At 56.3% G+C, this 69428-nt stretch overlaps 3 protein-coding genes across 4 annotated transcripts; 1 reads left to right on the plus strand and 2 right to left on the minus strand.

Moving 5' to 3' along the window:
- Nucleotides 1-1614: 1614 nt before the first annotated feature.
- On the minus strand, nt 1615-35669 carry RAB44 (RAB44, member RAS oncogene family). The gene is given in 16 exon segments (XM_079781648.1): nt 1615-2003; nt 4747-4823; nt 6659-6760; nt 7793-7907; nt 8905-8986; nt 11508-11936; nt 15393-16141; nt 16722-16730; nt 16732-16934; nt 19171-19266; nt 19628-19718; nt 20822-20965; nt 22461-22635; nt 24336-24447; nt 31470-31681; nt 35547-35669. Coding segments are annotated over 15 exon segments (2676 nt in total). The 5' UTR covers nt 31671-31681; nt 35547-35669; the 3' UTR covers nt 1615-1912.
- A 13199-nt stretch (nt 35670-48868) lies between these two features.
- CDKN1A (cyclin dependent kinase inhibitor 1A) lies at nt 48869-56483 on the minus strand. 2 transcript variants are annotated; one of them, XM_079780381.1, is made up of 3 exons: nt 56414-56483; nt 51583-52038; nt 48869-50322 (listed from the first exon to the last, which is right to left on the minus strand). In XM_079780381.1, the coding sequence occupies exons 2-3, from the start codon at nt 52025-52027 to the stop codon at nt 50273-50275; spliced, it is 495 nt and encodes a 164-aa protein (XP_079636507.1). In that variant the 5' UTR covers nt 52028-52038; nt 56414-56483; the 3' UTR covers nt 48869-50272. The 2 variants fall into 2 exon arrangements, with proteins under 2 accessions (XP_079636507.1, XP_079636508.1); XM_079780382.1 differs by having other exon boundaries at nt 56315-56441.
- Nucleotides 56484-60669: 4186 nt separating this feature from the next.
- On the plus strand, nt 60670-64313 carry LOC307105810 (phosphatidylinositol-3,5-bisphosphate 3-phosphatase MTMR4-like; the record flags this gene model as incomplete). Its single annotated transcript, XM_079781697.1, is given in 8 exon segments — nt 60670-60765; nt 60768-60822; nt 60825-61409; nt 61412-61618; nt 61621-61712; nt 61714-62031; nt 62034-64232; nt 64236-64313. Coding segments are annotated over 8 exon segments (3630 nt in total).
- Between the last annotated feature and the right edge of the window lie 5115 nt (nt 64314-69428).

Genomic DNA, 69428 nt, shown 5'->3' on the forward strand with positions numbered 1-69428 from the left:
GCCCCGCCTGCCTCGTGCTGCTCCGGGGCTGGGGGCTCTGCCGCTGACTTGGACCCTGTGACACCGGGGGCCGGGCCCTCCACAGTGTGCTCTGCACAGAAGCTGGGTCCCGCAGAGGAAGCCAATGGGGTTCTGGGCAGGAGTGCAGGCCCTTCCAGCACCATCTCCAGGGAGCTTCAGGCAACTGCCTGAGCCGGGGCAGAGCTGAGAGAGGAGGGGCAGGCCCGGGCCACTTGTGCACTGGGCCCCCCCAAAGGACAGGGCTCTGCCTGCGCTCCTGGCCCCCCAGGAGTCACACCCTGCCTGCCTCCCTAACTCACTGACCCTCAGGACAGTTGTCGCTGCCTGCCAGCACCCTGGACCCCAGAGAAGGAGCCATTAGCAAGAGCAGGACTTGCCCCACCCCTGTGCAGGGCCAGACATCCCTCACTACAGCCCGGCTTTCTGTGTGTCTTGCTCTGAGCACCACAGCCTAGAGACTGCTCAGAGCGCCAGGCCGGCGGGCTGACTCCGAGGACGCGGCAGGAGGACACGCTGCGGTGGGACAGGATCAGCGAGGGCCGGTGACAGGACAGGCTGGGCCGGGAATCAGCCTGCATATAGGCTAGAGGTCGAAAGAGGTCCATTAAGGGCATCAGGTCCCAGCTTGGCGGCTTCTGATGCCTGAATCTCTCCACCTCGCCTCTTGCCACGTGTCACCGGGATCCGGCTTCTGTGCCTCTAGTGACTGACCTGAGGCCTCCCTGTTAGAATGGAGCCGCAGGATGGGGCAGGCGGAGACGGTGATTAAACAGCAGGAAGGCGCCGGCCGCTGTCTCCCGCCCTCCCGCTTTCTCCTCTCTGTGCCGCTGTCTCTCGAAGTGTCTGTGCTTGTCTCGCTGTGAAACTGGGGTTTCCTCTGATTCAGCCGAGGAATTCACCCGACTGATCGCAAAGTACCAAGCTCGGTGCCTGCACGCCGCCCACAGCGCGGTGAGCATGGCTGTGGTCACCAGGCGGAGACAGAACTTCAGCGGCAAACAGATGGCAGGAGATCGTCCAACCCGGGCGGAGACCCGCCGGCGGCCAGTGGTGAGACTCTGGGAACTCCCACAGAAGCTCTACCCAATCAAGCCCAGCCTCCCCAGCTGCTCCCTGCCCCCTCTCACACCCCAGCGGTGCCTCCGGGGCATCCAGAGATTGACGCCTTGGGGCAGAGGGCTGCACCAGGGGCACCTGGCCTTGGGGCACGGGCAAGATCCCGAACGTGACCCCTTAGAGGCAGATCTTGTGGAAAGGGCAGGGGCTCAGGAAATGTCAGGGGCCTATCAGGGACCATGAGGACATTGCTCTCCCCAGGAATCCATGCTTCTCGGAGGAAACGCCAAGCTCGCAAACAGCTACCTGAGTGCGACAGGGTCACGGCCTTTCCCAGCACGGAACAGTGGGGCGGCCTTAACGAGCAGAGGACTTTGTCGTTAACAGGCGATGCCGGTTAGGAATCAGCACCAAAGCAAGACCCTTGAACAGTTTCTTCCCCCTGAACATGCATTTTATTTCTGGCTCTATAGGAACACCAGTCATCGCAGAAGATCCAAAAAGACAAATGCGTATAAGAGGAAAATACCGCCCCCACGTTCACCCTGTAATTCTACTGCCCAGAGATGGGTGGCTAATATTGTGGTGTGTTTCCCTTAAGTTGTTTCTCTAGACTTTTCCTTTCTTTAAGGAGTCCCCCACCCCAAGGGTTATTTGCTCAGCAAAGTCCTTCTTCGGGGAGCGAAGGGCAGCGTTAGCGCAGCCCCGGCCCTGGGATCCGAGCCCTGACCCGGGAGGATTCTCCGGATCTTCCGAGCGGGGCCTCCGGCGTTGCTGTCCAGGCAGGCGAGACAGGGAACCCAAGGGAGGCCGTCCCCCGAGCCAGGCCAGCTGGTCAGGAGCAGCAGCCAGCTTTCTTCCGTGGCCTCTCAGGGGCCACCTCCACCAGGGAGCCCTTCAGGAGGTCTTCCTGCCTCTTGAGTGACCTGCACGACCACCCCCAGGCATCAGTCCTCACTCTCAGCTCCCGGGGCAGCAGGGAGGGGCTGGGGGGTGCAGCTGGGGGACAGGAGAGCTGGGCCCTGAGCTGCCTCTCTCCTCCCTGCTCTGCCCCGCCCTACACTCCACAGGCACCAGGAAAACGGGGCCTCGGAGACGGTGGGTTCCGTCTCTTTTCTGGCTTTCTGTCCAGCCTGCTACGTGCCAGGCACGGTGCCAGGGACTCCGATGTGACAGTGAAGCCAGCGTGTCCTGGCCTTGGGCAGTGAGGGAAGCAGAGGAGACGGGTGGATCAGGACCCAGGATAGCGAAGCGCCCAGAGGGACTTCACACCAGGTCCTGGGGGTGAGGGAGGAGGGAGGCAGTCTCCAGGCTGGGGGTGAGGGAGGAGGGAGGCAGTGTCCGGGCTGGGGGTGAGGGAGGGGGGAGGCAGTGTCCGGGCTGGGGGTGAGGGAGGAGGGAGGCAGTGTCCGGGCTGGGGGTGAGGGAGGAGGGAGGCAGTCTCCAGGCTGGGGATTAGGGAGGAGGGAGGCAGTGTCCGGGCTGGGGGTGAGGGAGTAGGGAGGCAGTGTCCGGGCTGGGGGTGAGGGAGGAGGGAGGCAGTCTCCAGGCTGGGGATTAGGGAGGAGGGAGGCAGTGTCCGGGCTGGGGGTGAGGGAGAGGGGAGGCAGTGTCCGGGCTGGGGGTGAGGGAGGAGGGAGGCAGTGTCCGGGCTGGGGGTGAGGGAGGAGGGAGGCAGTCTCCAGGCTGGGGATTAGGGAGGAGGGAGGCAGTGTCCGGGCTGGGGGTGAGGGAGGAGGGAGGCAGTGTCCGGGCTGGGGGTGAGGGAGGAGGGAGGCAGTCTCCAGGCTGGGGATTAGGGAGGAGGGAGGCAGTGTCCGGGCTGGGGGTGAGGGAGGAGGGAGGCAGTGTCCGGGCTGGGGGTTAGTGAGGAGGGAGGCAGTGTCCGGGCTGGGGGTTAGGGAGGGGGGAGGCAGTCTCCAGGCTGGGGGTGAGGGAGGGGGGAGGTAGTGTCCGGGCTGGGGGTGAGGGAGGGGGGAGGCAGTGTCCGGGCTGGGGGTGAGGGAGGAGGGAGGCAGTGTCCGGGCTGGGGATTAGGGAGGAGGGAGGCAGTGTCCGGGCTGGGGGTGAGGGAGGAGGGAGGCAGTGTCCGGGCTGGGGGTGAGGGAGGAGGGAGGCAGTCTCCAGGCTGGGGGTTAGGGAGGAGGGAGGCAGTCTCCAGGCTGGGGGTGAGGGAGGAGGGAGGCAGTGTCCGGGCTGGGGGTGAGGGAGGAGGGAGGCAGTCTCCAGGCTGGGGGTGAGGGAGGAGGGAGGCAGTGTCCGGGCTGGGGATTAGGGAGGAGGGAGGCAGTCTCCAGGCTGGGGGTTAGGGAGGAGGGAGGCAGTGTCCGGGCTGGGGATTAGGGAGGAGGGAGGCAGTGTCCGGGCTGGGGGTGAGGGAGGAGGGAGGCAGTGTCCGGGCTGGGGGTTAGGGAAGGGGGGAGGCAGTGTCCGGGCTGGGGGTGAGGGAGGGGGGAGGCAGTCTCCAGGCTGGGGGTGAGGGAGGAGGGAGGCAGTGTCCGGGCTGGGGGTGAGGGAGGAGGGAGGCAGTCTCCAGGCTGGGGGTGAGGGAGGGGGGAGGCAGTCTCCAGGCTGGGGGTGAGGGAGGAGGGAGGCAGTGTCCAGGCGGAGACGCAGCAGTGGACAAAGGTTTGCCAGCAGAAAAGGGGGTAGGATCCGGGGAGAGGGCAAAGGCTCCGTGTGAAGAGAGAGCTTGGGGGTTGGGAAGGTAAAAGATGCCCGTTCGTGTTCATTCACTCATTCATTCATTCACAATATGTTTGCAGCCGATCAATGATTCTCTCTTATCATTGATGTTTCTATCTCTCTCCCCCTCTCCCTTCCTCTCTGAAATCAATAAAAATATATTTCAAAAACAACACACAATGTATTTACTATGTGCTGGGCCCTTTGCTAAATCACAGAGCGAAGGGCTGAATGGCCAGAGGAAGCCTGGGGGGCAGAGGGGGCTCAGGTTCTGGGGCCTGGAAGCAACAGGCTTACATCCTAAAGCCAAGGGGAGCCATGGAGCGGTTTCTGGCCAGAGGGCAGCATGGCTGACCAGCTCACAGACTAGCCAGTCACTGCAGTCCCTTCACGGAGAAGGAGCCTGAGGTCATCTGGTCCGATACTCCTGCCTCTGACTCTTCATTCAGTTATTGAGCACCTAGTGTTTGCCCGGTCCCAGGTGGAGGGGGAGGGGCTAAACAAAATAGACAAAGCCTGCCCTCCAGGATCTATAGCCTGGGGCCGGGAGGAGGCAGCAGGCAACCAGAAAACAGACAAATGCACGTGTCATTATAATTTGTACCCCAGGGCTTTGAAGGACAGAGACCTGAGATCCCGCATGGTGGGGGGAGGGGGGAGGGGAGGCCCTCTGAGGGGCTGAAGCTGTGTGTGTGTGTGTGTGTGTGTGTGTGTGTGTGTGTGTGTGCAGGGAGATGGCCCTGGGTGTTGGGAGGCATTGGCAGTGTGTTCTAAATCCAGTGGGAGTCACTAGACGGTTGGGAACACTTTGCCATGAGTAAACTGAGGCTCAGAGACCAGATGGGGCTTTGGGAGGTGAAGCAGCGAATGGGCTGGTAGAACTGGAGGCGCTCCACACCGGGGAGCCCTGTGGTTTCCTAGGTGCTTCCCACCCAGGCTGGCTGCCGGCTGCCCAGGGCTCAGGGTGGGGAGCGGGGCACTCACCTGGCCAGGCTCACCATGGGCTCCAGGATGTTGTGACCCAGGGCCGCGCTGCATTCTCCGAAGGAGAGCCCCAGCTCCTGCAGGCCAGACAGACGGGGTGGGCGCCTTGGGGGAGACCACTGGAGTCCGGCAGGCAGCCCACTGAACCTCACTGCTGAATCTGCTAATTCAGCAGTGAGGTTCCATGCCGTGCCACCATTACTCATGTTTGGGTCTGAGGCTGGGCTGGGAGGGAGGCAGAGGTGGCCAGGCTGCTGTCCACCAACGGCCTGGCCCCAGAGTCCCGCCAGCAGGTCCCTAGGCCGACCACGGAGGGTGAGGCAGCCCATCTCCGCGTAGCCCAAGGTCCCCAGCCTCGCCCCCCTGCCCGCCGCCCCTCCCCCCTGGCTGGGCGGGTGTCAGTGACACCCTGAAAACAGCTACAGCCTTCGGAGCGACGGTGGGAAGCCCGTGTCCTGGCTTGGAGAAATGTCCGTGATGTTTTGGAACCATTCGTTATGTTGTTCATTTCAATAGTATTTAATTGGGGGAAATATTAGAAAAGACAGCATAAAAGAAGTACAAAATATAAACCACTCCTGTTGGCATATATATATATTTCCATTGTTTTATATAACAATGGGGGGCGGGGCTAGATGCCATTATACCATTAGATTAAGCCAATGAAACTGCTGTCTTACAGGCTCCAAACAGTCAGATACCAGCAGCTGCATAGGGTCGACCCAACCTGTGCCCAGCTTTGCAGCTGCTCTTCCTTCCGACTTCACATTAGGGTGGAAGCACTTCTTCCACACCCTCCCTGTTTCCCCCGGGCAGGTTCGCAGGCCAATGCTGGCCTCTCACAGGAACTCCACGACTCAGCTACCGGCGGCTGGCTGTCCGGTGCTTTCCTTATAAACACCACTGTGAAGACCGTCCTCGCGTAAACATGTCTGATTACACATTGTACACGGGGTCCATCATGTTCTTCCCTAGGGGTTGTTATTTCTGCTGCTTTTAGGGTAAATGGCTAGAGGAGGAATTACTGTGTCAAAGAGATGAGCTACTGCTTTTAGAGAAAAATATTCCCGCCCCGAAGGCGCCACCGTGATGAGCTCACGGGCAGGAGGCGGAGAGGAGAGCCGGGCGGGAGATGCAGCGGGAGAGTGTGGGCAGGGCTGGGGCAGAGGTGGGGCAAGGAGTGGCTTTTTTATTTTTCTATTTTTTCGTTATTATTCTCCAGATTTTTCATCAACTTCTATTCATAAATAAATAGTAACCACTGTCTGGTGGTGGGGCTTTTGATGTTAATCTTCCTGGGGAAGAATTTGAGTCTTAAAATAGATTAAATTAGAAGGAATGTTATGTTAATTAGAGACCAGAGATAAAATTAGGATTCGATCGGGAATTTTAAGTGAAGCTTTTAAAACCTTTTTACTCTGAAGCTATTTTTTACGTAGGTCAGGACACTGGGTGTGGATCTGCTAATTCAGCAGTGAGGTTCCATGCCGTGCCACCATTACTCATGTTTGGGTCTGAGGCTGGGCTGGGAGGGAGGCAGAGGTGGCCAGGCTGCTGTCCACTCTGACCTGGCCTTTGGCCGGGCAGGGGCAGAAAGGACCAATGGGTCCTTCTCTTTAAAAAAAAAATTTTTTTTTAACTGATTTCAGAGAGGAAGGGAGAGGGAGGGAGAGAGAGAGAGAGAGAAACATCAATGATGAGAGAGAATCATTGACTGGCTGCCTCCTGCACGCCCCACACCGGGGATCAAGCCTGCGACCCGGGCATGTGCCTTGACTGGGAATCAAGATGATCAACCGCTGAGCCACGCCGGCCGAGCAATGGGCCCCCAGGCCAGGGTGACCTATTCACTGTCCTCCAGGGAGGGGTCTGCCTGGTCCAGCCTGGGGGAGACGGACACTCAGGTGCTCACCTGGGCCAGTTGCTGCCCAGCCTCGGTGGACACCTGCCGCTCCTCGTCACAGTCCATCTTGTTTCCCAAGAGAAGAACGACCACTCCAACAGACCCCGAGTCCTGCACACAGAGCACATTCCCTCAGCCACACCTGCTGAGTGCCTGCTGTGTGCCAGGCCCTGGGTGGACTTGGCCCTGACCTCCAGGAAGCTGGCAGCGTGCCTCCTCCCCCCACATACACCGCCTTTCCTGTCGCCCTCCCTCCACAACCTCCCCACCTGGACAAGTCCCCTCCATCTGCAGTGAGGCTGCCCCCTCCTACCTGCCTGCAAACATGCCACCCATTTTCCAGGGCCAACCCCAAAGCTCCCTCCCCCAGGAAGCCTTCATGGATTGATCCTACCCAGGCCCCTCTCTTCCTGCCTGTGCTCCACAGCCCAGTGCTTGCTGACACAGGGTGTCTTGGTTCTTTTCCTAATTCTTTCATGAAGAAGAATAATAACAGCTTTTATTTGTTGAGTGCTTGCTATCTACCGGGTGCTGTGCTGAAAGCGATGATGTCCGTTAACCCCCACGAGTCTATGAGAGAAGCCGGGAAAGGGAAGTTCGGAGCGGCTGTCACTGACTTGGGGTGGGATAGTTGGGTCCGGTCTGACCCCAGAGCCCAGCTGCCTTTGTATATGACCGTATCTTACTTCTTTTGCATCTCTTCCACTAGAAACTTCTAGAAAGAAGACTCCATGTCTTACTCCATAGCCCTCTGCTGTGCTGGCACATACTGCAGAATTTCAGCAGCTATGTACCCATTAAGCACACGGGGAAAGAACTAGAGACATGTGGGCAGAGGAAGTACCACCTAAAGTGGCACTAGAATTGCATCACCCCCGGGGGTTAAGGAGACATCGCAGAGCTGCTGGATGTAAGGAAGAAATGCTCGCAGGCCAGCGGGAGACGTTTGTTTTGGAGGCTGTACTGTGTGGTTGTGGCTCCCGGGTACCACTCCCAGGCTGTCAGTCACAGGCCCGCAGGGAGCTGTGGCCCCTGCATGTCTGTTGTAACGTCTGCCATCCTGGGGGAAGGGCGGCGTGGGCAGGATTCAGGTTCCCTCCTGACTCCGGAAACCGGGGCCAGCCTCCGCCGCCACCTGCTCACCTGGAGACAGTCCAGCCAGTAGCGCACGTGGGCAAAGCTCTCCGGGGACGTGACGTCATACATGAGCACCACACCATCAGCCTTCCGGAGCAGCTGCCGCGTCATGCTGTGGTACCTGCCGGGGAGTCTGCGTGAGGCCGGGCCTGCTGGGCTGACCCAGGCCCCGCCTCTCTAGGCCTCGGCCACTCCATCGGCAACGAGGGAGGATGGATGTTTCCTGCTTCTCATTGCTTCCCACGAGAGTGTGCACGTGCTTGCCTTCTCCCACTGTAGTTATCGGTGAATAGGTAACAGTTCTCATGGCTCAGATTTCAAAAGGTACCAAAGGGCACCCCGTGAAAAGTCTCCCACCGCCACTCTGCAGCCGCCCGGTCCCCCTCCCCAGCGGCAGCCAGGGCCACCCGCTTCTTAAATATTTTCCCAGAGGTGCTTCATGCATATTCATAAATGTGCATGCACACACATATCTGTACACACGTACACGCACCTGCCCTTTGCCCTTGTTCACACAGGCACAGTGTAAAGCACTCACATGCAGGTTCAGTAACCCCTGCCATGTTTTTCTAGCCAAGAGAAGGCCTTGGAGGAGTTTCCCTGTTGGCCACAGTGAGGGCCTCGGTCTTTCTGTGGCTTCATAACATGCTATTGTGTGGGCAGACCCTGGCCTGTCTCACTGGCCACCACCGATGCGATGCTCTGGGCTGTTGCCAGTCTTTGCGATGTAAACGCTGCCGTGAACACCTCGGGCCCTTTGATGTCATCATCTGAGTTACCAGAAGCGTGAGTTTCTAGACATGAAACCGCTGAATACAGAAGTGCTTTCATGTCTGATCACTGCTGCCCAACCGGCAAGCGGACGGCCAGCGTTTGCAGGACAGCGATGGAGCGCCGGCCCCGAGGGCCCAGCTGGGGGGATCCTCACAGAAGCCCTGCCCAGCAGGGGCCTCGGGGCCGCCCCGTCTTCTCCACAGGGCCTTGACTCTCCTCCCCGGCCCCTGACACCCCCCCTGCCCCGGGGTGATGTCTCTTTTGCCCACATTGGGCTCCTCAGGGCGGGGCGCCTCCACCCGGCACCCAGGCTCCGCGCAGGCCGCCATGGCGACAGGGCCTACCTCTCCTGGCCAGCCGTGTCCCAGAGCTGCAGCGCATAGTACTTGTTGTCCACCAGCAGGTTTTTGACCCGAAAGTCCACTCCTAGGGCACACAGAGAGGGTGAGGCTACTCTTAAGTCACCACCCAGGATGGCTAGCCAAGGCCGGCCAAGTGCCCCAACCCCGGCCCCAGGGGACGGGAACTTGCGGCTGCTGGGCTTCCCTCTGCTCCCCAAATCCCACCCACACTCAAGGGCCCAGGTCTCCCAAGAAGCCTTCACTGACACCCCAGCCATGGGGCTCACTGCCCCGCTGCTCTCCGTGCCAACGTAGGGAACCTCAAAATATTTTGACCTCTATGAGTACAGCAATGTGTACTCCTTAGTCCACTCAGGAAAACCTGTTTCATTGTTTTATTTTATAACTAGAGGCCCAGTGCATGCACTGGAGGGGGCGTCCCTCAGCCCGGCCTGCCCCGTCTCACAGTCCAGGAGCCCTCAAGGGTTGGAGGTGACCCAGCAATCAGGGGAAGGCGACGCCCCCATCACACCTCCTCTGCTGCTGCCACTGCCGGCAGTGCAAGCCACGACTGGCCCTGGTTACCTGAGCCTCGGGCGGCCCTGGGCAGCTGGGGGGCTGAGTGCCGCCATCTTTGAGGGTGTGGCAGTCAATTAGCATATTCCCTCCTTATTGGCTGTGGGCGCCACCATCTTTGTGAGGGTGTGAGGGTCAATGAGCATATTCCCTCTTTATTAGATAGGATACTCATTTCATATCCCAGTTATGGCATCATCCTTTCTTCTACCAGACAGCCAGGGGTGTGCGTGGAAGGAGCGCTGTCCTCAGAGGTGACTGATGGGCTGTGAGTTGTCTGCCCTCTGCCGCTGTACCTGCTGTGTGACCTCAGCAAATCACTTCACCTCTCTGAGCCTCCCTTCCTCATCACACCATACAGGGCGACTGGGAAGAGTAAATGACTTATGTCCAAGGTTTAGCCCAGTTTCTGGGAGGGGGAGGTGCTTGAGAGGTGGTAATTGTTACCATTATTCATTCTCATCTCTCTGAACCCCAGCCCGTTGAATTTCACAGCCGCACCCCTGCCTGAGGTCATGGCTCCAGACCCTTTCTGGAAATATGGAGGTAAGTGAAACCTCAGGGAAGTTTGGGATCTTTGGGCTGCAACTTCCTGCCAACCCCTACTTCCCAAAGGAAAGCAGGTGGGGTGGGGGATGATGGAGAGGGCTTCTTTTTTTAATTTTTATTTTTTGGTTAATCCTCACCTGAGGATATTTTCTCCATTGATTTTTAGAGAGAGTGGAAGGGAAGGGGAGAGACAGAGAGAGAGAGAGAAACATCAATGTGAGAGACACACATCGATTAGCTGCCTCCCGCATGCACCCCGACCAGGGTTGGGGATCAAACCTGCTCCCAAGGTACATGCCTTGACCAGAATGGAATTTTCTAGAAGCCTCTTAGTGCATGATAATGGAGGGGGGGGGGGAGAATCAGTTGGGGGGAGGGGGGGCTGTTGTAAGGTGCCTGGTGCATTGGAGGTGCCGTTGGCTTAGGAGGTTACTAAGGGTGGCCCTGCAGGCCTGCGACCCTGCTCAGCCCCAGGCCGGGCCTGCCACGGGTCCCCATTCCCCAGGACACTGCATCGTTCACTGGCTCCCAGGTGAGGATTCTTAAGCAGAGAGAAGCCTGAGGCCTTGTCCTGGGCCTCTCTTGCATGTGGGCTGTCATCATCCTCCCGGTCCCAGTCACGTGACCCTGACTGACACAAAGATGGGCTCACTCCCTCTTCGTCCCGAGGGTCATCACGCTGGCCTTTCGTGGGCCTACAACCCTCAGTGGCCACACATCCCGGTCCTTCCAGAGAGAAGAAGCTTTGTGCTTCGGCACATTTCATTGGCAGGAGCCACTGAAGGAGACATTATCAAATATTCATAATAATAACAATAAAAATAACTAATATGGATTAGCACGAGGTGCCAGGTATTATTCTCAGAGCTTGATGCTCACTAACGAGCTAATCCTTACAACCACTCTAGCAAGCCGGCACCCCTGGTGTCCCCATTATGCAGATGAGGGTTTGGGGGCTCAGGGGGCTTAAATCATTTGTGCAAGTTCATATGGCTAGTAAGTGGCAGGAGGAGATATGAACTCAGGCACCCAGCTTCCTAGCGTACCACACGCCACAAGCACCTTCTGTGTAAAACATTCAACTCGCCCAAGGCAACTCCCCCCAGAGCCTGGCTGGCTGGCAGGGGCTCGTCCTGACCACATGCAACCAGTGCCACCCTGCAGAGCCCTGCCTTCCCCCCAGCCATGTGGGTGGGACTCGCTTGTTTTCACCATCAATCAGCACTGGCACCTAAATTGCAGGGTGCTTTGTTGATGTGGCACATTATAAGCTAATCAGATCAATGCAGGAAAAGCAAATTACCTGTAATTAGAGAGGATTAGTAAAATGGTACGAGTATCCCACATAAAGTCTGTCTAGAGCAGGGCCTGGGCCAGGACAGACTGCAGCTTCCCCAGGGGTGCTGGCTCCGGCCTGCTCGGGCTCGCTGGCCAGGGCCCTGGGCCTCCCCACTCCCCCACCCCCCAGGATGGGCGCTTACCCACAGTGGCTGTCAGCCCAGAGGCGAAGGTGTTCTGGTGCAGCAGGTGCAAGAAGGATGTTTTGCCCACGTTCGAGTCTCCCAGGAAGATGATGTGGAAGATGTGATCGGGGTCGGCTGGAGACTCGCTGCCCGTGGGGTCCCCTGGGGTGGGGGTGAGCCCAGCCTCCCCAGAGCCTGTTCCTGGGTCTTCGGGCCTGTTCTCTGCCCGAGGCGCACGGGGTTGTGGGGGGCCTTGTTCTCCCTCCGCCTGAGCGGCTGTGGGTGGCGGCCCGGGTTGGGCTTCGAGCACAGCCTCCAGGATGGGCAGGGTGTTCGTGGGCGGCTGGGGCCCTGCCTCACCCCCGGGCTGAGCCGCCCGAGGGGGAGAGTCCCTTGGAGGGGATGGTCTTCCAGGAGCAGGGCCGTCCACCTCAGCCTGAGCCTGCGCTGTGTCAGGTGGGAGAGGGGCGGGCAGGGAACGTCGCTGGGGGAGTTCTGAGGGCCCCGACCTCAGGCCCCGAGCCTCAGCGGGCTGCTCTGAACTGAGGCCTTGCCTGCCTTGGCCCCCCTGTTTCCTCTCCTCCTCCCGGGGCCACTCCTCCAGACTCTGCTGTGGGAGGGCAGGCAGCCCGCCGGGCTGGGCCTGGCCGGGAGCTTCCCTTAGCCCCCCAGGACGGCCCTCCAGCCCATCCAGGCCCAGCTCACCCTGCTGCACCCCTCCCTTCGTGGGAGCCTCACCCCCACCCCCCAGACCCTCTGAGGGCTCAGCCAGGGGACCCTCAGCCACACCCCCCAGACCCTCTGAGGGCTCAGCCAGGGGAGCCTCAGCCACACCCTCCAGACCCTCTGAGGGCTCAGACAGCAGAGCCTCAGCCACACCCTCCAGACCCTCTGAGGGCTCAGCCAGGGGAGCCTCAGCCACACCCCCCAGACCCTCTGAGGGCTCAGCCAGCAGAGCCTCAGCCACACCCCCCAGGCCCTCTGAGGGCTCAGCCAGGGGACCCTCAGCCACACCCCCCAGACCCTCTGAGGGCTCAGCCAGGGGACCCTCAGCCACACCCCCCAGACCCTCTGAGGGCTCAGCCAGCAGAGCCTCAGCCACACCCCCCAGACCCTCTGAGGGCTCAGCCAGGGGACCCTCAGCCACACCCCCCAGACCCTCTGAGGGCTCAGCCAGCAGAGCCTCAGCCACACCCCCCAGACCCTCTGAGAGCTCAGCCAGCAGAGCCTCAGCCACACCCCCCAGACCCTCTGAGGGCTCAGCCAGCAGAGCCTCAGCCACACCCCCCAGACCCTCTGAGGGCTCAGCCAGGGGAGCCTCAGCCACATCCCCCAGACCCTCTGAGGGCTCAGCCAGGGGACCCTCAGCCACACCCCCCAAACCCTCTGAGGGCTCAGCCAGGGGAGCCTCAGCCACACCCCCCAGACCCTCTGAGGGCTCAGAAAGGGGAACCTCAGCCACACCCCCCAGACCCTCTGAGGGCTCAGCCAGGGGACCCTCAGCCACACACCCCAGACCCTCTGAGGGCTCAGAAAGGGGAACCTCAGCCACACACCCCAGACCCTCTGAGGGCTCAGCCAGGGGACCCTCAGCCACACACCCCAGACCCTCTGAGGGCTCAGCCAGGGGACCCTCAGCCACACACCCCAGACCCTCTGAGGGCTCAGCCAGCAGAGCCTCAGCCACACCCCCCAAACCCTCTGAGGGCTCAGCCAGGGGACCCTCAGCCACACACCCCAGACCCTCTGAGGGCTCAGCCAGCAGAGCCTCAGCCACACACCCCAGACCCTCTGAGGGCTCAGACAGCAGAGCCTCAGCCACACCCTCCAGACCCTCTGAGGGCTCAGACAGCAGAGCCTCAGCCACACCCCCCAGACCCTCTGAGGACTCAGCCAGGGGACCCTCAGCCACACCCCCCAGACCCTCTGAGGGCTCAGCCAGGGGAGCCTCAGCCACACCCCCCAGACCCTCTGAGGGCTCAGCCAGGGGAGCCTCAGCCTCACCCCCCAGGCCCTCTGAGGGCTCAGCCAGGGGACCCTCAGCCTCACCCCCCAGGCCCTCTGAGGGCTCAGCCAGGGGACCCTCAGCCACACCCTCCAGACCCTCTGAGGGCTCAGCCAGGGGAGCCTCAGCCACACCCCCCAGGCCCTCTGAGGGCTCAGCCAGGGGACCCTCAGCCACACCCCCCAGGCCCTCTGAGGGCTCAGCCAGGGGACCCTCAGCCACACCCCCCAGACCCTCTGAGGGCTCAGCCAGGGGAGCCTCAGCCACACCCCCCAGACCCTCTGAGGGCTCAGACAGCAGAGCCTCAGCCACACCCTCCAGACCCTCTGAGGGCTCAGCCAGCAGAGCCTCAGCCACACCCCCCAGACCCTCTGAGGGCTCAGCCAGGGGACCCTCAGCCACACCCCCCAGACCCTCTGAGGGCTCAGACAGCAGAGCCTCAGCCACACCCTCCAGACCCTCTGAGGGCTCAGACAGCAGAGCCTCAGCCACACCCCCCAGACCCTCTGAGGGCTCAGCCAGGGGAACCTCAGCCACACCCCCCAGGCCCTCTGAGGGCTCAGCCAGGGGACCCTCAGCCACACCCCGCAGGCCCTCTGAGGGCTCAGCCAGGGGAGCCTCAGCCACACCCCCCAGACCCTCTGAGGGCTCAGACAGCAGAGCCTCAGCCACACCCTCCAGACCCTCTGAGGGCTCAGCCAGCAGAGCCTCAGCCACACCCCCCAGACCCTCTGAGGGCTCAGCCAGGGGACCCTCAGCCACACCCCCCAGACCCTCTGAGGGCTCAGACAGCAGAGCCTCAGCCACACCCTCCAGACCCTCTGAGGGCTCAGCCAGCAGAGCCTCAGCCACACCCCCCAGACCCTCTGAGGGCTCAGCCAGCAGAGCCTCAGCCACACCCCCCAGGCCCTCTGAGGGCTCAGCCAGCAGAGCCTCAGCCACACCCCCCAGACCCTCTGAGGGCTCAGCCAGCAGAGCCTCAGCCACACCCCCCAGACCCTCTGAGGGCTCAGCCAGGGGACCCTCAGCCACACCCCCCAGACCCTCTGAGGGCTCAGCCAGGGGACCCTCAGCCACACCCCCCAGACCCTCTGAGGGCTCAGACAGCAGAGCCTCAGCCACACCCTCCAGACCCTCTGAGGGCTCAGCCAGGGGACCCTCAGCCACACCCCCCAGACCCTCTGAGGGCTCAGACAGCAGAGCCTCAGCCACACCCCTCAGGCCCTCTGAGGGCTCAGCCAGGGGAGCCTCAGCCACACCCCCCAGACCCTCTGAGGGCTCAGCCAGCAGAGCCTCAGCCACACCCCCCAGGCCCTCTGAGGGCTCAGCCAGGGGACCCTCAGCCACACCCCCCAGACCCTCTGAGGGCTCAGCCAGGGGAGCCTCAGCCACACCCCCCAGACCCTCTGAGGGCTCAGCCAGCAGAGCCTCAGCCACACCCCCCAGGCCCTCTGAGGGCTCAGACAGCAGAGCCTCAGCCACACCCCCCAGGCCCTCTGAGGGCTCAGACAGCAGAGCCTCAGCCACACCCCCCAGACCCTCTGAGGGCTCAGCCAGCAGAGCCTCAGCCACACCCCCCAGACCCTCTGAGGGCTCAGCCAGGGGAGCCTCAGCCACACCCCCCAGACCCTCTGAGGGCTCAGACAGCAGAGCCTCAGCCACACCCCCCAGGCCCTCTGAGGGCTCAGCCAGGGGAGCTTCAGCCACACCCCCCAGACCCTCTGAGGGCTCAGCCAGGGGACCCTCAGCCACACCCCCCAGGCCCTCTGAGGGCTCAGCCAGCAGAGCCTCAGCCACACCCCCCAAACCCTCTGAGGGCTCAGACAGCAGAGCCTCAGACACACCCTCCAGGCCCTCTGAGGGCTCAGCCAGGGGAGCCTCAGCCACACCCCCCAGACCTGGGGAGGACACAGCCAGCCCTGCCGGGAGGACTCTGGCCCCTCTGGGCTCCAGTCCCGGGGCGGAGCCCGCAGTATGAGGGCCCTGGTGGAGGGCCTCCCTCTGCCTGGGCGGCGTGGCTGGGACAGGCCCCGTCCAGGAGTCCCTATCATCTGGGTCTGGCGTCTGGAAGTGAGTGCTGGGCCCAGCTGGGGCCTGGGCAGGGGGAGAAGCCCCCTGGGGAGGGGGGCCATCCCCCCGAGGAACAAGCACTTTGAGTGCAGCTCCCACCAGGCCCCCAGACCCCCCAGCTGGAGTTGCGGGGAGAAGAGGCTCCCCAAAGAAGTGGCTCTCAGGGCCAGGCCCGGGCTCTTCCTGAGGGTGCACGCTGCGAGGCTCCGCAGGCCGCTCTGCACTGAGGTCCTGCCCACCTGGGTCCGCTCCTCTCCCTTCCTCGGGCCTGGCAGTCACCCCAGGGGGGCTCCCTGGGGCCGCATTGGGATCTGAAGATGGCTCCCGACTGAACAACAGATGGTGCTGCTCTGAGATGGAGATCTGCCTGACCACGCGGGGTGTCTGGGGGGCTGAGGGGGATGTCGGGGTGGCGGGCGGGCTCCACAGTAGCTGTGGGGTTCTGTGCCAGGGGCTGTTGAAGCTGCTCAGGAGCTGGTCCCAGTCATCATTGTCCCCGAACAGTCCCGGCAGGGGCGCCTCCTCAGAGGAGACTGCCTGAGGGTCGGGAGCCTTCTCCTCACCTGCTCTGGGGGCACTGCGAAGGGGTGGAGCTCAGGTCAGGGAGGCAGGTAGCCGCACACCAGCCCCGCCTGCAGCCCTCACGTCAGTTGACACCTCAGTTGCACACAAGACCTGTGAGTAGGTGTGAATGTGCGTGTATGTACGTGTGTGAGTGTGTGTGCAAGTGAGAGTGTGTGTGTGAGTGTGTGTTAGTGTGTGTGTGAGTGTGTGTGAATATGTGTTAGTGTGTGTGAGTGTGTGTATGAGTGTGTGTGAGTGCATGTGTGAGTGTGTGTGTATGAGTGTGTGTGAATGTGTTAGTGTGTGTATGAGTGTGTGTGAGTGCATGTGTGAGTGTGTGTGTGTGTGTGTGTGTGTGTGTGTGTGTAAGTGAGTGAGAGTGTGTGAGTGTGTGTGTAAGTGAGTGAGTGTGTGTGTGTCCGAATCCCAGGTGTGGCCTTGGGCACATGACTCTCCCTCTCTGCCCTCAGTCTCCTTGTCTGGAAAATGGACCTGACAGCCTGGCAGTGTCCTGGGCTTTATGAGGGGCCGTGTGTGCTGGTGCTGACAGCAGAGAACAGCCCCTCCCTCCTCCAGGAAGCCCCTGGTCCCACCCCAGCCGGGGCGGCAGCCACTTGCCTCGGCTCCTTCTCCACCTGCCAGGACACGCGGCTCCTGGCGAAGTTCAGGTGCCCCCGGGTCATCTGCAGCTGCTCCTGCACCTGCTGCAGCCGCTCAGCCAGGTCCTGCTGGGCCTCCTGAAGCTGCAGCTTCTCGGAGCCGGCCTCCCGGTGTGCGCTGCTGAGGCGCTGGAGCTCGGCCTCCAGCTGCAGGAGGGGGACAGGAGGGGGGCGGTGAGGGGACAGAAGCCAGCTGCCCTCCAGGACAACCGACAGCCCCCCAAGGCCATTGTGGGGCACAGGCTCCGGGTCCCCAAGGCCCAGCTTAAAGCAGGACTGGAGGGGTGACTGGCTCCATGACCTCCCAGCGGGAGGGACGTTGGAATTGCCGGGTGGAGCGGGCACAGGGAACTGCAGAAACACACTGCCATCGCCAGCAGGGCCGCCTCTGAGGCCACAGCCTCCATCTGTCTGCAGGGAGCTCCTGGTCCCACAGCAAGTCCCACGACTTCAGGCGGAGAGCGGCTTGTCCACGCAGTGGGAGGCAAAGCCCTCCAATGGCCCAGGGCCCTGCACAGACCCCCCACCCACCCTGTTACCTCTCTGACCTCCCCTCCCACTGCCACTCCCCCCGTCCCAGCCACGGGTCTCCCTGAACACTCACAGCGCCTGCCTACCTCAGGGCCTTTGCACTCACCCTTCCCTCTGCCTGGCTGCTCTTCCCCGTCATCGCATGGCCCACCCCGCACCTTCTTCAGGTCTTTACTCCAATGTCTTCGTCGATCGAAACCCTTCTGTCCCCCGGCCCTGCTTTACACTGTCCTCCTCCGCACTTTCGTTATCGGATATGCTATGGGTTTTCCTTGCTTGTTTTGTCCTCCGTCTCCCTGACTAGACAATAACTCCGTGGGCAGAGGCTTGTGTCTGTCATGTTCCTCAGAACCTAGAACTGCCTGGCACGTAGCAGGTGCGTCCTAACTAGCTGTTGGGGGCAGGGATGAAGGGCCTGGGCAGAGCTTCAGGGGGGACAGGACACCATGGCCCCAGGTGGAAGTCCGACCTTCTCCCTCGGCAGGAGGGGCCTGCTGCCTCGGGGCACCTGGGGCACCAGCCCGAGTCGGGAGGGCGAGGCAGGCGGCGGGGCAGCCACGCAGCGCGGGGAGAGCAGCCGAAGGGATGCCGGAGTCCCGTCACCCCCGATGTGAGTTGCTGCGGGCGGCGGTTTAGGAGTTGAAGGAAGAGACCGTGGGGCAGGGTCTCAGACCAAAGGCTCAGCCACGAGGAGACCGGGAAGTGGCCACCGGCTGCCGGCCCGGTATCAGGGCAGCAGGTCCTCTGCCCCGGAGCCAGGTCAGATTCAGAGACAGGAACAGCCATGATGGGTAAAGCACCGGGCACATCACAGCGGTTTTCTAAGGCAAGAACCGAACCCCACTTCTCTGTTGAGGAAACCAAGGCTCGGGGAGGTTAGAAACCTGCCAAGGTCGCTCAGCTGCCCACGGAGACGAGAGCTGGACGCCACCTACCACCCAGCCTCTCCAGCAGCAAGGCCTGGGTTTGCCCTGCATTTCCTGCTCCACAGCGCTTTCCACTTATTGCCTCACTAGTGGCCCGGTGCACGAAATTCATGCACAGGGGGGGTGTCCCTCAGCCCATCCTGCACCCTCTCCAATCTGGGACCCCTCGGGGGATGTCTGACCCTAAACCAGTAGTCGGACATCCCTCTTGCAATCCGGGACTGCTGGCTCCTAACTGCTCACCTGCCTGCCTGCCTGATCACCCCTAACCACTCTGCCTGCTGGCCTGATCACCCCCTAACTGCCCCCCCCTGCTGGCCTGATTGCTCCCAACTGCCCCCATTGCCAGCCAGCTCGCCCCCAACTGCCCCCCCTGCGGGCCTAATCACCCCTAACTGCCCCCCCCTGCCAGCCAGCTCACCCCCAACTGCCCCCCTGCCAGCCTGCTTGCCCCCAACTTCCCCCCCTGCCAGCCTGCTTGTCCCCAACTTCCCCCGCTGCCGGCCTGATAGCCCCCAACTACGCCCCCCGCCAGCCTGATCACCCCTAACCACCTCTGCCTTGGCCCCACCACCATGGCTTTGTCCGGAAGGACGTCCGGAAGGTCTCCTGGTCTAATTAGCATATTACTCTTTTATTAGTATAGATGTTACACAACCAGCCTGGGAGATGCAATAGATGTGGCCAGTCCCATTTCACAGGTGGAGAAACTAAGGCCGGGCAAGCAGTTATTTCCTCGGATTTGCATTGGAACCTCAGGGATTTGAACCTGCCCCTTCTGGCTCCTGTCCCGGTGCTCCTGCGGCCCTACCTGGCCTCACCTCAGAAAAGGGCCCACCACGCCTTTCCCAGGGGGCCACTCTCTATGCACCCTCAGGCAGGGGGCCAGTCTGAGTCCTCAGAGACTGGGCGCGGGCCGCACTCACCTCCCTCTGGCCCTCCGCCAGCTGCTGCGCCTCGCGCTCCTTGGCCTCCAGGACCGCCTGCATCTGGGAGCTGCGGGCCAGGTCCTGGGAGTCACTCTGAGGAGAGACAGGCCTCAGGCCCTGGGCGAGGGTCTAAGCCCCAGCCGGGCTCCACCTCCACCTGGGCCGGGGGCGCAGGATCCCAGCAGAAGGGGTCTCGGGACAACTGCCCTGGCTCAGGCCTGGATTGTGGCAACAAGGAAACCGGGGCCCAGAGAGTGGGACCGGCCCCAGGGGACAGAGCGAGACCCGCAGAGAGGGGATGGGGCTCGGCACTCCTCACCCCATCTCCTGGTCAGGGGTGTGAGAGGACCCTCTCCCAGCCACCTCCTGCTACCCCACACTGGCCGGGCGCCGGCCCCACCTCTGGGCCAGCAGGGGGGTCCGGGCCGGGGAGGGCAGGCAGCCGGGAGCCCACCTTGGCCTGCAGCTGCTGCTTCTGCTGGCCGATCTGCTGCTCCATCTCCTCGTACAGCTGCTGGACCTCGCGGTGGTGGTCAGAGTCCCGCCTGGAAGGGGAAGGAGGTGGGCCGGGCAGCGCCTCAGCGCCCCCGGGCCCTGCTGCCGCCGGAGGACCTGGTTTGGAGTCCATCTACTGCTCACCTGGCTTGGGCAGGGACCCTGACCCTCGTTACCCTGGAAACAGTTATCCCAATAGCAGCCCCTCACCCACGCACCCCTGACATTGGTCACACTGATCCCATCACCTGACTCCTGTAGCCATCACCAAGCTATTGGTCCCCTGGCCCTGTCACAGGGTCCCCATCACTTCACACCCACATCCCCTCATCCCTCTGTCCCCACATCCCTCTGTCCCCTCATCCCTCTGTCCCCTCATCCCTCTGTCCCCACATCCCTCTGTCCCCTCATCCCTCTGTCCCCACATCCCTCTGTCCCCACATCCCTCTGTCCCCACATCCCTCTGTCCCCTCATCCCTCTGTCTCCTCATCCCTCTGTCCCCTCATCCCTCTGTCCCCACATCCCTCTGTCCCCTCATCCCTCTGTCCCCACATCCCTCTGTCCCCACATCCCTCTGTCCCCACATCCCTCTGTCCCCTCATCCCTCTGTCCCCACATCCCTCTGTCCCCTCATCCCTCTGTCCCCTCATCCCTCTGTCCCCACATCCCTCTGTCCCCTCATCCCTCTGTCCCCTCATCCCTCTGTCCCCTCATCCCTCTGTCCCCACATCCCTCTGTCCCCTCATCCCTCTGTCCCCTCATCCCTCTGTCCCCTCATCCCTCTGTCCCCACATCCCTCTGTCCCCTCATCCCTCTGTCACCATCCCCCTGCTTCCATCGCTCAGACCCCCGCAGAGCTGTGCCCATGCCAACCCCAGAGCCGCCACATGCAGTGCCACCTATGTGAGTGGCTGCCACGTGGCCCTGCACCAAGACGCACTTGGCATCCCACTCTCGACAAAGGCCGACTCTGTCCTCCCCAACCCCCTAAGCCAGCCCTTCCTCCAGCCTCGCTCCGCCCACCCAGCTTCCGGGCCCTGCGTGGCCTTGGCCTCCATCCTGCAGCCGAGGGAATCCCAGTAAGATCCAGCTAACATCTGAAGAGCTCCCACTGCATGCATTCCCAAGTGGGCGCGACCCCCACCCACTCACTTCCTCAGGGTCAGCTCCAGAGACTCCTTGTCGGCCCGTGCCTCCTGCAGGCGGCTGCTCATCTGCGCCAGGAAGCCCTCCAGGTTGCCCGCCAGCTGGGGCTCCTCCTGCCTCAGCTTCCCCCACAGCTGCCAGATCTCCTGCCTGGGGAGGGGGAGTCAGAGGTGAGACATGTGGGGGCCCCGTTCTCCACATGAATGGCAACACTCCAAGAGACTGGGGCGCCTGGGCTGCAAAAATCTATTGACCTCTGCAGGTGCAACCAAATGCCAGGCCCTCCGGGAGTCTCTCCCAGGTGTGCCCTCTCCCTTCTTGTTTTTAATCCTCCCCCAAGGATATTTTCCCATTGATTTTTAGACAGAGTGGAAGGGAGGGGAAAGGAGAGGGAGAGACAGCGAGAGAAACATCCATGTGAGACACATTGATTGGTTGCCTCCCACACACACCCCAACCTGGGGCTAGGATCAAGCCTGCAACTGAGGTACGTGCCCTTGGCCGGAATCGAACCCGGGACCCTTCAGTCCGCGGGTGGACGCTCTAGCCACTGAGCCAAACTGGTTAGGGCTGCCCTCTCCCTTCTTGAACCCCCACAGCACCTTGGTTCTCTGTGGTTTGGTGATTAACTGTGGGGAGGGGGACTTGGAGCCTGCTGGCCCTGGGCCTCAGCTGCCTTCTCCCTTCTCCCACTCCCTAGCTGTGTGATCTTGGGCAAGTACCATGCCCTCTCTGGGCTTATTCGTAAAATAGGGAGGCTGATACCTGCCCAGCGAGTTCTCCAGAGAATGCGACACGCCCAGTGAAAGCACCCGCTTGGGGCCTGGCACAGGGCTGGCACCTGATACATGCTGCCTTCACATGGACTTAATTAAGTTGTGAGGACGGATGCCAGAGAGCTGAGAGCAGGCCAAGCGCCAAGGAGGTGAATGGCTCCCCACCACGCCTGGCCCTGCAGCCTGTACCCTACGCCCCACCCGGCCTGCCCCACAGCCCTGGGCCTGCCCTCCGAGAGCTCGTTCCCACAGCCCTGTGGGGCCGGCGACCCCCTGCTGGCTCTGACGCCCCAGTGGCAGATGGGGTGCGTGGCAGGGGCACTTTTAGGCAGGGCCCCCCTTCTTTGAGCACGAGTAAACCCCAAGAGCCCAGAACCAGAGCCAGTTTGGAGGAAACGCTGTCTGTCTCCAAATCTCCCAACCCAGGGTATCGCCCTCCTAACTCTGCTCAAGTGGGGACCCTCTTTTGGGGTTAAGAAAGGCACCCTCAAATGTGACTACCCTTGGGGGGCTGCCCCAGCTAGGTAACCCCCCGGAGGAATGATTCTAGGGCAGGACAGAGCAGGGGGCGGGGCCAGGGGCTGGGGCCGGGGGGCCTGGGGGCTCCTCCTGAGCGGGCACCTCCACCTGGGCTTTATTTATCCCCATCAGCTCTACCTCACTCTGCAGCCAGGGAAAGGAGGTCCGAGGTTAGGCCACTTGCCCCAAGTCACACGCTAACAAGTGGCCAAACCAGAATGTGCACCCAGCTCTACCCGGCGGCGCCCCACTTTCACACTGTGTCCAGGCGAGGCCTCGCCTACACGGACTGGCAGTGCCCGTCCCGCCCCCCCTCCCAGCCCCCCCTCCACACACTGTGCTGGCCTTACTCAGGAAGTGAGTGGCCACCCCCCAGCTGCTCCATGAAGGCAAGAAACGCCTCCTTCTCCTCCGCGTCCGCCTCCTCCAGCACGGGGAAGCTGGTGGCCGCAGATCCTCGCTTGGACGACAGTGGCCTCCTTCCGCGGACCCTCTGGGTGCTCGGGCTGGAGCCAAAGATACTCTCTGTGCGACAGAGGGGGACAGAAATGGGGGGGAGTGGGGTTGGGCTCAGCCCCTGACCCCTCACCTTGCCCTGCTGCAGCCCTGGGGGAAATAATTACATCCGTTCTGGTCACATTTATACAGGCCCATGTTCATGCATTCCTCATGTCAGCCTTGGGAGGCTACTGACGGCAGCACTGTGCCCATTTTACAGATGAACAGGCGAGGCCCAGAGAGGCCTAATGAGTTGCTGGAAGTCACACAGCAGCTCCATGGTGGCCAACACATTCTTCGTTCACCCAGAATATTTATGGAGCGCTGAATATTTATGTGCTGGGGCCAAAAATGGCCCAAATCCTTGTCCCAGTAGAACTGACATTGTAGTGAGTGCTGAAAAGGACACATTTTTAAAAAAGTAAATTTGCTAAGTGAGCTAAAGGAATGAGCAGGACAATTTCCATTCAGAGACTGGGGGCTACTTTAGAGCGAGTGGTTAGGTGTGCCCTGAGGACGTGACGTTGGAACCGAGATGAGAACAGCAAGAAGGAGCAAGTCATGTGCCTTCCTGGGGAGGCGTATTCCAGGCAGAGAGAACAGCACGTGCAAAGGCCCTGTGGTAGGAAACAGAGTGGCACACCGGAGCAGCGAGTGGCACTGAGTGAGCCAAGAGGTTGGCAGAGTCTGGCTGGTGCTGCCCTGTGGGCCCGGGAAGGGTGCAGATTGTATTGCACAGGCAGGGGCAGTCCCTGGGGCGCTGGGCAGGACTGGATAGGAAGATGGACCTTGGGGGGGGGGGTGCATGGACAACAATGTTCCCTCGGCCCCACCCCCGATTCCAGACCCCAATCCCCCTCCCTACTCCCAGCTTCCCAATCACCAGAACCAGAGCACCCACCTCCTGGGCAGCCCCGACCTATAAATGCAGATCCTGGCCGCCCTCTCTGTTGCCCGCCAAACTTTTGGGGACTAGCAAGCTGAGAACTCCAGATGGCTCTGCATTAATGTAAGGCCACTGGGCTCTGCAGGGTCTCCGGAAGGACATCACCCCTCCACTCCCTGGGCCAGGTCTTCCCCCCGCCCCCCCCGCCCCCGCCCTGGAGAAGGGGGAGCATCGTTCCCTGCTGGTCTCGGTCTCGGTCTCTTTAGGTCCTTTGGGGCCTGTCTTGAGAAGCAGGGGTGGAAGTAGCCCTGCCCAGTGAGGACTACAGGCCTGGGAAGCCCCACCCACTAAATATCACCCTTTGCTGCTCCCTGGGCCCTGAATTCCCTTAACCAGCCAGGCTGTGAACTTCCTCAGAGGGACACAAGCCTGTGGTCTCAGGAATGGGGGGCGCTTAACTTCTCGCTCAAGGGAAGCCTTTTGCTGGGGAGAAGACAGGGAGGCGTCAGAGAGCAGGCCTGGCAGCCTCTCTAGAGAAAGGGATGCTGAGGGGGTCCCCAGCCTAGAACGGCTCTGGCCGGTGGGAGAGGAAGCGACCCGATCTCCGGGACTAGAGTCCTAAGGCTCAAACCGCCGGCCTGCCTTCCCACGGGGCTGAGTGTCCTCATCTCCACAGTCCCCAGCACGGCCTTCCACACCCTGAGCGCTCTCGGGGGCGCTGTGAGGCCCCCTGGTTGCTAAGGTGTCACTGTTGCTTTCCGTTGGCCCCGTGCTGGGCTTGCTGCAGGGATGCCTGACGGTGCGGCCAGCCCCACAGCGCCTCCTCCTGGGACAGACATACTCAGCCCAGAGCTGAACTCTTCCAGGGGGAGGCGTCCCTTCCGCTCCACGTCCACCCAGTCAAAGATCATCTCCGGCTCCTCCTCGCTGCCCAGGAAGCTGAACTTGGCCACCTGCAAGGAGGGGGTAGATTGGGTGCTGTTCCCACTGGGCCCCCCTCAAAAAAGAGAGGTGTTTGTCTTCAGCTACCCCCACCTTCCCTCTCCCCAGTTTCGGAGTCCACGGCCTGCCTGAGCCAGAGCCTGCCCTGAGGCTCCCGGACCCGGACCCTGTCCGAGACAGCCTCAGCAGAGCCTTGAGCTTCTCCACACCTTCTCCCATCCTCCCTCCTACGTCAACATTTGCCTGTCCTGAGTCTCCTCCCTTAAGGACCCGAATAAAGGACAGTCGGGAATCCGCCCCAGATGGTGTTTATCAGTGTCCAAAAATTAATCTGGAACTTGAAAATAAGTCCCAGAGGTGGACAGCATGTTCCTCAGGGGGCAAAAGCCGCCGAGCATCTTCTAGACGAGGAATGTACAGACTTCGTCTCATGGAGCTGACGAAAGGGCCAGACTAGAGAAAGTCACAGGTTAACTTGTAGGTTTCGTCCGAGAGAGATGTAAGTAATTTCTGTCCAAAGGGACGGGTAACCCCAAAGATTTATGGCCTATTGGACATTAACCAGCCTTTAAAGCTCTAACTCAGCATTTCTAACATTTCTTTGTTAAATTACCTAGCTTTTTAAATGCTCTTTCACCCATTCATAACCTCTCTCAATTAATGAGTTAAATAAAATCTTTGATGATTCATCTTATTTTCGCCTACGGGTCATGAGTGTACCTTTTGGGAAGGTATGTTTGGACGGTTTTGGAGGTCCCATGAGGATGCCCAATGGGCTCGGCTGTCAGAACCAAGGAAACCGCTTTGCTGGGGAAGTGAGCAGGCACTGCTGGGCGCTTGGAGGGAATCCTGAGTGTGACTGAGCTTTAAGTTCGCTGACTCTGTGTCTCTAGTGTCCTCTTTGCTGAATGTGTGTTTTTCATGTTGGTGGCAGCCTTGGTGGGGGAGACGACAGAAAGCCGGATTTGCTCATCTTTTGTTGGAGTTGGTAGTGTTTGCTTTTCTCCGTGTGACCGCCCGCCACTTAGTTACGAGTTGCGCTCCCACTGGGAGGGAGAGCAGCTTTTTGAGACCTGGGCTGGTAGTTTTTCTGTCTGTGCTGGCTTTTGACCTGCGGCTGGAGTTGTAAAAGTCAAGTCAGGGTCCCTCTGTGTTTGTGCCTGCATGTCTGTAATCAGAGAGGCCTTAACCCTCACTGTGGGTGTGAAATGACCTCCTGCCTCTGGAGGTATTAACAGCTTCCAGGCCGGGCGTCTGTGTTGACTGGTTTGGAAAGACAGCTAAGTGCCAACATAAATCTGACGTTTCCCGAAGTCAGAGGAAATAAAGAAACCAAATTTCTACGCTTTAGAGGTGCTCAGCTTTTTGTTTAAGTCCCCCGTACAAGAAGTCGTTAGCTCAGAAAACTCCTAAGGAGCCAGGTTCCATGATTAAGGTGAATCTTTGGACAAATGAGATTAGTTTTAAAATCTGGGTTACAAGACACAGATAATAGTTATCTGTGTTTTTTTCTGCTTTATATTAAATATAATACAAGTATACATTTTAATTTTTATAAGGCCTGGATATGTTTTTTTGTGTGTGAAGACACTAGTTCATCTGGATGTCCTGCACTTCTTATTTTGTCTTTCTGATCAAATAAGCTAACATTATCTGTACGTAACATTTAGGATTATAAAAATGTTAGAATTGTAACCTGAAACCCATATAATTTTATTAACCAATGTCACCCAATAAATTCAATAAAAAATAAAAATAAACAAGTGCATGCCCTGGCCAGTGTGGCTTGGTTGGTTGACCATCGTCACGTGCACCGAAAGGTCACCGGTTTGATTCCCGGTCAGGGCACATGCCCAGGTTGTACATTTGGTCCCTGATTGGGGTGCATGCAGGAGGCAACCAATCAATGTTTCTCTCTCCCTCTCCTTCCCTCTCTCTTTAAAATCAATAAAAATACATTTAAAAATTAAACAAGCACATAAAAAAGAAAATCTGCTAAAGAGAGAAAAATTAAACCCAGTTGTGCACATCTGAAGAAAAAGATTATAACAATGTAAGTTTGTGTTCAACTAAATTGATTAATTATTCTAACAAATTTTATATCAACAGTACTTATGTTTTGTAGTATGTCATTTTAAACATAATTTCCAAGATTTTTAGTAACATGAGAAACTTGAATTAATATTAAATTAATTAAGAACATGTAATACTGAAAGTTTAATTGCTAAGCATCATTTTAAGTGTGTGTCTTTTTACTTCTTCCTTTTATGTGCTGGAGAGCAGCTGTATCTTTGGGCCATGTTAATGAGTGAATTCATTTTTGACACTTCAGATAGTTGTGCAAGAGAAAGCAGGGACCAGGTAGCTATTTGTACATCTATATTCAGGGCAACAGTATTCACAATAGCTTAAAGACGGAAGCAACTCAGATGTCTACCAAGGGGCAAACGGTTACATGAACTGTGGTAGATACATACAATGGGACATAACTCAGCCTTAAAAGGGAAGAAAATTCCGCAATGTGCTACAACATGAATGAACCTTGAGGACAAACACTGTCTGAGCCCACTTACATGAGGGACCTACAGCAGTCAGAGCACAGAGAGAGAAAGTAGAATTGGGGAGGGAGGAGAATGGGAGTCAGTGTTTAATGGGCCCAGAGTTTCCACGGGGGAGAAGAAGCATTTCTGGAGATGGGTGGTGGTGACGATTGCACAACAATGCGAATTACTTAATATCACCGAGATGGTAAGTTTTACGTTAGGTATATTTTATCACAATTTCTTTAAAGTTGTGCAAGGGACATGTGTGACTGCAGAAAGTCGTGTTAGGTGTCCTTGTGAGCTCTGCTAGTCTGTGAAATGCTTGTATAAGACCAACAGTTCTCAATTACTTACCCCCAGTTCACTCTGAGGTTAATTACTTTGGTTAAAAGTTGTAGTCACTACGGATGTCTGAGACTATACTAGGAACATTAGTGACAGAGAAATGTGTCTGCAAGGAAAATGGGGTGTGTTTTTGTCTTGAAGAGATAAAGGAAGTGGTTTTTGTCTTAATGTGTCCGGTTGTTCCAGAACATGAAAAAATATAAAGGCCACAACCTGAATGGATAGAGAGTCGTAGAAGGTTTACTGAACAGGAGTCTTTCTGCCTTGATTTATAATACCTGAGTCTGAAAATAAGCTATGAAATATGTTAACTTTTTGCCAAATTTGCCTCAGTTTTGATGAGTTTTTTTAAATATATTTTATTGATTTTTTACAGAGAGGAAGGGAGAGGGATAGAGTTAGAAACATTGATGAGAGAGAAACATCGATCAGCTGCCCCCTGCACACCCCCTATTGGGGATGTGCCCTCAACCAAGGTACATGCCCTTGACTGGAATCGAACCTGGGACCCTTCAGTCATCAGGCCGACGCTCTATCCACTGAGCCAAACCTGTCAGGGCTTGATGAGTTTTAAAATAAATTAAGTCCTAGCTGGTTTGGCTCAGTGGATAGAGCATCGGCCTGCAGACTGAAGGGTGCCAGGTTCGATTCCAGTCAAGGGAACATGTTCTTTCGGGCTCACTCCCCAGTAGGGAGCACGCAGGAAGCAATCAATCAATGATTCTCTCTCATCATTGATGTTTCTACCTCTCTCCCTCTCCCTTCCTCTCTGAAATCAATAAAAATATATTATAAATAAATAAATAACAAACTTGTGAAACTCCCTTGTGTTATATCAATGCAAAACTAGAATTGGGCTCCATCTCTATTAAAATGATAGATTGGTTTTAGGGCCTTTAACCAGTGTCAGAAAGAAGCTACTATTCATCCTCTGTGTAAGTTGCCCAGATAATTGATTCCACTTCTCAGCAGAAAAATTCCCTCTGCTATGTTTGGCTTTATCATATTCTAATTTTTTAGAAACAAGAACCTAAGGTACCTCCCTTACGGAAGAGCTCAATGCCCTGCAATTGTGTCACCTTCCTCTATGCCTGTTCCAAAAGATTGCATTTTCTTGTCCCTTTGATTAAACAGGTAACCAAGCTGCACTATTTCTCAGGCTCCCATGAGCCTGCCTTAAATAGTGGCCACATTAAAAAATGAAACTTCAGGATTATCTTTCCATATATTTATTAAATACTTCACCTCTATTATAAGAGCATGATGGGCAAGAAATAACAAGTGCTGGTGAGGCTGTGGAGAAAAGGAAACCCTTGTGCGCTCATGGTGGGCACATAAATTGGTGCAGCCACTGTGGAAAACAATATAGAGGCCCCTCAAAAAATTAAAAATAGAGCTCGGCCAGGTGGCTCAGTTGGTTGGAGTGTCATCCCATTTATCAAAAGAGTACAGGTTCGATTCCGGGTCAGGGCACATACCTGGGTTTTTGTTCGATGCCCAGTCAGGGTGCATGCGGCAGGCAACCCATTGCTGTTTCTCTCTCACATCAATGTTCCTCTCTCTCTCTCTCTCTCTCTCTCTCTCTCTCTCTCTCTCTCTCTCTCATCAATAAACATATCCTCGAGTGAGGATTAAAAACAAAAATCTATTCAAAAATTTAAAAAATAGAACTACCATATGATCCAGCCATTCCACTTCTGGGTATTTGTCTGAAGAAAACGAAAACACGAATTCGAAAAGATAAATGCTCCCTGTGTTCACTGCAGCATTGTTTACAGCAGCCGAGACATGGGAACAGCCCAGGTGCCCATCGATGGGCGAATGGCTAGAGAAGATGTGGTGTACTGTGTATATATACTGTATATTTGTTTTAATTTTTAAGTTCATTAAGTTTAATTAATACAATTGTGTTTAACACCTGCTTCTAAAAGATAAGCTGATCATTATCAATAAAGAATATTGTAATCTTTGTTGCCTGTAGAAGAACACGAAAACTGAGGCTTTAGCCTGTAACAAAATCTGACATTAAACGTGGTTTGGGTGCAAAACAGAAGAGCATTGTAGGAAGAACATCAACTCCGAAGAGCTGGTGGCCTTTCCTGAGCTGTTTATGGCGGTAAAACCTCTAATACAACCATTTCAGAAGCTGCGTGCTGTACCGTAGGCCGTGGGGATTGTTCAATGCCGTCGCTACCTCAGGGGAAAGGCTGGTCAGCCCTCACGAAGAGTTCTGTCCCCAGCAGAGAGCTTGGCTCTTTCCCATTCTGATATTATTAGTTACCGTAACAGACAACCACAGCGCTCAGTCTGGCTCCTAACGACGCTTGTGCTTTGCCCGAAGGCTCAGTGACCAGCTGCAGCCACAGTGTGTGCTCCCGCAGGACAGACCCGAAGCTGTGGGAGGGACTGCACCCAGTTCTTCGGCGGCCGGACTCCCCTGGGGGCAGGACGCCGGCCGCCCTCCAGCCTGAGCCCGGCAGCAGCCGCTCTCCCCAGGTCCCGCGGAACAAGAACTAGTTCCATGGAACCGAGTGAACGGTCCAGGGAAATCTAGTCGTGATATTTGTTGGGAACATAGTTGGTATGATTTTCATGGATCTATGAGAAAGTCCTCTGTCTTTGTGAGCTGTCTCTAACCTTCAGTTGAGTAGGTTATGGCTTTTGTAAACGGAAATTAAACATATTAAATGGTATCTGAATCTCACGGACCCCTCCTGATTCAGAAACCCGTACTTTAACTTTCCACGCAACATCGTCCTGTACGCAGGTTCAGTAAGAACCTGTCCTCCTTTTGCGGAGAGGGGTGAGATAAATCGGTTGTGTAAGTGTAGTGTCATATTGGAGGGTGATTCGCATCCAATCAGGAGTGACAAGTCACCGTGAGGAACACGGAGCCAATGCCTGCCAAGCCCTCCTAGGAACCAGGTGATAAGGAAGGCCGTTCTGGGCAGGAGGGGGACCCCAAGAAGAAAGTCCCTCACAGTTCTAGAGCCTGCGGACAAAAGCTGGTGGAAAGAAAGAGAGTCTTGGGTTGGTCTCTTGGCCTTAGGATAGACGTAGGGTGGCCAGTTACAGCCCAGAAGGGCCACATCCCTGGTACCCGCCAGCCCAGGCAAACTGGGGCAGATGGTCACGCCCGATCGCAGAGCCACGAACAGAGATGGTAAAAGTCTGAAACTTGGGAATAAGGCAGGCAGACCAGAGGAATGCACTTAGTTCATCTCATTGTTTACCTTTAATTCAAAGTCCCAGACTTCTGGTTACTTGTTAACTGGTAGGTTGTTGTCCAGGAGAGATGAAAATAATTTTGCCTAGCAGAACAGATGTCCCCAAAGATTGATGGCTGTTGGACATGAGTCGTTTTTAAAATTGAACTCAGCAATTGTATCATAACACTCCTCTGTCAAATTGCTTATAAGTATCCCAGCTCCTCAAATGCTCTCTGAACCCACCGGGAGGAACATCTTGCCGGTTCCCTTATTAATTAGTAACAATAATTAATTAGGTTAAGACCTTTGATAAGTGCTGATTCTATATTTACTCCAGCCTTCTTTGTTACCCTTTTGAAAATTATATTTGCACATCGGCCGTTCAGACGTTGCTGAGGCCCTGAGCTGGGGGATGGGAAGGGCAGTTTTGCCGGGGGAAGGACAGAGTCCGGAGCCGGGAGCAGCGTGGGGAGGAGACACAGGCCCAGCGAGGCCCGAGCAGCCCCCAGAGGCGCCTTTGCAGGGAGGGAGGAAAATCCAAAGAAAAATCTGTCCGTCTGGTCTAGGCCACAGCCCAAGACTCCTCATCGGGACACACGACCACGGCTGAGCTTATGTTTCATTCCCGTTTCCCATCATGGACAAGGTTTGATTGCCAGGCCTCTAAGCCAGACTTCCCTGCTCCGTGGGCCTCAAGTTATATCATTTGCAAGTTAGTTCTTTGGCTTAAAGTCCTTCCCTTGGCCAAAATGTCAATGTTTCTCAAAGAGGGTAGCACACAGAGCCTTGTCAGTCGTTTGCACATTAGTATAAGCAAGTGCCTGGCCTTTTCTGAGGTCAGAGTTCAGGTGAGAGAAAGGGAAAGAGCGGGCGAGCCCCGCGGTCCTGGGTGCGAGCCTCGAACAGGGGTCAGGGAGGGACGGGCCTCTGACTCACCGCCAGGTCCTCGCGGGTGACGAAGCCCCGCTCCGCGGCACCGCAGGCCCGGAAGAAGCCCTGCAGCTCCTCGGCTGCCTGGGAGGACCAGGGCTCTGGGGCCACGGGGCCATCCTGGCCCGCAGCGGGCTCTCGTATCTGCCGCCGCCGGCTGGAGCCCAGTTTCCGGCCTTTTCGGGCGGCTCTCGGCCCAGTCTCCATGCTGCTGTGGCCTGGGGACAGAGAATGGTGAGGGGTCATTGCCTGCTGCACCGTCACAGCCGGCTGCAACCCCCCGGCTCCCCGTTAGCCCTGGGGAGACCCCACCACGGGGGATGCCGCCCGCCTGGGACCCCCTGGCCTCGCTGCCCTCGTGGCCTCCAGCACAGCCTCCAGGCCCGGCCCTTCCCGCTCCCTCTGCCTGGAATGCTCTGCCCCGCGCCCTCATCTTCAGATCCCTGCTCAACTGTCCAGGGTCTCCCCGGCTGTTGAATAAGGAGGCCCCTGTGCGGGACAGGTTCCGGTTTAGGTGTTGGGGTGGTGACACAGGGTCGCCCCGAGTCCCACGTCTGAAGGGCCAGCAGCACCTGGTGAGCCGGCTCTCCCGCTGCTCCTCCAGCTCACTCCCCCCGCACCCCCGTCCCCTCTGGGAGGGACCCTCCCAGCTGCCTCCTCCCTCCCGCAGTCACCTGCCTCCAGCCTTGTTTTCTCCTCAACACCATTTCTCTACTCTCCCCACACGCCCACCGAGGAGTCAGAATGTGCCCTCCTTCACTCCCCACCCTCACCCCTCGCGGTCCACAGCACCCCTCCGAACTGCTCCCCACTCCCAGGAGGCCAGGTTCCCTCCCACCCTTGGTGCCTGTGTCCCAACCTCCAGACTCTCGTATCCCCTCACCTAGCTGACACCTCTTCCTCCCTCTGCTTCCTCCGAGAAGCCTTCCCTGCAGCCACCCCCAGCTTCAAGTAGGGCTCAGTACGCCCCTGTCTGTGGCCCCACGATGCCCTGGGCTCCCCTATGGATGTCCCTGTGCACCTTGCTCCACATTATCCTCAGCTCCTTCGCACATAGTAGGTGCTCAAGTAAGGGTCGTCCAATTCATTAATTAGGGTCCTTTCTTCTGTCATTGAAGGTCGTAGGTCAGTCCGTCGATTCAGAAGGATTTTGGTGGATTAGGCTTTGTCCAGGTGAGGCCCAGGGCAGGAGAAAGGGAGGCTGGGAGGTGGAAGGGCCAGTCGGGGGCCTGCCCCGGAGGGAATAAGTCCGGGGCACATAAAACTGTATGGGGTGAGAGGGGTTGAGGTGCAAATGGCCAGGCAGCTTCCTGTGGGCCGTGGGCTTGGCCAAGCTCGGAGGAGGCGGGAAGGGTGTAGCAGCAGCCAGTGCAAAGGAACGGAGGCAGCAGGAGCAACCCCTCCGGGCTCTGTCTGTCGGGGCCAAAGGTCACAGACAGCTGGAAGGTCAGGGAGCTCTGCCTCAGGGAAGATGGGCTCCTGGCAGGGACGGGAGCCACTGGCCCAGCGCCCCTTGGGCGAATTTCCTCACACGGGGTGCAAGGACGTGGCTGAAGCAATCCTCACCCCGGGAGGCCCCCAAACTTGAGTGAAGTCGTCTCGGTCTCTTCCTATCTGTGTGTGTCTCCCCCTGCGTCGCTCCTCTCCCCGTCTCTTTGCCTGCCACCCTCGGGCCTGCAAAGTCTGTTTCCCATCACAGATGTCAGACGGCAGCGGTGCTGGGCCAGGGGGCCTGTGAGCCCATTGGGGCACCTCCACCTGACCCAGCGGCTGGGAGTTGGCCACTGTGGGAGCATCGACTCCATGCGAACTGGCCGACGGGACAAATCCCCCCAGAGCAGTGACCAGCACCTCTTCTGAGACCGCCCCGCCCAGCCCTTCCCAGGGCCAGCACTTCACTTCGGGGACAAGGTCGGCAGGTGGCAAGCAGGCGCACGGGGTCCCCTTGGGGGAGCGCTGAGCGAGGAGCAGGCTCCCTTCCCCCTGGCAGTGCACCCCTCCGCCCCCCCCCCACCCTAGATGTGGAGAAGGGGCCCGGCGAGGAGGAGGGGAGGCCGGTGCCCTGGAGTCAGGCTCTGCTCTGCGTCCTGCCGCTCGCCAGTGTGACCTGGGCAGGCCTCGTGCCGTCCTGTGCCTCAGTTTCCCCACGGGACCGTGAGAGGAGCCCTGCCCACCACGGGGTTTAGATGAGATCCCTAAAGGCGAGGCGCCACCCGCCCTGGCTTCACTTTCTCTGAGCACTTGTCCCCTTCCCAGAATTGTCTTTTATTCGACTTTGTGACGCTTCCATCTCCTCCCGGGAAATACAGGCCTCCTGTGAGTCGGAAGCCTACCCTGCTGTTCTCCGCTCTGTCCCGGCCGCCTGGAGCCGAGCCTCAGTGACGCTGCTGACTCTGTGCCGGGCGGAGCCCAAGCGGCCCGGCCCACAGAGACGGCTGGCCGCGCGGCAAGGCCATGGTGCTGACCACGTGGAGGAGGGCGACATTCCATTTGAGCCTCACAAAAGCCGGGTGCTGTGCAGATGCGATTTATACCCGCTTGACAGATGAGGAAACTGAGGGAGGGAGGGAGGGAGGGAGGGAGGGAGGGAGGGAGGGAGGGAGGCTCCAAGCCTCAGAGCCGGGCCCAAGCCATGCCTTCAGTAGCAGAACCAGCGCCAGGCCCGCTCCCCTGGGTGGCCACGGGACGGCCTTCCCCCACGACCGCTGCCTGGGGGATGCCTTCTTGGTGGCAGGAGGCCCGTCTCTGAGTCACCCACGCCGACGCTGGCAGAGCAGCCGCGGGTGGGACAGCCCGGGGCGGGCAGAGGGCCGGCTTTACTCGGTTGTGGGATTTGGAAACTCAAGTTTCACACGCACTTCCGCTGAAGGAGATAACAGGCAGATGATAACATTCCCGTTGCGGAAGCTTCTAGAACCGCAGTGTTGGGGGCAGAGCCTCCTGTGATGAGGGGCCACACGTCAGGGAAGTTAGGGCCCTGAAGTCCTTCCCTGCGGCCACATTGCGGGACACAGGACGCTCTCAACGTCCTTGGGGGGGGCCCCCCAGCTGCACCGGCTGCTTCCAGCAGCATGGGGTGTGAAAGCAGCGCCAGCCCGCTCGCCCTGGGAGCCGGCCGCCTCCCTCCCCGAGGCCACGCCGCTCCCGGCCGCCAGGAGCCTGGGCCGAAGGACGGCAGGTGCCCTGCAGCCGCACTGCCCCGAGCACCGGTGGCCGGCAGAGCAGTGTCTTCCCCAGCAGCCTCCGGCCCGCGACGAGCAGTCTGTGCCCCTCAGGGCCAGGCATGGCCATCCGGAGGCGGGGGTCACCCTCAGTCCATCCCACCGCACGCTCCACTCCCTCCTCGGCAGCTCCCACCAGCCAGCCTCGTGGTCACCTCAGCCCCCAGCCCTCAGCCCCGGGCGAAGGTCCCCGCCCACTCGGTCACTCAGAACGACAGGCCCTGGCGTCAGCAGCAGGGGCACCCTCCTGAGCACCCCTCCCCCTCCTGGATCATCGCTACCTCACGCCCGCACCAGCCAGAAGCCCCTCGTGACCAGGAACCCACGTGCGCGACCCTGCAGCACGACCCCTCTCCCCACACTCCTCGTCCAAGAAATCTTGCGAAGTTTGGAGTCGGCCGCGGAGTCACAACACAGTGTCTGCAGGTGCCCGGGGCCTCCCCGTTCCCATCTCTCTCTCAGCAAAGGGGTGAGGGGCTGGGTCCGCGCTCACCCCACTTACCGCAGTAACTACAAATGACAGTGAGTCACAGACCCACACTGTCCAGCTGATGGGTCTGAGAGCCCACCTCGCTCCTGTTCTAGTCCACTCACCTCTCTTCCCCTCCAACTTCATAGAGAAACCGAGGCTCTGAGAAGCCAGGTGAGTTGCCCCAGGTCACATGACATTTAAAGGCAGGTAATGTACCCCAGTCTCCTGCCCAGGTGCCCTCCATTAGACCAGGGAGAGAGCCCCAAATTCACAAGAAAAGAGGACTCAGCCCTTTGCATCCTTATCATCGAGCTGGCTGGGGGCCCTGCTGCCCCCCCCCCCCATCCTCCTCCCTCCAAAGAAAAGCATCGCCACGGGGGCGGCTCCCACCTCAGGCTCCTGTCGCACCACCTGTGCCTCCTGCGCCTCCTGGGCCTCCTGGGCCTGCTCGAGGAGCCCGCGAGCGCGGGACTGTTAACAGTCTTGCCTCTTGCTTCATCTCTCTTCCGCTCCCCGCGAGCGAATCTCCTGTGCTGATCTCTGAGGCTTCCTGTCGAAGTGGCCACTGCTGTCCTTTCACAATCCTGCTGCTTCTCCCGAGGCCCCGTGCTCCAGGACCCGGGACTTGGAGCAGGCAACGCCGGGAGGGAAGTCCATCTCAGTGGGGGCTCCGAACGGCCCGCGGTCACCCAGCCCTCAATGGCAAAGCCAGAGATTGGACCCTATCTCTGGTTGCCACGGTGATGCCATGCCTCATCCCGGCCAGAGTGTGAATGGGCACAGTGATGGCCATCTGGCTGTGAAGCTGCACACGGTGCCTTACCTCAGGTCCTCACTGTCGGGCAGTGTCATGGAATCCCAGGGGGGCTTACAGCTAAGTCACCTGTTAGAGCAGGGGTGGGCAGCGTCCGGCCCGAGGGCCATATAAGGCCTGCGAAATCATTTGGTCTGGCCCTACCAAGGCATTAGGGGTGAGTTAATTAAATGTTTGACCAAATATAGCAGGCTATTTATTTTATTTTTTTAAGGGAGAGGGAGAGGGAGAGAAAGAGAGAAGCATCAATGATGAAAGAGAATCATTGATCAGCTGCCTCCTGCACTCCCCACACTGGGAATCAAGCCCACAACCTGGGCATGTGCCCTGACTAGGAATCGAACCGTGACCCCCTGGTTCATAGGTCGATGCTCAACCACTAAGCCATGCCGCCCGGGCAGCAGGCTAATTTTTAAATTGATAATTTTAAATGGCCTGCGAATGATGCTATAAATATCCAAATGGTCCTTGGCAAAAAATAAAAGGTTCCCCACTCCTGTTTTAAAGCATAGTCTAACCTAATACCAAAATATATTGTAGAGCTACAACTATCAGAACAGTGTGGTATCAGAGCATGAATATAAAAGGGTGAATCAATGGTACAGAATAAAAAATAGACAGGAATAAACTCACATATATACATGGGAATTTAGTGTATAATAAAGGAGCATGTTTCAAATCAGTGAGGAAGACGGTTTATTCAATAAACTATTGGAAGATTGGCTTAGGTATTTGCAAAAGATAAAGTTGGAGCTCTAATTCTAAAATAATTTTATATGGGTTGCTTGGCCAGCATGGCTCAGTGGTTGAGGGTCACAGTTCGATTCCCATGCCCGGGTTGCAGGTTCAATCCCCCAGTGTGGGGCGTGCAGGAGGCAGCTGATCAATGATTCTCTTTCATCATTGATGGTTCTCTCTCCCTCTCCCTCTCCCTTCCTCTCTGAAATCAATTAAAAATATATATACATTAAACAAATAAAATAATTTTATATGGGTCAAAAGTTTAAGCATTAAAAAATCATACAATTCTGTTGTTTGGGATTTATCTCAAAATAATGAAGGGGTGGGGGAATGGTGGGGCACAGATGAAATAACACTGGCCCTGGCCCAGGCCCTGGCCTGCTCTGTGACCATTGAAGCTGGTGGGAAACACAGGCTCACTCTGTGCTTCTCTCCGCCTTTGAACAAATGCCTAAGGAACCCTGGGGTGATTTTCCAATAACCTTGGAGCAGGCAAAGCTTCTCCAGGCACATCACAAAGCATTAGAAGCCATAAAAGAAAAGATTGAGACACTCAACTCTAAAGAAATTTTAAAATAACACAACTGAGACCATACTTTCAGGGACCATTTTGTTGCTCATTACAGAAGTTTCTCTGGACGTCACAGCACCTGCAACCACAAGGAGGTACCGTGTTCTCTCCTGAAGAAAGAAAACACTTTAAAAATAAAAAATAAAATGACTGGAAGCAAAAAAAAAAGTCACCGCTGACAACTCAAAAGGCAAACTGTAAAATAAAAACTCACATCACAGAAAATAAACTGATTTCCTCCTTATAGCATGAGTCCCTACAGATCAGTGAAAAACCAGTAAGGCCTTAGAGAAATTGGCACCATGTATGAAGAGGCAATTCATGGGGGGGGGGATATCAATTGGCTTTTAAACACGTGAAAAAATGTTTATCTTGACTCGTAATAAAAGAAATAAAAATAAATCTACAGCCCTGGCTGGGTGGCTCAGTTGGTTGGAGGGTTGTTCCATACACCAAACGGTTGCTGGTTCAATTCCGGGTCAGGGCACATACCTAGGTTTCAGGTTTGATCCCTGGTTAGGGCACGTATGGGAGGCAACCCACCGAAATCTCTCTCTCTCTCTCTCTCTCTCTCTCATCAGTAAAAATAAAACAAATTTTAAATGTTTTAATAAATAAAACTACAATGAGATAGTTTAAGTTGTCCAATTGGTAATAACATGCTGCGTAAAGAGAAACACTTTCCCATCCTTGGTAAGAACATAAACCCCGCTGGGTGGCTCCGTCGGAGCGTCGTCTCATACACCAAAAGGTTGCAGGTTCACTTCCCAGTCAGGGCACATGGGGAAGGCAGCCGTGTGATGTTTCTCTCTCCCTTCCTCTCTCTAAAATCAATAAAAAGCATATCCTCAGGGGAGTATTTTAAACATTCAAAAAAGAAGAAGAAGAAGAAGAACATAAACTAGAATGTCTTTCATGAAAAGAAATGTGGTGAACTCTGACAACACTTAAAATGCAGAAAACGTTTTACTCAGCAGTTTCCCATTAGTCACTGGTCCTACAGGTGCCGTCCGCACGACGCCATGAAAGGGTAGTCATTACCACAGTGGCCGTGTGGCTGTGAAGAAAATGTGAAAGAACCAGGTGGACCCATATGGAATGACCTTCAAAATATATTGTCGAATGAAAACAGTAAGGTGCGAAACAGTGAGTACAGTATGCTTTGCATGAAAAACGTGCATGTGTGGGGATAGAATTTATGCTGTGTAAATGCATACGCATTCATATATATTTGTAAATGCATCGAATCTTTCTAACAGACTCATAGACAGCAGTATGGTGATTACGAGGGGGCTAGGGGGCAGGCAGTGGTAGGAGAGGGAAAAGGGGAGATAAATGGTGATGGTAAGAGACTTGACTTGGGGTGGTAAACACATAATGCAATATACAGCTGATGTGTTGTAGAATTGTACACCTGAAACATGTAATTTTATTAACCAATGTCACCCTAAAAAATTCAATTTAAAAAAAAAGAATATTTCTGACAGAATATACAAGAATATACTGGTAGCAGTTGGGCTGAAGAGAAGTGTTGGAATGAAGGAGGGAGATTTATGTTTCATTGTTTACTTTGAATCATCTTTGTACATTACACATTCAAAAACATATTTAAGAATAATTTTATAGATATACAGAGAGAGTGATGAACGAACGGTGGTAAATGTTAATATTGAAGAGTATATGGGAATTGTTTTTTCTATTTTGAAGCTTTTCCGTATGTCTGAGATCATTTCAAAAGAAAAGGCTTTCAAAATTAATAAATTTAACTTCTAAATAAATATGTATTCTCACAACCACCCTTTTATCCCTTTTTTACCATTGAGGAAATTGATACTCAGAGTTTCTGTGGCTTTATTGAAGTAAATAAGGAATTTTTTTAAAATAAGTAAATATTTTTGAGTAGTTAATATGTGCCAGACTCAATGCTAGGCACTGAGGATACAAAAGTGAAAAGAAAACAGAAAAAAAGAATACCCACGTGTCATAGAATACCTGGTGGCAATAAGCGATGAGGAAAAGTAACGCAGAGTGGAGGAAGGAATGGTGGGAGGTGAGCTTTAGAGGGGGCCCGGGGGCCTGTCTGAGGAGGTGATCCTGGAATCGAGTGTGTGAGGAAGAACCCCTGGAAGCAGAGTGTTCAGGGAGAGGGAACAGGGCGTGCCAAGGCCCTGAGGCAGGAGCTTGCTTCGTGCCGATGAGGAACGGTGAGGACACCAGTGTGGCTGGAGCAGGTCGCAGAGGGAAGAGTGGAGACGAGGTCAGAGGGAGCAGACAGTAGGACCTATACGTGGGTCATGTGAGGACTTGGTTTTACTTTAAATGAGATGGAAGCCATTGGAGGATGACATGGTCCAACGTAGGTTTTGAAAGACGCCCTCTGGCTGCTTTCGCTGTGAACAGACTGTACCAGGCAGAGATGGAAGCAGGGGGACCAGTGAGGAGGCTGTTCAAATGACCCAGACAGGAAGTGATGGCTGGGACCAGGAGGGCGGCGGTGGGGTGAGGAGAGGTGGCTGAACTCTGGATGTGTTCTGAAAGTAGGGCCAGCAGAGCTTGCCGCTGGATGTGGACAAATGCAACAAATCCCGGAACGTCTTCTCTCCAGGGAGGGACTCTTCGCTTCTCTCTGAACAGAGTAAGGTCAAGACCCAGCCCCCAGTGTGCTTGCCCATACCCCTGCCAGCTCGGAGAAGGTGGGGGTCCCAGCGTTCTTTGATGTCACAGCCTGGCCTCACCCGCTCCACCAGCCCCAGGGGAAACCCCCCCCTCAGCCAGCTGGCCGGTGGACCTAAGGAAGTACCAAGAAAAAGTAAGATCCAGGCCTTTTTGGGAACCGTGGAGCTAATTTTAAAATATAGTGTCGCTGGACCTAAAACTCTGAGCTGAAAAACTACATTTTACAAAAACGGAATTAACGAATAATGAGGCCGTTTTATAAATGGATAAGTTTTCCCACTCACAAATTTTCAAGTCCCTAAAGATGCTTGAACTCACTTCATACTCTCGTGAAGCCTGAATCAAGATACTCCTTGTTCTGGGGTTTGGTGGCAAAAGCTGGGTGCAAACCTGGAGACCTGGATCCCCTGCCTCCAGCTGCTGGTTCTGAGTCACAGGAGGAGGCTGGGAGGGCTGGCCATGCAGCGGAACCCGGGCCGGGGAGTCCATTTTGAAGTTGCGTTTATATAGCACGCTTTACATGAGACCGAGAAAACCTGAGTTACGTCCCAAACCACGGAGGGCCGCAGGGGAAGACAGGTCCCCGAAAGCCACGTCTTAGAATCGTCACGGCGGTGGCCCCGGGCGAGCACTCCCCCTTTCTGGGGGCTGGAGCAGGTAGTATGACCCAGGTCTTCAGGGTGGATGTCCTGGCTCCCACCACTCCCTAGGTGTGTGACCTCAGGCGAGTGACTTACGTTTCTCATCTGTAGATCAGAGACAATAGCAGCGCCCACCTAGTAGGTATGTGGTAAGGACTCAATGCTATAAACCACATGCATATGGAACATTGGCAACCAGGTGAGGCAGATGGTGATCACTGTTGGCTGCTGTTGTTTTGTGACCCTGCCGTTGCAGGTGGCCTTGTTCATGTGCCAGCCTGATTGCCCAGGGGTGAGGAGCAGGGCCCAGTGGCTGGGGGCTGGGGTGGGTGCGGTGGGGCTGAGGACAGGGGCTGGGTGGGGTTTGGGAGATGAGTGCTCAGCTCAGGAAGAAGATTCAAGCCATGGTGAATCACTGGACACATATCTATTGAGCACCTACTACGTGCTGGGCACCTTCTAGCTGCTGGGAAACAAAGCAGGCCAAGGCCCACCTCCGGGAGCTCTGTTTCTGTGGGCTGGTGGGAGGTAAAGCCACCGTGATGTTTGCCCGCATGCCGGCCTGGGCACTGGGCCAGCTGAAGGGCGGCTGCAGCAGCCGCTCGGCCCCAGGCCCACATCTGTGTCCACCTGAAGCCTTGACAGATGGTTCCCGGCAGGGACAGAGCGTCGCTCCTCCAATGCTTGCATCCTTCTGTTTCCTTCCGCCTTCGCCGTGTTACTGTAACTAGCTAGTCAATATTGATAAAGGAAAGAAAGCAAAGGGAAGTCAGGCACGGTGGGATGTCACCTGGGAAGCTCCACCAGGAAGCTACAGCTTCACACAGCTTATCCCTCCAAGGAGATCAAAACCCTCCCTTTCCCCCTCCAGTACTGGAAGCTTCTGGGGCAGGGGGGGGGGCATAGGCCATGCACAGAAGTCAGGGTGGCGCAGGGGAGGTGTTGCCTGTCAGTCTAGCCTGGGGAACAGTGGGTTGGCTAGGAGGTGGACCCCATCAGAAGTTCACGAAATCTTGGCAGGTTGATTAGTTTAGTCCAGTGGTCGGCAAACTGATTAGTCAACAGAGCCAAATATCAACAGTACAGCGATTGAAATTTCTTTTGAGAGCCAAATTTTTTAAACTTAAACTTCTTCTAACGCCACTTCTTCAAAATAGACTCGCCCAGGATGTGGTATTTTGTGGAAGAGCCACACTCAAGGGGCCAAAGAGCTGCATGTGGCTCGCGAGCCGCGGTTTGCCGACCACTGGGTGAGTCTGAAGAAGCTCCTGGTTAAAATCCCCAGACAGAGTTCCCTCACTCTGCTCTCTCTTGCTCCATGAGCCACACTCGCCTGTGCGTTCGCATGTTCTCTGTCCATAGTCACGTGGCCTCAGCAGCCGCAGGGCCCACGGCCATGCAGACTGCACACGCGGGATGCTGCGCTCTGCGTGCATATGGAGAGAAACTCTGGCAGTGGCCTTGATCCTGGCCCTGCTGACGACACGGTTGGACTTCTTCCACCAAGAGAGGGAGGGAGATGGGACCTTGGAAGGGAACCCCCTCAATTTTACATCATCAATAAAGCTTTCCACAAAACCCTATCCTCCCGTGGGGGCCTCAGGAAATGCAAGCCCTCTCCGTACCCCAAGAACTCCACTTCCACGGATAACAGTGGGAACTAGCTTCACCTGTGAGAAGTAACCTGAACTTGACCCTGGCCGCAGCCCTCAGTCATGATGGACAATTCTAGGGCCTGCACACCTGGTCCTGTTAGGCCCCCAAGCAGGGTCAGGCCCGGGTGCACACACAGAGCCTCAGCAGCCCCTGCGGTGGCTTTTCCTTTCCTTCTTCACAGTCTCCACGCGCGAGCTGGTGCTTCCAGGACCCTCCCAGGTAAACACCTTGCACCCAAGTCCTTGTCTCAGGTTGCTTTTGAGGGTGGAGATCTAGGATGGTTGGTACCAGAAATGGCAGATGGGCTTCTATATCCATTCAGCTACCCTTATCTTTTGATTAGAGCAGCGGTCACCAACCGGGGTCTGCGGACCACTGGTGGTCCATGAGGTCAGAAAGGTTGGCAACCACTAGACTAGAGCATTTAATCCATTTACATTTAGGGTTATTATTGACTAGAGGCCTGGTGCACGAATTTATGCATGCGTGGGGGCCGGCCGGCCCTGCTCCCAATCAGGGTGGGGGCGCCGATTGGGAGCCAAGCTGGCAGGGGGGAGAGGCTGCAGGTGGTTGGCTGGCCAGCCTCGCCCCCAATTGGGGTGGGGGAGCTGATCAGGGGCAGGGCTGGCCAAGGGGAGGGGCCGTGGGAGATTTGGGGGGGGCCAATCAGGGCCCTGATCGGGCCAGTTGGTCTCTGCAGTGTGCATCATAGCAACCCATCGTTTCAGTTGTTCTGTCGTTCCGGTAGCTTGGCTTTTATATATATAGATAGGTCCTTATTTATTACCATTTAATTCTGTATGCCTAGGTTTCTCTGTTTCTTTTTCTCATTACAGCAGTCCCTTCAGCATTTCTTGTAATGCTGGCTTGGTGGTAATGTACTCCTTTAGCCTTTTTTTGTCCGGGAAGCTCTTTATTTGACGATCTTTTTTGAATGATAGCCTTGCTGGACATAGTAATCTTGGTCTCGGATCCTTGCTTTCCATCACCTTGAGTACTTCATGCCATTCCCTTCTGGCCTGTAGAGTTTCTGATGAGAAATCAGGTGTCAGCCTTATGGGAACTCCTTTGTAGGTAACCGTTTTCTTTTCTCTTGCTGATTTTAAGATTCTCTCATCGTCTTTGATTTTTGGCATTTTAATTATGATGTATCTGGGCATGGGCCTGCTTGGGTTCTTCTTGCTTGGGGTTCTCTGTGCCTCCTGGACTTGTGTGACTTTTTCCTTTACCAGGTTAGGGAAGTTTTCTTTTCTGTCATTATTTCTTCAACCATGTTCTCTTTCCCTGTCTCCCTTTCTGCCTCTTCTGGCACACCAACTATTCTAATATTATTACATGTTGTCCCACAGCTCCCTTAAGCTGCCCTCCTGTTTTTTAATTGTTTTTTCTTTTTGGTTCTCTCAGTGATTTTTTTTCAACCTGTCTTCTAACTCACTGATTTGATCCTCAGCTTCCCCTAATCTGCAGTGTATTCCTTCCAATGTGTTCATTATTTGTGCTATGTCATTCTTTGTTTCTGTTTTCATAGTTACTATATCTTTTCTCATGCTGTTGAGCATCTTCACCATCATTATTCTGAACTCTGTATCGAATAAATTTCTTATCTCCATTTCACTTATCTCTTCTTCTGGAGAATTCTCTTGTTCTTTCATTTGGGGGTTGTTTCTTTGTCTCCTCATTTTGACTGCCTGTTTGGGTTTGTGACTATGTATCAGGTTGATCTGCTATGCCTCTCAATCTCTAGTGCAGGACAGTGTCAAACACTGTTTCTGACTAATCAGATCAGGCAAAAGACTCAAAGCCTCCAGAGACAACCTCTGTCTTTAGACTGATAGGATATTGTCTTGAATTGCCCTCAGGCAATCATCCACAGATGTGGCAAAAGTTTTTTTCTACAGGGTGGGGCAATTGCTTCTTCCTAGAGGCTTTTCTTTTCTTTCTTTTTTTTTTTTTTTTTTTAGGCTAATTGTTACTCTCAGTTCTCTTAATGGGCCTGAGCAACTCTGCACCCTGGGGCAAGGTGTTTTCCAATTGGGTGGATCAGCTGCCTTCCCCCAGGCAAGGTCACCTGTACAGCAAATATCTGAGTGAGAAAGATGACCTCTGCAGCAGGAGGGAATGACTCAGCACAGGAAACCGGGATGTCTGCCATCTGAGCTCTAACCCCAGAGCCCCCGATCCATTTTAATTCTGTATGCCTAGGTTTCTCTCTATTTCTTTTTCTCATTACAGTGGTTCCTTTAGCATTTCTTGTAATGCTGGCTTGGTGGTGATGTACTCCTTTAAGCCTTTTTTTGTCTGGGAAGCTCTTTATTTGACCGTCTATTTTGAATGATAGCCTTGCTGGACATAGTAATCTTGGTCTCAGATCCTTGCTTTCCATCACCTTGAGTACTTCATGCCATTCCCTTCTGGCCTGTGGAGTTTCTGATGAGAGATCAGACCCATCCCACCTCCCCTCACTACCTATAGACCAGAGTCTATTGAATATAGAGTAAACATTTTAGGCTTTGGGGCCATGTGACCTCTGTGGCCACTACTCACATCTGCTTTGTACTTAAAATAATAGTGCAAAAAGGAGGACATCTGTAATACCCCCAACAATAAGATTTAAAGTAAAATAATAGTGCAAAGACAGCCATCGGCAATAGGTAAGCAGGTGGGCCTGTCTGCATTCCAGTAAAACTCGATACAAAAACAGGCCTCCAGCTTCCGAACTCCAGTTTGCCCGCCATTTCTCTAGGCCAATAATTAGGGTCGGGTCTCAGCATTGCCCAAGCAGGAAAGTACAGTCCCTGGTGTGGAGGAAATAACTGGTGTGTATTGGTAAGAACGGGGAAGCAGAAATGGGAGGTGATGTCGGGGGTGTGGGACCGGGGCAGGAGAGAGGAGGAACACAGAGCTGGATAGAGACCGTTTTTATGGAGGCCTCTCTCTCTTGACTCAGGATTAAACACCCAGCCAAGCCCCCCTGGAGCTGGTCCTAACACACTGCTGAACTGGTCCTTAAAGCTTAGGCGCAGTACCGGCCAACAGCCAATGAGGGGGGAATGCCGAAACTGCCTTGAAGACACCAGGGGGGCGGTTAGGAGGCTCAGAGAGGAAAGGAGAGAGAATGGACTCCCTGCATGAGAACCCACCAGCTCACCGTCTCCCCCACTTACCGCCCAGAAGACCCTCCCTTCCCGAAGCAGCAGAGGCTGCACTGGTGAGAAGGACTCGGTGCTGGCTGGGGAGATGCTGTCGGCGGAGACGCCATGATCCTGCAGGAGCAGAGGCCACGTGGGCGACTGGCTCACCAGAGGCAAGGTGGGCACAGGCCTGAATGGCACGCAGGGCCCTGTGGCGGTGGTGTCCCCAGGGTAAGGGAGATGAGCATTCAATGAGGATGTTGCTTGACTCAGCCACACCAGATCAAGGGGGTGGGGAGCAGAGGCGGACGCCAGCTGCTACGATGGAAAGTGGCCGCCTTTCACCCGGTTTTCACCAGACCCACTGCTTAAAGAGAAAAACCCACGATGCCACAGAAAGTGTATAAAATAAATATCTCCTCAGCTCTCCCCCCAAGGTGCCCTCTGGCTACTTACCAGAATAGCTGTACAGTGTGGGAAGGGAGAGACCAGATTTTTTGAGTCTATGGGATAGAGTCTGAGCTGACACTGGTTCCGGTTGGCCCAAAATACCATTCAGCCCTGCTTTTAGAGTAGGGTACATACACGGTCCTGCCGGGTTCACCTCAGAGCCCACTGGGTCTTGGTTACTTGCTAGCCCCTAAGTGCAAAGTGGGATGGATAGAGTTAGCAGCTAGGAGAACCTCACACTGCTTCCCTAATCTACACTAATAAAAGAGCAATATGCAAATTGACTGTCACTTTGTGACACCCACCAGCCAATAAGGAGTGAGTGTGCAAATTAACCCAGCAAAGATGGCGGTGGCCCTGCCCCCAGCCACTCCGGGCCTCTGGGCAGTATGCATGCAGGCGTGGAGTGGCCGAGTGGGGCGGGACACCTATTATGAGGGGGAGGGCGGGGGTGGAGGGAGCTATAGGAGTGGCGCTCCGGCCAGAGCGAAGACTGAAGGCAGCGGCCAGAGCGAAGGCCTGGGTCCCAGGTGACGGAGGAAAACTGGTGCCAGCAGCCAGGGAAGAAAGGCCTATTGCACGAATCTTCGTGCAACGGGCCTCTAGTCTATAAAATAAGAGCCATTACGGAAAGAAGAACCAAGTAGGAGTCTCTAAAATTGTCCCACTAGTCAAGATAGTACATCAGAAGCAACACCACACATCCCAGGTGGAGCTGTGGCCATCAGTCCTACTTTCAAAGGTGCAGGGTGGCCCCAGCATATCCCCACTCAGCTCACCCCGTGCTGCTCCCGTAACAACCAAATGAAACGTGGTGATTGATGGCTACCACGTGGTAGCTCTAATTGCAGCCAATATGTCACATACCATATCTTTACTGGAACAGTCTACCCAGCCCCTGATGATAAGAAGCTGATAATATGGCCATTGCGTTCTTTTCAATCCACATCAGGAAAGACTATCTTGCCAGTTAAGGTTTAAGTGGTCACTGAACTGGGGCATGCTGGGGTGTTCCTCCTTTGGGAAAGAACACCTTATTATGCTGGGGACGTCCTACCACTAAAAAGAGGCTATTTTGGATTGGGAGGTGTGTGTTAATGCTGCAGCCCGTGTATTGGGTGGCTTGGGAAGCTGCCATGTTTGAGTGGAGCCCAGAGCGAAAGAGGACTCTGTGAGGGGTCCGTGTTCTGGGACAAGCACTTGGGAAGCACGGCCCAGCATGTCCACGGGAGACAAGTAAGCAGTGCCGGGTCTCTGGGAAGCCCAGTAGAGAGCCTCACCTCGGACCCTGGGGTCAGGAGCAGAGCCGTGCAGAGAATGACCCAACATTTGAAGAGCAGTTCTTGGCCAAATTGCAAATTCAAGAGCAAATAAATGATTATTGTTTTAAGCCACTAAGTCCCGGGGTGGTTAATTATGAACAGACTAGAGGCCCGGTGCATGAAATCTTGCACAGGTAGGGTCCCTAGGCCTGGCCAGCGATCAGGGCCTTTCGGCTGCCGGCCAAGGCCTTTCCTGCGTTCCGCACCACCCCCTGGTGGTAAGCGCACGTCATAGCAAGCGACCAAACTGGTCTCCCGGTTGAACTCCTGAGGAGACCTTTTGCATATTAGCCTTTTATATATATGCTAAGTGTCCCTCCTACCATCCGACCGGTCTCTATGACACGCACTGACCACCAGGAGGCAGATGCTTAATGCAGGAGCTGCCAAGCTGCAGTGACTTGGCAGCGGCAGTGCTCGGGTGACGCACCCCAGAACCAGAGAGGAGAGAGCCTGATTCCTCACAGGGCCGCACGATTCCACCTTCGGCCGTGTGTTATGTTGTTGCTGGGGCACTGTCGGCCCCAAATCTGGTTTACTGCACACTTGCTTTTGCATTCCACACCCTGTACGACAGCAACTTTGCAGAGTGCCCTCTTCACTCCGGGACCCCTCGGGGGATGTCGGAGAGCTGGTTTTGGCCCGATCCCCACAGGCCAGGCAGAGGGACCCCACCTGCCGGAGGGACCCCGCTCACTCCGAAGACACCAGGGAGGGACTGCGGGAGGTTGGCTCCAGGGCGTGTCCAGCCCATCTTGCACAGTCCCACCCTGCAGGCCACCTTCTAATTAATATCCTTTCAATGTGCACAAATCCGTGCACCAGGTCACTAGTATATAGATAATCAGAGCACGCGTGTAAAAATACTTTGGTTTTTTTTAATGTTGTATAGTATTCCACTATAGAAAGATACACAAAGATACACAGCTACTCTCCTGTTATGAGCATTTAGGTTGTTTCCAGTTGGGGTCTGTTAAGAATAATGTTGCCACGACCATATGTTTTGGTGGAAATCTGTACTCATTTCTCTTGAGAACAAACATAGGATTACAGTTCCTGGGTCATGAGGTCAGGCAGGAGGGGAGGCACCTGTAGAAGATATTGCCAGTTTCCCAACGTAGTTGAAATATATTTCCACCAGCAAGGTATACGAACAACACATTGTACTTTTAAAAAAATATGTTTTATTGATTTCAGAGAGGGAGAGGGCGAGAGAGAGACATAAATAATGAGAATCATTGATCGGCTGCCTCTTGCATTCTGCCTACTGGGGATCAAGCCCATGACCCAGGCATGTACCCTGACTGGGAATCAAACCTCCTGGTTCATGGTCGACCCTCAACCACTGAGCCACACTGGCCAGGCCCCTTGTCAGCACGTTGCATTGTCAGCCTTTTTCATCTTAGTCATTCCGGTGGGTGTCTAGTGGTATCTTGTTGTGGTTTTATTTGCATTTCCCCAACGAGTAATGATGCTAAGCTACAATGTGTTCTTTACTAAAAAAGACCACACAGCAAACCAAAATATTGACAATGGTGATCTTTGCAGAGGTGTGAGGATTTATTTTTTTATATTTTGCTCTTGTTTGTCTGTTTTCTGCCTGATAGTCCTTCTTTTGCTAAGCTTTTTGCATTTTTAAAATTTAAGTGCTTAATTTTTTAAATGATAAAAACAACCAAAAGATTAAAAAAACAACAACAACACACCACCTCCGCCTACTTATTCTTAAAAATAACAAGGTATATTTACAAGTAAAGTTTCCAAGAAATATTTATTGAGCACCTGCTGTATATCCAGCACTGGGGGGTGGGGGGGGGGCCTGTGAGGGACACAGAACAATACAGGATGCGGCCCCGGCCTGGTAGAGGTGTACAGTCTGGTAAAGACAGGGGGACCAGGAGAACACAGTCCAGGACAGCGTGTTACAGGAGCTGGGAGGGGGCGGGGCAGCCCCACTAAGTGCTTCGGTGCCTCTGGGGGCTCAGTGTTCAGCACCAGGAAAGATAACGCAACTCCCAGGCCCGTTGTCAGCCCACTGTGAGCCCGGTCCACAGCCTCTCTCCCACCATGTCAAACACCTGGCTCCTTGCTCAGCTGCTATTCAAAGTGCAGGGAATGGGAGAGGGGGGCGGGGGCAGAGGGGAAGACCCTTGGATGAGTTCCAGGGGCTGGTGTCACTCCCTCCTAGAAATATCTGCTTCCCCCACCCACACATCCCTCTCAGAGAGAGATCACCACCCACAGAGGCCCGCTGACCTCCCCGGACCCTACCCCCAGGGCTGAGAGGAGGGGCGCCCACTGCTCCAGCTACCTGAGGTAGACCCTGCCCTTCAGTCCATTGAGTTGGGGGGACAGGCACCCCAGAGCAGCTGCCCAGGGTTGGGAGAGGATTAGAGGGGGAGGGGAGAGAAGTAGAGAGGGACTTGGGCTGGAAAATCGGGGCACCTGGGCAGGAAGGGGCATGAGGGAGGCTGGTGCTTTGCTACAGGATCCTGCCTCCCCCTCACGGGACAGAGTGGGTAGCAAGGGCCAGGAGGGTGCCAGTCCCCACCCCTGTTCCAGCGGTGCCCACTTCAAGGTCACCCTGCCCACCCTTAGAGGAGGCGAGGGGCCTCCAAAGTTTGGATGACGCCCCCACGCTGCTGGGCCCCTTCAAAGTGCGATCTCTCTACTCCTCCCGGGTCAGGAACTGGGTCTGAGAGTGAAGGAGCAGAATTTCATACCATCCGAGAAGCAGGGAACAGAGAGGGAGAGAGCCAGGCCCCTCCCGAGCACCACCCGGCAGATGAGGGTCAGGCCGGCCCCACCTTACCTCCGGGAGAGAAGAAATAGTGAGTGTAGGAGGAGGAGGTTTTAAATAATAGTTTGCATAATAAAAACACCTGGCAATGGAATAGGCCTATCATCCCGCTGTCTGTTTTCTTTAAATAATTCTAATGCCAGCAGCGGGCGGGGTGGGAGGGTGGTGGCGATCAGGTTATGTACATGAGGAGGAGTTTAAATTAAAACAGACATAATAATTAAGACACACACACTGAAGGACTAAGGCGCAAGGTGTAGAGCGGGCCTGAGGGAGGCCGTGTTTCCAGGAGCGAGAGGCTTCCCGTGGGCGGGTTAGGGCTTCCTCTTGGAGAAGATCAGCCGGCGTTTGGAGTGATAAAAATCTAAGGGGAGAGAGCAGAGGTCAGCCAGGCCAGGAGGGAGAGGCCACCGAGAGCCACCAACCAGGCCAACTGCAGGGGGGCCACGACCCCTCCCACGCTGCCAAGTACAGGGAAGAACTCCGGCACCTCCTACTCCCACCTCCCCACCCTCCCCACCCCCCACCCCCCCGCCACCCAGGGCGTTTACCCAGCAGCCCGCTTCACAGATGTGACTGACAATGGAGCCAGCATCCCTGGGCCTGCTCTAACCCAAGCTGCCCAAAACCGTGGCCACCGGTCCTAGGTGGTTATTTAAATGAACCAAAATAAAATAAAATGAAAAGTTCCCTTCCTCAGTCACACGCAGCGCTAGGTGGCTGGTGCGCTGCAGGTGCATCCGCGCTCTGGGACAGCCTGCTCTACGCTTACCTTCAGGTCACCCAGGAGGGGCTCTGCCCAGCGCCTGGCCATGGAACGTTAGCTATTGCTATTGTCCTTACTGTTAGTTCCGACCCAGCTGCAGATTGGCTGTGGGATTCTTGGCTGCATCCCACTGAGCCTCAGTGTCCTCACTGTAAATGTGGGTAACGCTGGTATGCTGCTCTAAGGATTAAATGAAATGCTCTCTATAAAGGCGTTGGTCCAGGCCTGGCCTAGTAAGTGCTTAATGTCAACATGGCTCATTCATTCTTTGTCAAGCACCTACTATGTGTCAGATACCATTCTAGGTGCTAGGGATCCAGCCATGAACCAGAGAGACACAGATCCGTTTCTCGTGGAGAAAATATCCCAGTCGGGGAGACGGACAATATCGAGATAAAGAAATGGCTATTGACAGTAAAAAGTACCAAAAGAACAAAAAAGGCGGGGCAGCGGGACAGGAAGTGTGTGTGTTTGATGAGGGGAAGGGGAGTTTAGTCTGGACAGAGCAGCCAGGAAATTACTATCATTGGTTTCCTCTTCATTGCAAGTTCACTGTGGGTCCTTAGGAAAACCTACCTCTCTGAACCCGTTCCCCTGTCTGTGAAAGGGCGGCCAGCATGTCACACGGATCGCCACAAGGACTAAATGAAATCCACCTTAGAAATGCAGTGAAGGGCTGGCATTCAATAAATAAGGGATAGCTAGCTGGTCCTGGCTGTGTGACCTCAGGCAAGGGACTTCCCCTCTCTGAGCCTGTTTCCCCTCATAAGGAGCACGCTGGACCAGACAGGTCAGCCCTGGCACCACGAACGCTAAGTCGTGGTCCCTCGCAGAGTCCTCCCCTGCATCTGTCCTCACCTGTCATGCTGGTCTGCCGGCGTTTGCGGCCCTGAGACGTGCTGGGCCCGCCTGGGGACCCCTCGGGCTGCTCAGGGGAGCGGGGCACGAGGGTGCAGGACAGTGACAGATCCACGTGGTCCTCCTGGGCTGTCCCCTGCAGCAGGGCCGGGGAGCTGCTGGACCGCTTGCTTCTCCCCAGGCTGTCCTGGGTCCTCCTCGGCCCCGAGGACAGGTAGAGCTTGGGCAGGTCCAGGCTCCACACCCGCTCCCAGGCGAAGTCGCCGTCCAGCGGTGTCTCGGTGACAAAGTCGAAGTTCCACCGGTCACAGGCCTCCTGCACGCAGCTGGCCATTAGAGCATCGCAGTCTCGCTGAAGCTGCTCACTGTCCACTGGGCCGAACAGGCGACGGCAGGCCCTGCTGCCGCGGGGGATCGGGCGGGCATCCCGGGACGGCTCCGACATGGTGCCTGCAGCTGAGACACAAGGATCGCCCTGGTCACGCGGGGAACGGCCCCTCCCGCACCAGGCCGTGCTGGGCTCAGGGGAGGCCTTCCTACCAGAATGGGAGGCGGGAGGGTGTCTGCTTTCCCACCACCTCCTTCCCACAGGACCCCAACCTCCTACCAACAGACACTGGGTGGGGGCAGAGCTCAGCCAGCATGGCACCCCAGGGGGACTGGGAGAGCGGGCAGCTAAAGGGCAAGCTTGTGTCAACAAAGTCTATTGCAATGGCAGGGATCAAGGGCCTGTTTACCACCCGGTATTATCAGCTAAAACCAATTTACTTTCCCCCCTGAGGTGTCCCTCACGGGTGTGAATGCCCCAAGTACGTGTGAATGTCGAGTCCAGGTTCCCAGCCTCGGCCAGGAGGTCAGCTCCCCAGTGAATGGACAGGCTCACACAGCTCCTCCGGCCTCCTGAATCCCTTCCCAGGCGCCCCTGTGGGATAACCCTGCTCTAACACTTAAAGGGACCCTGGACTTTTGGAGAAAAACGCCTGGGATCTAGGCCTACCTTTGCTGCTGACTACCTAAGCTTTAAAAAAGCCACTGAAGGTTTCTGGGCCTCAGTTTCCTCAACTGTGGAATGGGCTCTGTGGGAGTTTAAGGAGGATGGCCGTGGAAGCATGATCAAGCAAATGTCCAGGGAGTCTTTCTAGGCAAGGCGGTGGCAGCGCTGGCAGGCTGTATCTCGTGGTTAAGAGCGAGGGCTATGGCGCAGGACTGCCTGGGTGAGAATCCAGGCTCTGCTGGTTGACCCTGGACAAGGGGCTTAACTCCTCTGGGCTCTATTTTCCTCATCTGTAAAATGGAGACAAAAATAGTAAACATCTCCGAGGACAGGTGTGAGGATGAACTGAGGAGAGCATGTGCTTAGAGCAGCACCTGGGCTATGGAAGTGCTTGGAAAACAGAAGTATTATTGTTTCTCCCTGCCTTCGGTTCTGGCTGAGCCTCCACCCAGACAGCAGCTGACAGGTGCTGTCGGCTGGGCCTGTCACAGGGATGTCATCAGCGCGTGGCCTGGGGCTGAGGAGGAGCTGGGCTGGGCAGGGCAGAGCCGATTTCTCCCAGGCTGAGCCACATCCTGCCAGGCCCATGGTGACTGAAGTCTAGACTGCCTTGAAGCCCCTGCCCCATGTTGTCTGCATCCAAGGAACCCGTTCTGCAGGCAAAGAAAATGAGAGGCGGCCGGCCTCCCCGGTCCCTCTCCTCCCACTTCAGGGAGCACTGGCACTCCCTGCCTGCCCTGCTCTGGCCCGACTCCAGGGCTGAGGGCTGCACGAAGTTGGCAGGGACCGGGTTTTCCTGGGGACAAGTCCTGATTTGCAGGCTCTGAAGGCAAACGCTTTGCTGAGGGATCTCCTGGGGCAGCAGCCTGGCCCCGTGACACACCTACTCCCCATTCCACCCCTCTCGTGAGTGCAGCCCACATCTCAGCTGATAGGGGAGGGGCGCACGTGGCGACCTCAGACCAAGCTTAAAGGGCAGAAGAGACAGGATACTTGCTCCCAAACCATACAACTGAAAATGGTCAAAGGCCACTGCCCCAAAGAGGAGTCACACAGTGCAGAGCCTTCCAATAACCTTTGCCCGCTGTCTTCAGGGCAAGGATTGAAATTTATTTGTATATTTTTACATGCCAGGGCTGTTCTAAGAAGTTTCCAAATATTAACTTTCCTAAAATGTGAGTATATTAGTTCTTTTTTACAGAAGAGGTAACCAAGGCTCAGAGAAGTTAAGTAACTTTCCCAAGGTCACACAGCTCACCGGTTGCACAGCCAGGATTTGAACCCATGCCTATTTACCCTGAGTGCAGTGCTCTGGTGTTGAACTCTACTCCCTCACTAATTTCAAAGTTTCTTAACCAGAAAGGCTGGTTGGAATCACTTGGGGAGCTTTATCAACATGTGGATCCATGCCCCTCCCTCCCCAGACCAACTTAATTCAAATTGAAGGGGATTTAAGCAAGTCTTAGCCAGTCCCAGAGGGGCACACGGAGGGGACACACCGGGACGCTGAAATGGACATCCTCGGCCTCAGCGCCTCGGGGCACGAGCCCGGCTCTGTCAGGAAGCTGGACACTCCTTGGCTTCTAGGAGCGAGGCCGGGACCCTACTCCAGGCAGCGACCTCTCTCCTTCTACCACCCCCGCCCTTGTGGCTCAGCTAGGGGCGCCATTATCCTAACTCCCAGCTCAGGGAAACTCACAAACACAAACCCTGGTTTTACAAACCAGAAACGGGTAATAGACAGCCTTCTTTGTTGGCCTTCGTGCTTTAGACTTCAACCAATTTTAATTCCCGGGTAAACAGTAAGCACTCAGTAAGCTCTGCTGAGCCAATGGGGTGCTCTTTTTAGGGGCCGTTGGAGGGCGCGGAGGGGGGGGCCACCTGTGATGAGCCCTGGAGGGGCCGCGGGAGGAAAGGCGGGCGAAGGCGCCTTCCGCGGGAAAGCGTGTGCTGTTCGCGGCGGGGCCGGAAGGGGGCGCTAGCCTCCAGGAAATCACGCGCGGGGGGGGGGGTGCGTGGGCCGAGCCTTGGACTTGGACGGCGGAGGGAGTTGTGATGAGTCAGTTTCCTGCACGGCGCTCCCTGCCCGCCAAAACTCCGCTTCCACTCCGGCTGCGCGTCACTCCCAGCCGGGGTGGGGGGGGGGGGGCGGGGGGGGGGCGCGAACACGTCACGCTGACCCAGCCAGGCTTCCGAAACCACCCGGCTGTTGGGAAACCGCGCGCTCTGGCGCCATCTGTCACTCACACACACACACACACCGCGCGCACACACGCACGCACTCACATACTCACACATTCACACACAGCGCGCGCACACACGCACTCACACACACACTCGCGCGCGCGCACAGGCGCGCAGGGATCTGGTCCCCCCGCCTTATCTCCACGCCCAAAGCCCGGCTGAGTCAGATCCCTGGAAAATAAAAATAGACGGGAGCAAAGAAAACAAAACAGCCCGAAAGTCCTCCCCGAAACGCGACACGGAGGGCGGGGAGGCGGGCGCTGCCTGGAGCCCTGAAGCGCCAAACCCCGTTCCAAGACTCTGTCCCGGGAGGAGGCGGAGTGCCCCCCACCTGGACGCGGGGCGAGCGGCCGCACCCGAAGGGCCCTCCCGCTGGGCTCAGCCCGTGGCCTTCGGAGGGGGGTTCTGGGCTGGCCCGGGGGCCCCCCCAAGCCCCTGACTCAGCGCCCCGCAAAGCCTCGCCCTCCGAGTTTCGACCCCACCCCGCGTCCCACCGGGCGACACCGCACACCCAGGGCTCCGCTGTGCAGAACCCACTCCGCCCCGCAGTCCGCCGCCCCGTTGGGCAGGCTGGGCCGGGGTCCCCGTCGCCCCCGTTGGGCAGGCTGGGCCGGGGTCCCCGTCGCCCCCGTTGGGCAGGCTGGGCCGGGGTCCCCGTCGCCCCCGTTGGGCAGGCTGGGCCGGGGTCCCCGTCGCCCCCGTTGGGCAGGCTGGGCCGGGGTCCCCGTCGCCCCCGTTGGGCAGGCTGGGCCGGGGCGGGGCGGCGGTGGGAGAGGTGCGTGGGCCCCAGCGCTGCCCGATTGACTGGCTGCAGCGAGCCCACCCGCGCGGGGCCGTGGCTCTGGGGCGCGGGGCGGGGACCGGACGCCCGGTCCTGGACCTCCGGCGTCCCGGCCTCCCCGGGAACACAGTGCCAGCCAAATGGGTCACTGTGCTGACGGGGGACGGGCCTGCGAGGGGCGAGGCCGGGGACTTCTGGGGCGCCCCTGCCCCGCAGCCGGGGGTGCTCTGTACTCAGCCGGCCCATCCCGGAGCCTCCTGGTCCCCGCGAGTCACCTCCTCGCTGGACCTAAGGGACATGCCCCGACTTATGTCCACGAGCTGGGGACACAGCCCGCGCGACCTCACTGCCCAGCCGGGCGGCGGACCCCACGGCGTCCGGGACCCCGACCTCAGCGGCGGGGCGGGGCGGGGCGGGGCGGGGCGGGCGGGGATGGGTCCGAGAGCCGCCCGGGAACTGGTCCCAAAAGAACCTGCTGCGCTGGGCGCTCCCGCCCGGCGGCCCGGCGCGGACAGCGGCTTCACCCCACTCCGCGAGCCCGCCGCGCCCGTCCACGCCCTCCACGCCCTCCGCGCCCTCCGCGCCCCGACTTTCCAGGGAAAGGGCCGTGGCAACGGGTCCCTCGTACTCGCGTCCCTCTCCCCGCCCGGGGTCTCCGGCACATCCCGATTCCCGTCCCACGCGCAAATCCAAGATCCACGCACGTCCTTCACCTGTGGACACAGCACGCACACACCGTGGACACACGCGCGGGCGCCCAGCTCCGCGCCCAGCCCAGCCCGGGTCCGTCCCAGTGGCCGCGGCTCCCTCACCTCCGACGGTGTCTGCGTCTGGCGAATGGAACCGGCTCCGGATGCCAAGCTGCCACCCGAGCAGCTGCTCACCTCTCAGCTGCCGCCGCCCGGCGCTCAGCCGGCTTATAAGCTGTCGGGGCGGGACCGGCTGCTCGGGCCACAGCGCCGGCACCGCCCTCCCCCGGGACACCCGCCCCCCCTGCACCCGGCTGAGCACTAATCCCTCCCTTGTGTCCTGGGACGGAGGTTCCCTCCTTGCCCATTTTCCCCTCTCCCCCACGAACTGAGCCCCCAATGTGGGTTTTTTGGTTGGGAAGTGAGTTGGCACTCCCCAGGAGGGATGACACTGTTAAGATAAGCCCCCTTTCTGACCCTGATAATAAATAAAAATCCATAAATAATAACAATAATGCACCTCACTTTGCAATTCCCAGAAAAGCCCACATGGGACCACCACTATTCCCACCATCCCTCACTAGACCACCTCTCCCCAAGCACCAGGGGGACCCAGACACCCCAACAAGGCCCCTGAAGGCCTGAAGCACGTTCAGTCCCCTTGATTCCACAGATGAGGCCCACAGAGCTGAAGGGATGCAGAGGGGTGCTTGGCGATGCCTCAGAACAGGAGGGAATTGGGGACGCTTCTCAGAGAGGGGCATCCTGCCTCCAGGGCAAGTCCTGCATTGCACAGCCTCCCTGAACCGGATCCTCACTCCCCACACCCACCTCTCTCCCCTCAACAGAAGAAACCTCTGTGATTGCCACAGGCTTGACGCTAGGCAGGGGAGAAGGCTTGGTGAATGAGTTATCTCCTGGATGGTCCACACACAGCCCACACACTGCTGGGGAAACTGAGGCAGAGAAGGTCCGTGATCTTACACCACGCAGCTAATAAATGGCCGTAGGTGGGTCACAGGCGCTTTGCCTCCCGTCAGAGTTCTCTGCTTGTTGCCCTATTTCAGAGGCTCTAGGATAAGGGAAACACCCAGGACTCCCCCATTTCCAGACAGCTTACGGGGGGGATGAAGAGCAATTCTGCAAGTGTCCCTGGTGCTTCTGACAGATACAGAGCAAGTGAGGTGCCCCTATGTTCCCACCAACCTCCACACCCTACCCCCCTTTGGGCCCCCATCTCTGCCCCTTCCTTCACCTAAGACATTTGCAGTTTCTGCTTTTAAAAAAAATTGCAGGGAACAGTGTAGATCTGAACAGAAATCCCACTGGAAAGTTAAATCCAGGCTTAGAGCAGCTACAATTATTGACATCGAGGGCTGTTCAGTGTCTGGAAATCTCTGCCCAGACATGCCCAGTATTCTTCCTCTAACACAGCTGACCTCAGGGAGAACAACACTCCTTCTTCTCGCTTTGCTCCCCCAACACACACACACACACACACACACACACACACACACACACACATGCCCACCCCCTCCCACCCCCCGAAGGCTGGTTGCCAGAAGTCCAACAGAAGACGGCACATCCTCCTGCTGCCTTGAATCCCCTGGGCTTTCAGGCATTGCAAATAGACTGGACATTGTCTGACTGTTTACTTTGGGGAAAAACATTTTAATGAAGGCTTGTGTAGCACTACTTACAGTTTTGTGGCATGGAGCTTCACATTGAAATAATTCTTTTTGTTGTTGTTGGGAAATGAGGGTTTTTTTTCTGTGGTGGTGGAGGTTTTTTGTGGGTTTTTTTTTTTGTTGTTGTTGTTGTTTTACTTCTAGCTCACTACCACCACCACCACAATAGAATTCAACCAATATTTATAAAGCCCCTACTGTTTCCAAGCCAGGCATGTTCTTAAAGGAGGACTTCTTCCCTGGAGAGGGCAAAGGAGCAAGTTGTTAGAAGTCACACAGGAGATCTGATTCCCAAAACACACACACACACACACACACACACACACACACACACGTTCACACACACACAGGTGTGTGTACACAACAGATCTCGGGCCAACCCCAAGGAGTATGCTGAAAACTGCATATTCTGTTCAGAAAAGCTCAGACCAAGGTCTCCCTGGGGTCTGGGGTTCTCATGTCTCCTATTACCCCCCCATCCCCCGCCCCACTTTCTACCCAAAGCAGGCAGCCCCGTGGACAAACAGCCATCAGCCTCTTCTATGCCAGGTCTCAGCCTGCTGGGACATGCTCCTGAGGGCCAGGGGGCAGGCAGGGCGGGGGGCAGGCTCTCAGAAAGCCACGGCTTAGTGACGGAGCAAGGCTCAACCTGGGGGACAAAAAGGCCCGGATCAGCCCCCACCCCCCACCCCTGGCAGGGAGGTGAGGATGGAAAGGAAAAGTGGAAAGCCCAAGCCCGAAAAAGGAGGATGTGAGGAGGACTCAGTGGTGGTGCAGGAACTTCCCAAGAAGGGAGAGGAAGTGCTGGGAACAATGTCACCATTTCTCAGAAAGGCCCGGGGAGCCCCAAGTCGGGCGGTCTGCTTTCAGAGGAATTTACCTCCACACTGGCTCCCAAGAAGCGAGACCCCAGAGAAGAGACAGAACAGAGATATTCCATTACTAAGCAGAGCCCTGCTTTGTTGCTGTTGTTAAGGAAGAATGAAATTGAGACACGCCCCCCCCCCTGCCCCTGACCCACGGGGGACTTACCCAGACAGTATACAGATCAGGACTGACCATGCAGGGAGGCAGAGAATTTTGTGACAGAATTTGTGCTACACAAATACTTCCAGCTGGCATCACTAAGCTGGAGATTTCACCTTGCCTAAGCCTGAAATTTCACCAAAAGAAAGTCATTCCTTTGGCATGAATCCTGTTTATCTATAACAAATTCATGCACGAGCGGGGGGGGGGGGGGGGGGGGGGGGGAATGGGTCCTGCTGGCCCAGCCCCAATGGAGGTGGATCGGGGCCGGGCCAGCTAGGGGAAGTGGCTGTGGGCGATTGGCTGGCGGGCCCCACCCCCAATTGGGGTGATGGGGCTGATTGGGGGTAGGGCTGGCCATGGGGAGGAGTTGTGGGTGGCGGGCCAGCCAGCCCCACTCTAGATTGGTGTGTGTGTGGGGGGGGTGATCAGAGGCAGAGCTAGCTGGGGGAAGGCACCGTGGGTGGTTGGCCAGCTGGCCCTGCCCCCTATTGGGGTGGAGGGGCAATCAGGGGCAAGGTCAGTGTAGGGGAGGGGCTGCAGGCCAATCGGGGTGGGGCGGGTCTATCGGGGGTGGGGCCAGTCTGGGGGAGGGACCGCAGGAGGATGGCCACTGGCCCTACCCCCGATCGGGCTGGGTTTGCTGGCCACAGTGGGCGTCATAGTGACCAGTCATTACGGTCATTACGGTCGCTGGCTGTTTATATATCTATACTAATAAAAGGATAATATGCTAATTAGACCAGACATCTTCTGGACATCCTTCTGGACAAAGCCACAGGGGTGGGGCTGAGGCAGAGGCAGTTAGGGGTGATCAGGCCGGCAAGGGAGGACAGTTAGGGACCATCAGGCCAGCAGGGGAGCAGTTAGGGGGCGATCAGCCCGGCAGGCAGAGGCGGTTAGGGGTGATCAGGCAGGCAGGTGAGCGGTTAGGAGCCAGTGGTCCTGGATTGTGAGAGGGATGTCCAATTGCCGGTTTAGGCCTGATCCCCTGAGGGGTCCCGGATTGGAGAGTGTGCAGGCTGGGCTGAGGGACCTCCCCTCCCCTGTGCATGAATTTCATGCACTGGGCCTCTAGTATAGATAATAAGAGCATAATATGCTAATTAGACCAGACATCCTTCCAGGCGACCTTCGGGACAAAGCCGCGGCTGTGGGGGCCGAGGCAAAAGCGGCAGAGGCATCTGCGGCAGTGACGGGGGGGCGGGGGGGGAGCCCCTTGCATGAAATCCATTCACTGGGCCTCTAGTTATTATATAAGATCATATAGGCAAAGTGCTTAGCACATGAATATTAGTTATTATTATTACTATACAAACACCTCCAAGGAAGGCATCCATTGAAACTGAGTAATCATTTGCACTTTAGTGGTATCTTTGGTAGGTTTCCCAGAATACACACTCTAAAGTGGAGATTTGCTTGAAGGATATTTCTTGGGGAGTTACATGCGCAGTCAACACCTGTGTAAAGAAAGCAGGATTGAGGTGGAGAGGAGGGAAGAGGCACACGGGAGTCGCGCCGAGGCCCCGCCGCCAGCATGCTTGCCTCCTGGCCTCCACGGCTGCACCTGGCGGGTCCCACAGCCGGGATGCAGCGAGCGCCCTGGACTGGCGGGCAGCGCAGTGGCTCCGGGGACATGTGCGCTGGCCCAGACCCCCTGCAACCATGAGCCTGACTGCCCGCGTCTCCTGCTCTATGCTTAGCTGCTTTGGTGAGGAGGGGCCCCCCAGCCTGGAGTACATCCAAGCCAAGGATCTGTTCCCCCCCCCCCCCCCCGCAAGGAACTAGTGAAAGAGGAGGAGAATCTGCAGGTGCCCTTCACGTGCTGCAGGGTGAGGGAGTGGAGCTTCTGGGCTGGGCAGCCGATGCCCTCATTGCCATCTCCAACTACCGGCTGCATATCAAGTTCAAGGATTCTGTCATCAACGTCCCCCTCCGGATGATTGACAGCGTGGAGAGCCGTGGTATGTTCCAGTTGCGCATTGCCTGCAAGGACTCCAAAGTGGTGAGGTGCCACTTCTCCACCTTCAAGCAGTGCCAAGAGTGGCTGTCACGCCTAAGCCGGGCCACAGCGAGACCTGCCAAGCCTGAGGACCTCTTTGCCTTTGCCTACCACGCCTGGTGCCTGGGGCCGACCGAGGAGGATCAGCATACCCACCTGTGTCAGCCAGGAGCACACATACGATGTCGGCAGGAGGCTGAGCTTGTGAGGATGGGCTTTGACCTGCAGAATGTCTGGAGAGTCTCTCACATCAACAGCAACTACAAGTTGTGCCCAAGTTATCCCCAGCAGCTGCTGGTTCCTATGTGGATCACAGATAAAGAGCCGGAGAAGGTGGCTTCCTTCCGCTCGAGGAAGCAGGTCCCCGTGGTTGTGTATAGACATCTACGCAATGGGGCTGCCATCGCCGCTGCAGCCAGCCGGAGATCAGCTGGTGGGGCTGGCGCAGTGCTGACGATGAGTACCTGGTCACACCCATCGCTGAAGCCTGTGCCCTCGACCCAGGGACAAGGGCCACTGGGGGCTCCCTCGGCACTGGGAACAGTGATGCCAGCGAAGCATGTGACACTGACTTCGATTCCTCCTTGACTGCATGCTCTGGAGTGGAGAGCACACGGCCCCCCAGAATCTGCTGATCCTGGATGCTCGGTCCTACACTGCGGCAGTGGCTAACCGGGCTAAGGGTGGAGGTTGCAAATGCGAAGAGTTACTACCCCAACTGTGAGGTCGTGTTCATGGGAATGGCCAACATCCATGCCATCCGGAAGAGCTTCCAGTACCTCCGCGCTGTGCGTAGCCAGATGCCAGACCCCAGCAACTGGTTGTCAGCACTGGAGAGCACCAAATGGCAGCAACACCTGTCGATGATGCTAAAGGCAGCTGTGCTTGTGGCTAATACAGTAGACCGGGAAGGCCGGCCTGTGCTGGTGCACTGCTCAGATGGCTGGGATCGGACGCCACAGATCGTAGCCCTGGCTAAAATACTACTGGACCCGCATTACAGGACATTGGAGGGCTTCCAAGTATTTTAGTAGAGTCTGACTGGCTGGATTCTGGACACAAGTTTGGAGATCGCTGCGGCCACCAGGAGAATGCAGAGGACCAAAATGAGCAGTGTCCTGCGTTCCTCCAGTGGCTTGATTCTGTTCATCAGCTGCTCAAGCCGTTCCCCTGCCTGTGTGAGTTTAATGAGGCATTCCTGCTCAAACTGGTGCAGCACACATACTCCTACCTCTACGGCACGTTCCTGGCCAACAACCCCTGTGAACGAGGAAAGCGTAACATCTACAAGCGGACCTGCTCTGTGTGGGCCCTCCTGCGAGCTGGCAATAAGAACTTTCAGAACTTTCTCTACACACCTGGCTCAGACATGGTCCTGCATCCCGTGGGTCACGTCCGGGCCCTGCACCTCTGGACAGCTGTTTACTTGCCAGCATCATCTCCACGCACGCTCGAGGAGGAGAACATGGATCTTTACCTTTCCCCGGTGGCTCAGAGCCAGGAGTTCTCTGGTCGATCTCTGGACAGATTACCTAAAACCAGATCTATGGATGATCTCCTTTCTGCCTGTGACACAAGCAGCCCTCTGACACGCACATCCAGTGACCCTAACCTGAATAACCATGGTCAGGAGACCAGAGCAGGCCTGGAGCCCTGGCATAACAATCCTGAGGGATCAGAGACAGCCTTCGTGGAATCTGGGGTAGGAGGTCCTCAGCAGACTGTAGGAGAAATGGGTCTTCCCTCCCCTCTGCCCAGCAGCCAGAAAGACTACTTGAGCAATAAACCTTTCAAGAGTCACAAAAGCTGTTCTCCAAGTTACAAACTGCTTGGTGCCACAGTGCCCCAGGAAATGAAGAGCAACTCCTCTGATCCTGAGGTTAAAGTCCTGGAAGAGACCAAGGCCTCAGCTCCAGACCCTCCTGCCCAGGAGGAGCTGTGTAGGACGTTAGAAGGCACAGAGGAACCACCTGAACATTTCCCTGAAAAAGAAGCTGTTAGTGCACTCTCTAAAGTAATTTCCAACAAGTGTGATAGAATTTGTGATTTTCCTGAGTCTTCCCAGGACTCCATTACAGGTGCCCCCCAACAAGCCCAGCTAGGCTCTGTGCTAGGTGTACCCTCCAGATCTGCTCCAGATCACAGTCTGGGCACCCTTTGCAACCCACCGAGTGCTACCTGCCAAACTCCTCCGGACCCAAGCACTGACTTTGTCAACCAAGATCCCCCAGAGTCTGTGGCAAGTATCTCCCACCAGGAACAGCCCCGTTCTGGGCCAGATCTGATTGATGGGGAGGAAGACACTGACAAAAGAGGGAATAATAGGAATGGGCCGTTATTGGAAAATCCTCGCTTTGGGAAAGTGTCATTGGATTTGGCCCGAAAGCCAATTTCTCAGAGCCAGATCAGTGAGTTCTCCTTTTTAGGGTCCGACTGGGACAGTTTCCAAGGGATGGTGACTTCTTTCCCTAGTGGGGAGACCACTCCTCGGCGGCTGCTTTCCTATGGTTGTTGTAGCAAGAGGTCGAGCAGTAAGCAGATGCGGCCAATGGGGCCCTGCTTTGGGGGCCAATGGGTTCAGAGAGAAGGGGTGAAGTCCCCTCTCTGTTCTAGTCATTCCAATGGACACTGTACTGGTCCAGGAGGAAAAAACCGGATATGGTTGTCCGGTCACCCGAAGCAGGTCTCCAGCACAAAGCCTGTTCCACTGAGCTGCCCTTCTCCAGTGCCTCCTCTCTACCGGGATGATGATGGACTCCCCTTTCCCACGGATGTGATCCAGCATAAACTACGGCAAATTGAAGCAGGGTACAAGCAAGAGGTGGAGCAGCTACGTCGTCGACAGGTGCGGGAACTGCAAATGAGACTGGATATCCGTCACTGCTGTGCCCCTCCAGCAGAAGCTCCCACGGACTATGAGGATGATTTTACATGTTTGAAGGAGTCGGATGGAAGCGATACAGAAGATTTCGGCTCTGATCACAGTGATGACTGCCTTTCAGAAGCAAGCTGGGAACCTGTTGATAAGAAAGAGACTGAGGTGACTCGCTGGGTTCCAGACCATATGGCATCACCTTGCTATAACTGTGACTGTGAATTCTGGTTGGCCAAGCGAAGACACCATGGCAGAAATTGTGGGGATGTATTTTGTGCCGGCTGCTGCCGCCTGAAGTTGCCCAGTCCTGATCAGCAACTTTATGACCCAGTTCTCGTCTGTAACTCATGTTAGGAACATATCCAAGTATCTCGTACCAGGGAACTTATGAGCCAACATCTGAGGAAACCCATTGCTACAGCTTCCAGTTGAATGCCAGAGATGGCCTATCCAGTTATTGCAGGTTGGAAGGGAGGATCTGCTTCTGGTGTGGTTTTGAAGGTTCCTTGGTGTGGCTCAGTACATCACAGAGTTCAAAGATACCATCTTGAGAAATCCTTGGTATCATGAGACTGGAGCAGAGGAATTCCAATTTGACAGGAGGTCCTCTACTACGGGTGAGACCCTCACCGTGGGGTAATGGTCCTGATCCAGACCCAGAGTCTGGAATCTTAACGTTGAGTTGGTGACTCCAGCTTCTTTCTCCTGGGAGTCACAAGATAATGATTTCATTGATACTGCCTGGTAATGTGTGCCCCAAACAGCAATAGAAAGGCATATGTATAACCAAACTCCAAGTGATAACCAGACCCATCTCTCCTCCACCTTGAAATAAAGCAGATTATAGTATATAACATAGGAATTCCTATCCTATTTGAAATGAACTATACCCCGCACCTCTGTGCTCTGTGTCTGTGCATGAAGGCTCAGTCTTCAGAGGCACTTCCTCTAGTTGCATTAGTTCTGTCTTTCTGTGGAGTTTGGTTTTAAGACTGGTTCAGCAAGTGGAGGTTTTGCTGTATTTTTCACTTGGCTCATCGGCCAGCATCAGTGAATATTCAGTTTAGCGGGACAGTTCTAGGGAGAGAGACATTTTTGGGAGCAGAGGAAAACTCTGCTGATGTTCAGTCCTGGCAAAAGTCAGTTATTTTGAGCTATGAAGGCAGTCATCTGTGTCATTCAGTGATGGCTCTTGAGGTATGCACTGTGAAGAATGAGAAGGGAAACGCAGAAATTATCCTTGTGAAATATTTGCTGATTGTGCCCTACCCTTTGCGCCTGACTTTTCCTAGTTGTCCTGGTGCTAACACAGGATCCTCTCCTGGCATGAAAAATAAAACCATGGTGTTTTTTTCCAAAAAAAAAAAAAGAAAGAAAGAAAGCAGGATTGAGCTGAGAGAGAGGAGTGGGGTTGTGATGGAGGCTGGAGGTTGATCCCTTAGGGAGCTCTGGAGCTCGGCTGGTCCTGCAGAGTTCCCTGAAGCGAGGGGCAGGGCCTTTATACCCCTGCTCCCACCCGGCATTTGGATGTGGCTACCCCTGGAGTAGGGGGGCACATGACCCTTATCTATGTCCGATTCCTAAGAAAGGACTCAACTGTAAGCATTAGCAGCCGACACTCCCCGTGGAGAGAATGAGTTGGGGTCCTGTGGAGGGTTCTGGGGGGCACAGCACAGTGTGAATGAGTTGATCAGATCACTGAGGGACTAGAAGGTGGTGCGGAAATGCAGTGGAGACGGGCCACCTGAGGAGTGAAGGGCCTGCACATATTGTTCCCTCTTCCCCAATGACTGTTCCTGACCAGCCTACGCCACCTTCACTCCTTTCTCCACTGACTGAACTCCTATTGATCCTTCAGGGCCCAACTTACATGACCCTTCGGCGGGAGGCCTTCTCAGAGTGCCCTGTGGCTCCTAGAGCTCCCCGCGAGCAATCCACTCCACTGTGCTTTGCTGCCTGCTTGGTATACGTGCCCCCTGCATCACCTGAGCTGGGAACCTGCAGGGGATGAGCCCATATTTTATTCATCTCCGTACCTTTGATGCCTAGCAGCCTCAGCTGAATAAACAGAAGTGCCATTTTTAGCCTACACTCTGAGATTAGACTTCCGTCTCTTTAAAAATCACTGACACCTTCCTGTGAATTTCTCTCCTATCCTGACCCCTTCCTCCCCTACCTCGAAGTAAACACTCTTGAATTTTATGTTGAACTTCCCTTTGTTTTCAGTAGTTTTATCACATGTGGCCAACACAGTAATCCTCGCCCATTTGTCTACGTGCTCATCTTCTACATTTCCCAGCACTCCCTTGCAGGTTAGACAGGGTCATGTGACTCATTCTAGACAATGAAATGTGAGCATAAGTGACATTGTCTCTTTGGGGCTGAGACCAGTGAAATTCTCCTGTCCTGTCCTCCAGGGCTACGGCAAAAGTGAGGTCTCATCTCAACATGGTGGTGCCTCCATCAGCCTGGGGTCCTGAGTGACTGTGTGGAGCAGAGCACCCCACCAGCCCAATTGGGGATATATGTGTGAGAAAGAAGTAACCTTTGGTGTGTGAAAGGCACTGAAATGTGGAGGTTGTTTGTTACTGCGGCATAACCTTCCTAAGATTTAGCCATGTGGCTGTGGGTGGTTGTGGTTTGTGGAAGTCTGTGGCGCCCAATGCAGTGTATCTCTGGGTATTCACACTCTTTTGTAGTTGTGTGCCCCGCCTTTACTCCCCCCCACCCCCCCACCCCTGCCTCCACCGAATATGTCTGGCTTGTATCTCTTTTAGCCAACAGAATGGGACAAAAGTAACCCTGTGGCCATCCCAGGCCTAAGCCTCGAGAAGGTCTAGCAACTGCTGCTTCTGCATTCCTGAGGACCTGGAGCTACATGTGAGAAGTGTGATTGCTCTGAGCCCACCATGCTGGGAGAAGTCACATGCAGAGGCCACATGCCAGACCCCGTGGGCCTCCCCCAGAATAGGCCCAGCTGATCTCCTAGCTGGCAGCCCGCATCAACATGCCAGCTGGTGAGTGGGACCGTCTTGAAAGTTGATCTTTCAGCCCCTGTTGAAGCCACATGAAGTGGGGACAAACCGTCCCCAATGAGCCCCTGCCTGATTGCAGAGTTGTGAGCAAACCAGTGGTTGTGTCTGCCACTATAGTTTGGTTTGTTACGCAGCCATATGTTATGAAAGCAGGGTCAATCATTTTCACTGTTATTTAACATCCGGTGATCCCTTCTCCTGTCAATGGGCACTTAGGTTATTTCCAATTTTGCGTTATTATACAAAGGGCTGCTATGATTATTCTTACCCATGTGTCTCGGGCATATGTGCAAGAGTTCCTCTTGGACGTACACCTAGGAGTAGACTTGCCCCCACCATGTTTCTGTTAGGAGAAAAGTGATTGGAGAAGCCTGGCACCTAGTGTTTGGGCCTCACTGTCTATCGGTCTCTTTCGGGATTGTTGGGATAAGTCTAAAGCATGAACACGTGTTAGGGATTATCATTGCTTGCATTTTTGTGGAGGGACAAAAAGGAATGAAGCACTAATGGTGGAATTTCAGACACTGTGACACCTGGGAGCAGACATTTGGTGGCAAGGGCAACTGCCCACAGACACTGCCCCGTCTTCTGAGCTGGCCTTCAAAGCCCCCAAGACACCCCTCCCGAGGTGAGGAGCCAGAACAGCCTTCTGGATGATCCCAGCAGAGTAGGAATTATGCATTCTTCCTTCTTGTCTTCTTCCCTACCTAACGATTTTTAAGCCCCTCCTGAGAAAAAGCCCCACATACATCAAAGTTCTGAGGCTCTTGGGCTTGGATCTTCTGATCGCATGGCAGTGTGGGGGTCTGACAAAGTGCTTTCAGGATTTCAGATCCATGGTTTCACCCCTCACCTCTCACCCTCTCTGCCCCCATCCAGGACAGGTGTGTTAGACTCCTACTACAGGGGAAATGGAGGCCCTCTGGTGACACAGGCAGAGTCAGCGCAGACCCAGGGCTCGGCCGTGGCCCCACCCGCTCTGCTCCCCCGCCCCCCATCAGCTGCTTGCCCTTGTCTTTGCTTCCCTAGGATAGCTCTGAGTGACACACGTGGCCATAATGCCACCAGAGCCACTGTGAAATGCAACAGCTGCAACCCCAGGCCCCAAATGCTGGTGGCCCCACTGGAGCCGAGCCAGGGAAGAGATGCCATTCCCTCCCCCACCGCACCCCTCAGTGGTTTCCAACAGCCTTGCCCCCTGCTGGGAGGAATAATTGCCAAAGTCTCCTCTTGGGCAAACGCCAGCCCCAGCCCGCAGCTCAGGGCCAGACTCGGGAAGAGAGCAGGGCTGTGTGTTAGGATGACACTGGCTATGGTAACACTGTAAACTCTCCAATGTCAGCGATAACCCCTGAAGACAGTTGTGCTCTGGCGGCCGAGGGGCTGACCTCCGTGCGCTGAGGGGGTTTCTATCCTGTGGCCCCATGTCCTGAGGGTCCCAGGACGTCTGCCTCCAGCTGGAGGGAGGGGGAAGTGCAGGAGCTGCAGAGGGGCTGGGCCAACTCCCACCCACCTTCCCTCCAGGAACTTGTCACGTGGCCCCACCCAGATGCAGGGTCCCGGGAGCCCCTGGGCGGGGCACAGGCTGCGATGGGCACGGGTTTGCCGGCCACCTGTGCCTCAGCAGGGCAGCGAGGCAGAGGAGGACCCTTCCTCCTCCTCCGTCCGCGTGAGTCGTTTCCCGCCGCGCGTCTGGACACGGCCCGCACAGGAACAGTGCCACCAGAAGCTGGGCGTTCTTGGGCGGCAAAGTCCTTTTTTCCTGTACAATCTGGTATTTAGTAGTGCTTGGATCAGAGAAACCCAAAGGCCACCATCCTGGAGGGGTCCTGGGGTTTCAGGCCGTTTCTAACTGTAGGCTGAATGGCCTCCGCTTATCCACCGGATGAGGTGTGCCCAAGCGACAGGCCTGAAGCTGCACCCCAAGGTGCGAAGAGAAGAGCCTTGCTCCCGCTGCGGCCTGTGGCGATCGATGATAGACAGTGGGGCGCAGAGCCGGAGGTTCGCCCTCTTCAGGGAAACGGCACAGTTCTATGCGCTCTGCCGTGGGCAGCCACGTGCAGACTGGAGCGGAGGCCCCGCCTCTCCGAGTGAGGAGCCTGCTCTGTGGACTCTCAGCGAAGAGAGAGTCCCAGGCCCACCTGGAAGGGCCTGGGGCTGAGGGGGAAGGCAGCTCTCGGAATCTGAAACTACAGGGAAAAAGAATAAGGACTGGCTGCCGCTGGGGCAAGGGGCACCGTCGTGGCTGGAGGAATCTGACTTGGTTGCCTTAGTGGTGGCTGCTGCTTCCTCAGTTTGGCTCGTGGGTTCCTGAGCCGAGTTTTGATTGTTAAGTCCAGTGGCATGAGTTTCCTTCTGGAGAGATTTATCTGGAAACGTGGTGTAGCTGCATCGATCCCCCAGCGGGCCATGCTGAGTGTGCATGAATTAGGTGCGTCTTGTGTGTGTATGTGTGTTTTTAATGTATAGTTTTATTGATTTCAGAGAGGAAGGGAGAGGGAGGGAGAGAGAG

Source organism: Cnephaeus nilssonii (genome assembly GCF_951640355.1).
Source record: "Cnephaeus nilssonii genome assembly, chromosome: 9".
In the NCBI taxonomy this organism is placed as follows: domain Eukaryota; kingdom Metazoa; phylum Chordata; class Mammalia; order Chiroptera; family Vespertilionidae; genus Cnephaeus; species Cnephaeus nilssonii.

Excerpts from the sequence above, each read along its gene's own strand:
- CDKN1A (XM_079780381.1), bottom strand. The coding sequence starts at position 52,027 with ATGTCGGAGCCGTCCCGGGATGCCCGCCCGATCCCCCGCGGCAGCAGG. Across the intron at positions 50,323-51,582 it reads CCGGCAGACCAGCATGACAG|ATTTTTATCACTCCAAACGC; the intron begins GTGAGGACAGAT and ends CTCTCCCCTTAG.